General features: G+C 38.8%; 1 protein-coding gene across 1 annotated transcript; it reads left to right on the top strand.

Moving 5' to 3' along the window:
- Positions 1-24,913: 24,913 nt before the first annotated feature.
- Positions 24,914-38,715, top strand: CTLA4 (cytotoxic T-lymphocyte associated protein 4). Its single transcript, XM_020972853.2, has 4 exons — positions 24,914-25,169; positions 34,077-34,427; positions 35,208-35,317; positions 37,454-38,715. The coding sequence occupies exons 1-4, from the start codon at positions 25,064-25,066 to the stop codon at positions 37,556-37,558; spliced, it is 672 nt and encodes a 223-aa protein (XP_020828512.1). The 5' UTR covers positions 24,914-25,063; the 3' UTR covers positions 37,559-38,715.
- Positions 38,716-62,741: the final 24,026 nt, after the last annotated feature.

Genomic DNA, 62,741 nt, shown 5'->3' with positions numbered 1-62,741 from the left:
AAGTTCACTGTCTCATATGGGCGTGGTTTGTGGCAGCCAAAAACTATTACAATAGTGACATCAAAGGTCATTGATCATAGATCAATAACAGATACAATGATAATGAAAAGTTTGAAATATTGTGAGAATTACCAAAATATGACACAGAGAAATGATGTGAGTATCTGCTGTTGGAAAAATGGTGCTAATACCTGCTTGATGCAGGGTTGCAACAAACCTTCAACTTGTAAAAAAAAAAAAAAGCAATATCTGCAAAGCACAAGAAAACAAGGTATGCCTCTATCATCATTTTGGAAATAGAAGGAGGTCAAAGAGGACAGAGAATAATCATTTATTTATTCATTTATTTGTTTATTTTTTTTGCATGGATTACTATTAACAAAGGATTAATCATCTAGGGGCCAATCTGCTGGTGATGTGACTCTCCATTCTGAGCTGGGGTGGCCCTTATATGGTAGGTTCAGTCTGTGTTTGGGTCCATGCTCAAAGCTTTTCTAACACTGAAGAATTGATCAGAGCTTCTGCCCTGCTGGCATGATCTTCACGAACATGGGGTTGTCTCTACCCTGTGACGAGGCTTGAGAGTAGGATTTTATGCATAATTTTTGGCTTAATGTGGTATAATTCTTATCTATTTATTAGACTATAATATTCCTATGTGACAGGCAACATGATGTTGATAGTGGACAGAACATTGGGCTCGGAGTTAGAAAGCTCTGAGTTCAAATGTTGGGTCTCAAACCTATGGATGGTGTGACCTTGGGCAAGTCACTTAACTTCTATTTACTTCAGGAAACCATCCAAGGTTTGATCCAAATAGCAGCTGGATTGGAGCCTGCCTCTTACCTGACAAAATCTTGGACCCTTCTTGTTCGTGCTTCTTAACATCTAGTGCTTCTTTGCCAACTTTTAGTTATATTTTAAAATTCCCTTCCATTGCCATATTTTAGTTTTGAGTATCATCCCACAAAATTTTAGTGGACTTTTACCCTTGAATTAAAAAATCAAAGTCACTTTGTAAATGGTACAGTGGGAAAAAAATGCTGGTCTTTGAGGCAGGAAAAAACTTGAATATGAATCCCACCTAATGCTATGTGACTCTGCAATCTCCTCTGAGCCTCAGTGTTCTCATCTATAAAGTAGGGATAATGACGCCTATTGTTACTTTCCAGGGTTGTCATAAGTTCTAAAGAGCTTTTTAAACCTTAAATGCTAGAGAAATGTCATCTGTTACTACCTATATTCTATACACCATTGTTATAGACACCCAAGGTTATAAATATTGGTCAATGACAAAAACATTCAATACATCTCTGTGTAGTTTGTTAACTATGCCAGTATCACTTCCAACCCTGTCCACCTCTGGGAGCTGACACGTGGATTGTGTACATAGTGTCATAGGCTTTGAATCTGTACGGGATATTAAAAGTCACTTATTCCTGTTCACTCTTTTACAGATGAGGAAACTAAGGAAAGTCTAGACAGAAATGAGTTTGCCCAATGAATACTACATAGCTAGTAAGTGGCAGAGACAGGATTTGTTTCTTCTGACTCCAAGTCCAGAGCCTTTTCTCACTAAAGCATAAATAACTCAATATTGTTCTAGGTGGGTACCTCCCTGCCCTCCCCAAATACAAAGTGCCTGCCTTGTTATTGTGTGGAATAGGAGTAGGACAAAGGTAAGAGGCTGGTCAGATGGAGCAGAAGAGTGAACAGGAATGGTATTTAGGGATAAATTCCCTTCTTTCCTTCCACCAAATAAGATACTTGGGGGACAACTTGTATCTTTCCTTGCCTTGCCTTGCCTTGCCTTGCCTTGCCTTCCTGCCTTCTTTTTTTCAACAATCATGAAGCAGACTTGGTTAATTCTCAAATTTCTATGCTATGCAAGAGGATTAGAATGTAATTTCTTTCATGGGGTAAATCTCAACAAAACATGTCCTGAGAAACCTTATTTGTTCCATGTAACAGTAAAAATTTTTTCACTCATTCATGCAAAACATGTAAACTCCAGCAATCAGAAACACATCTCTTATTTATTTATTTATTTATTTATTGGCTTAACAATGCCATACAAATTGAAACTTAATGGTTTTATATGCTAGAGGATGTTATCAACTTATTTTCAACTTACTAATGTTATGTGTGGTTTCCTCTCAACAGTCTCTATTCTTCATACATTGATAGTGTTAAGTGATGGCATGTAAGTAGAGTATGGCTTCTGGAACAGTGTGAGAAGCTATAGTTGTGTGAGAGGTGTAGGTGGGGAGAGTTTCCTTTCTCCTTCCTTCTTCTGGCCTTTGTATGCTCTTCTCTGCTCTGCTCACATCAAGACAATGATAGGGAAAGAGCTGATGATATGAGTGCTCTTCTATGATGTAGAATATGATAATAACTACTAACATTTATATAGTATTTACTATGTGCCATGATAAAGTTTGGGAGATGTTATATTATCATAGGTGATTTTGCCTAAAAGTGGTTCCACAGCAAAGATCTCTAGGTGTGACATTATGGTGAAATTTGATCTTATCTAGGGTGGTTGTGGTTGTTATTGTAGAGGATGCTGTTGGCTGGGTAATACTTGTCACTGTTCTCTTCTCCCTACCTCCTTTGTCTTTGGACTTTAATATGTTACATGCTATTACAATAATTAGCTCTTTTTTTCAGCTTAGTGGCAATATAACCAATGGTCCCTCAAGTCCGTATGTTCTCTTTTGCTTCTTTATGGAATTTATGTTAAACTGAAATTGAGGAGTACAGCCATAATAGTTCAGAGCCCCCAGTTAGAAGTATTCCTAATAGATTCTCTGCCCTAATTTGAATTTATGTTTATTTCTATCTAACCCCTTTTCTCATTATGGCTGAGGAATAACAAACTTAAAGTCATCAGAAAAGTTGAGGGTAAAGAAATAGGTAGCATATGTTATATTATCTGTTAATGGATAAACACAGGGATAGGAAGTGGAATGGATAGCAGACCTTTTCTTAGAGCTTCCCCACTAGTAGCTTCAGCCAAGACTTCTGCTCTGAGATGTCTATGGAGGCCAATGGCCCTCCTTGATCTCTCCCTTCTCTACCACAGCTCAGCCTTTCTTTTTCTTTTTCCTTTTACTTGTTGCCCCTGTACTACTGATTCTTTCCAGCTCTTGAAGTCCCTCTTCTTCCTAAATCTGTATAGTCTATAAACAGAACCACAGACTTTTTTTTAGACCTCTGAATAATCTATAACTAGAGCCATAGATGTTCAAATCTTAGAGTTGGAAGAGATCTAGGTAATTTAGCTCAAATTCTTGCCTGGTGCAGAATTTCTTTTACATAATTGAATAATTGCTTGAGTCCCTTTATTGACAGCAGGAATTCATTCCCTTGTTGGACAACTAAAATTGTCAAAGTTTTTTTTTTTTAATGTCAGGTAGGTGAGATACAATGGAAAGAATATTGTGTTTGGGGTTAGTGGACCTGGGTTCATATTCCACTCTAAAGTCCCCTCCAGCTCTGGTATTCTATATGTGAAGCTGGAAGTAGGAGGGAGACAGAGGGTAGAGAGTAAGAAAGATCATGAGTATGAGAAAAAAAGAGTATGAGTGATTAGTGATGTGTCCACAGTATGAACTGTGAGTCCCAACTAGAATCTGGATTAAATGTCTTAGAATTTTTCATAGTTAACAAGTGCAATTTACATCTGCACTTCAGTATAATTGTATATAGCATATTCTTTATTAGTAGAAGAACTAGAAGAGTTGGGGTATGAGTGTGTATGTGGGATTGCGTGTGTGTGTGTGTGTGTGTGTGTGTGTGTAAGAACATCAAAGATTTACTCAATAAAACTGTTGGTCAACTAGAGTTTTGAAGTGAAATAAGCTGGTGGCGTTGCAAATCTTGTGCAATGGATTATAACTTTCAACTTAATAGCTGCAGACAGATGAAAGTCTTTAAAGTGAGACACATTGCTGTGCTGTTAAAAGGCCAACTAAATCCACTTCTCACACTTGTCTGTGCTCTATAAACTCTATAAACTTCAAAAAGTATCCTTTGGAAAGTCCTAATTATTTAAAGAGGACATGTGAACCACAATACTGGTCTTTCTACTCTTCTAAAAGAGCAGGGCTGTGTCTACAGTTTGACAAACAGCCAAGAGGAGGGACGAATTGGTCTGACAGGTTGGATAAACCCTACCTTCAAGTCCTTAGATGACCCTGTAATTGAGCCATACAATTAGAATGCTCATTCAGGTGACACTTTGACCTTCCGAGAATCTTCCTAATTTATTGTCTACTTAGAATTGTGGATCAGTCTTTATGGACATCAGCATGAGTTGTGAGTGGTACAAAGAGTAAATAGTTTCAGCTTACAAAGAATTTAGAATCTAAAGAGGAAGAGTATACAATTCAATTCAACAAACATAAGCATCTCCTATGAACAGGGCACTGTGCTAGGCAAAGAGGACATAAAAATGAAAAGTGGCAGTTTCTGCTCTCAAGGAGCTTATAATAGTGGATGCTTAATAAATGTTTATTGATTGGCAACCTAACAGAGCTAAGCAAGTACAGCCATCATCTAAGGTGTAAGCCCTATGGACAAGAGGTAAGATGCCTTTACCAATGGGACAGGCAAGCCAGCCTAGCTAAAATAGCAGGATACCTTGAGGGAGAGACAGTAGATGGCACGTCCCATGCAAGTCAAACCAATGATACTATCTCCAATACCACTTCCTCTCAGACCCTGATAGAGAGTGCCCAAGACCAAGAACCCTAGAAATAGTAGTCCCTGAAACCATGGGCCCTGCTTTGAGCCAGGTTCTGCAGGAGAAGGGGTCCACCCTCTTTACTGCCACCAATACTAATTGCTAACCTACTGCCACCAATGGGCATCCTGAAAATAGCAACACCTACCAGACCGTAAGCTTTGCTCTCATCTCACCCTCAGCAAGTGTCATCCAGGGAAGCAACAATTGTACAACCTACACTAATTCTGAAGACCCGGAAAAGACAACTCTTATCACTAAAGACCTTGACGCTGTCAAATGATTTGACATTATAAACAGAAACGGTTTTATCAGTAGAAATGGCATTAACGAAGATGTACTCCCGTAGGCTTTCCCACATCAACTTAAGGAACATGAATCTTTTTTCCATCTGACTGATAGCTAAAGCCTCCTAGAACTACTGTTTTTCTCAGAATTTAGGCTTCTTGAGAGCAGGGACTATCTCGCCTCTCTGTTTGTATCCCTTGTACTTAGCATAGTGTTTTGAACATAATAAGCACTGAATAAATGCTTTTACATCATTCTTTAAATATAAAGATACACTCTGTGGTACACTTTCACAGGTGTGTGAATGAAAGGTAATGGGTTCAGGGGTGGAAAACCTGCAGCCTTGAGGCCACATGTGGCCCTCTAGGTGCTCAAGTACAGCCCTTTGACGGTTTAGATTCTTGAGCACTTGAGCACCTAGAGGGCCACATGTGGCCTTGGACCGAAGGTTCCCCACCCCTGACGATGACTGAAGTCTATTTCTGTCCATTCTAGATAAGCTTTTCTCAGGTCAAGGGATAGCCCCTTTAATAAAAAAAATCAAATCAAATCAAACTGGGAGGTTTGCTGGCCAAAAGAGAAACAGTTACTATTTACATTTACTATTTACATTCACTCTGAGCCAGGGGGGCCCCAAAAAACAGCCATTAAGTGGTGCTTGGGCAGGGACCTATTGTCCAATCTATTCCAGAGTGAATTGGGTTTAAGGCTTGAATTTATCACACCAGGCCTGAGATTGGATAGCAGGGTTAGAGAGACTGTATCTACCACTTCAAGTTTTTAAAACTTAACTTATAATGTAATTTTTGTTCAAATAATACCCATTAAAAAGCTTTTACAAAGTGAAATTTTCTTTAAAGATAGAGCAAACACAGAAGTCACAAAGATTTACTCCCAACACTTGGTGGGGGTGGGAGGTGGGGCACATTCTCCTCATACTACCTGGGTAGTACAGAGAGAGTGGGCTCAAAACTTGACATAGCTTTTGTCCTCACCAAGTTCACTTCCAAATGTGGCACAGCTACTGTGTGTATCTAAGTCTCAACTGAGTCAAGAAGCTTTTTCTGTACTTTCCTCTTCACCATGATATTTCCAACAAATCTTCAGCTCCCAGACCTCTGGCCGTTCCTTCTCTTGACCTTCCAAAGGTCATAAAGTCATAGCTGTCTTCAATCTCCTTTACATCAAAGAAGGATAGAACAAACCCAAAGAGGTAAAGAATCCAAAAGCCATTTATCATCCTCAGAGGCATGGGTCCTCTCCATTTATGGCATTGTCTCTCTCATAAGAATGCAGTCACTTCCTACTGTTTGATATGTAATCCTAGGACTAACCAGAGGACCTAGACCTTCACAGGAGCGCTCACTCTCTCTCTCTCTCTCTCTCTCTCTCTCTCCTCTCTCTCTCTCTCTCTCTCTGTCTCTGTCTCTCTCTCTCTCTCTGTCTCTCTCTCTCTCTCTGTGTTTGTATGTGTGTGAATGGTTCAGGGGCAGGATTTAAGGTTGATGCCTTCTTTGCTGCTATTGCCTAAGAAGTGGACACAGAATTAAAGAATCACAGAATTTCAAAATGAGAAGTGACTCATCTGTCATGCAGGGCAAACCACACCCAATAAAGAATCCCCATTATGACACACCCTATGAGTGCCCATGTAGATTCTGCTTGAAAACTTTCATGGAGCATAGTACCTAGTAAGTCTGGAATCAGGCTGTTCTGCTTTGGGATTGATCTAATTATTAATAAGTTTTTCTTTATATCATTCCTCAATTTGCCCCTTTTCAACTTCTAACTATGACTATTGGTTTTGTCCTTTGGTTCTAAGCAGGACAAGTCTAAATCCTCCTTCTAAGTGACAGCCCTTCAAATACTGTGTTTGAATTACACTCATATTCCTATCACATTCCCCTGGTCTTCTCTTCTCTAGGCTAAACATACCCATTTCTTTTGACTGGTTCTCAGAAAGAGTTTGAAATTTTTGTCTTGAACTCCTGTACGGATATCTTTAGGGATGTCCTAGACTAATACCTACTGCAGTCCAAGGAGTTGGGCAAGAACCATCTGTCTTTAGGAATGACAAATGCCTGATGTTTTTGTCCTCTATGATCTTCTGCCTAAAGGCAGTTAAGTGAGTGACAGAGGTGAAGCTGCTGTTCCATTCCTGACTATTTCTCAGGTAAGCAAAACCTAACACCTTTCAGTATGAAATTTCTCATGGTTTAATTCTAAATAAGGAGCAGATGTTCTTGGAAAGGTTGAAGGTAATCAGAAAAGTACTTTTTTTAATAGAGTCTTAAAAAAATGCTTGCTTTTCATTTTAGAAACCCGATCACCAGCTCCTGTCCACTTATAACTCCAAGATTTGTTTTAATTTATTTTTCATATTACATCCCTCCCTTTTAATTACATTCATTTGTTTTCATTTCTAGTTTTGACATCTAATCCCCCAACTCAAAAGTGCATCTACCCAGCTCAAGTTTTAACTGGGTCAAGTTGGCTGAAATGCAATTCATTTTTGTCAACATGTTACACAAAATTGACCTAAGTTTCAAGAGCGTAATGAAACCAGAAGGTGGGGGAGTTACGAGTATAAGTCTTATCTCAATTTCTACTGTCTGCTCTTGGAAAACCACGGTCTGGTTTCAGCCCCACTCATCTTGGATAATCACATGAAAAAGCAGTAGGTGGGAAACTCCAGTAACACATGGAAATCAGTAGCATCCTTCTAAGAACAACAGACCTGGCAACCTGAGATCTGCCCCTGAGCAACAACCAGACGAATGTCGTCACTTCCAAAGGATGACCATGGAAGACACACTAAGCATTCTGCCATTGCTAAGAACTTTGGGAATTCTCTTCAATGCTTTTGACACAGTCCTATGAAAGTCCTCAAAAGCAGCAAATTCTTTTCTTTTTAGTAGGGAGCTGATCTTTGTTAACAGTGCTCATTAGGAACAAAACTCATTTGGAATACAGTCTTTGAAAGAAGAGGAGAGAACCAACAGGTTAATACCATTTTGGCATTAAAAAATAAGCCATGATTATCAAGTAATAAGGGGCAGCTAGCTGGCACAATGGACAGAGTACTGGGCTTGGAGTTAGGAAGACTCATCTTCCTGAGTTCAAATCTAATATTAGACACTTACTAACTGTGGGATCCTGGGCAAGTCACTTAACCCTGTTTGCCTCAGTTCCATCTCTGTAAAATGAGCTAGAGAAGGAAAAGGCAAATCACTTTAGTATCTTTGCTAAGAAAATCCCAAATGGCATCATGAAGAGTCAGATACAACTGAAAAGCAAGTAAACAACATAAAGTAATGAAATTATTTTCCTCTTAATGTCTTTGATTCAGAAGACAATTCCAAAAAAAAAGTTCTCAAAATGTTTTGAACACTGGAAACATAGTTAGAATAAGTTTGTCTATTAAGGTGACTGATTTGAAGGGGCCTACATAACATATTTAGATTGTCGTAATTAGTCCAGAAAAAAACTATCTATAAATCATCTGGCCCACTTCTTTTTTTTTTCTTTTTTAGCTAGGCAATGGGGTTAAGTGACTTGCCCAAGGTCACACAGCTAGTACATGTCAAATGTCTGAGTCCAAATTTGAACTCAGGTCCTCCTGACTCCAGGGCCGGTGCTCTAGCCATTGCGTCATGTAGCTGCCCCCTCCCACTTCTGTTTCCCTAAGCTTTCCTGATTCATGGAGTGAAAATGGTCTGAGCCCAAACATGAAACTGGTGACAGCTTGGTTCAAGGACATGGTAAGTCTGAGGAGGAGCCTCTTGGAAGAGCATCACAGACTCCTTCCTTCTGTCTGGCTGCCCTCTGATGAAAGTCTTTCTGCATGTGATTCCTTCTGTGTATTCTTTCTGCATCTTGTTCTTGCCTTGCTCTGAAGTTGCTGGCTGGATCCAGGAGCTTGCTAATAAATGTTTGATAACCAGCTTTCTAGGGAAAAATATATGCATGACACACTTTTATGTTTAATCTGAATTAATAACATTTTCTCAATCACTTTAAGTATAGACAATCAATAAAAACAAACAAACAAACCCTGATTTGTAACATTTTCTGATTTTTCAGGTATAAGTGGTCACACTGGAAATTTAACAATTGACTCTTGGGAGTCAATACAAGCACACCACCGGTTGCATCTTTGGTGTGTGTGGGTTGGTATACTGTCACAACTTTGGGAGATAACAGCTGCTACCTGTCTTGTGAGAATGGATGCTGACCTTATCTGCTAAGCTTGTTGACCCTCTCTTCCCCTTTATATGCCCTTAATATGTTATTTCCCACAACTGGCTTATCTAAGTCTTCAATGTAGAACCTTTACATTCTAGTAATGGACCCCAATATAGATATATAAGTTCTGGCATGTCAAAAAACAAATACAAATGTTTATTGTCATCACCATTTTACCACATGAAAAGATGCAAATGATTTTCTACTGGTAAGACATGAATTTGTATGATTTTACAGGGATAATGAATTATACTGAGCTCTTCATTCTCTTTCCTAGGTTCCCCCTAGTGACATATTAGAGATAACACAACTCCCCCCATGTTTATAGGCTCATAGATTTAGAGGTGGAAGGATCCCTCAGAGGACATCTAGCCCAACCCTTTTATTTTTATAAATAAGGAAACTGAATATCAGAGAGAAGAATTAAGTTGCCTGAGCACACACAGGAAATAAGGTATCAGAGCTGGATACAAATCCAAGTCATAGGGGAGAATAGATTTAGCCATGTAGGAGTCCCAAGAATCTTAGTGCCCTTATTTTACAAACGAATAAAGTATGTTCAAGTGGTTTTCCCAATATAGCCAAGTGTTTAAGTGGCACAAACTGGATTTACCCTCTAGGTCTGCTGACTTTGAATCTAGCTATGAAGCAATCCAGTAGCTTCAGGACCTTCTCCAGTAGTAAGGACTGCAGTTGTGACCCATTGCTCCTGGTTTTGTGGCACCTTCCAAAAAATCCCATTTCTATTTATTGTGTGTGTGTGTATGTGTATGTACCCCACTGTACAAATGTATGTGTTGTTGTTTGTCCTTCGTTTTCAAAGACTGAGTGATTAGAAATCACTCACCAATGACATTGCATGTGATGTCTTGATCTGTGCATGAATTGAATCTAAGTAAGACAGAGTTGCACAAAGTTGTCAGCCTTACTTTCTCTTCCAGAGTTATTGAAGTCCAGTGGCAAGATAAAAGTCAAGACAACTGGGATACATTGGATGGCCTTGGTGTCTTTGATGTTTGACCAAGCTCTAAGTACCCCACAGTGTATGTTTCAGCCACCTTCATGGCCATTGGAACAAATTGTTCTCATCTATCCATTTTGCCAGGGTAAGTCTTCACATGCTTGGTGTAGACACCCACCTAGCTCACCAATGGATTTGAGGTCTATCAGATTTCAGATACATATGTGTGTGCATGTGCACACACATGTATGCATGTACACACATCTATATATCACACATGTATATATTCTATGCATATATATGTATAGATGTATAAGTGCATATACATATACATATGTGTATATACATATACATACACATACGTACACACATACATACATATATAATCTATCTATCTACTTGTTTGTCTCATTAGAATGTAAGCTTCTTGAGAGGAGGCATTATTTCATTTTTTGCACCTGTATGTTCAATGCCTAGCATAGTGCCTGGCATATTAGTGGTACCTAATTTGTGGTACTTTAGTACACTTTTAAGATAATAAATTATGAGCTGAAAAAGGACCTTTGAAGTTAAAAAGTCCAGCTTCCTTGAGGTCTGGAGTGGTTATGGTGACTTGACCAAAGTGTCCCAGGCTATAAGTGGCAATCAGAATTAGAATCCAGGATCTACTGTAATGTGCTGCATCCCTACTGCAGCTCTAAGTACTACTTTGTACTGTGCTTCTCTGTCATGTGTTTGTGGTAGATCATTGATCTGAATCAATTAGCATTTATGAACCAGAAGGTGAATTGTCCATCTGAAGAGTTGCCTCCAAAATGCTGTTTGATGTAAGTAGTTAAATGTATTCATCTTAAAGAGAAATGTTCTAACCCTAGGACACCTTCCCAGTTCTGACATCCTTCCTGAGCCACCCTCCTGGTAACACAAAGCCTTCCATCAGTTGATATCAAACATAAGACAGCACAGTCTCACTGTCATGAAGATTGTAGAGTCTCTGTTTATCTATCTGCCTACCATGTTAGTATTAGGGCAATAGAGACATTGCAAACATTCCTGACACTTAAGAGAGCTCCTGATGCTCAGAATGGTTCAGTGATGGTCACCTGGCTAGCGTAAGAGGTAGAATTTGAACTCAGGTCTTCCTAACTCCAGGGCTAGCCTTCTAGTCACTATGCCTCATTACTGAGAAGATGGGTGCCATAAGGAATAGAGCTCTTGACTTGGACTCAGGAAGGCCTAGCTTTGGATCCCAGATACTGACTAGCTGTGTGACTGTGGGTAAGTCACTTAACCTTTCTAAACCTCATGTTTGGAGATAATAAAGGCACCACCTCACAGGATTATTGTGATGATTAAATGTGACAATATACATCACACTCTTCACAATACTTTAAGCGTGATATAAACATCAGCTGCTAGGTGGAGAAGTAGTTGTAGCACAGTGGAGAGAGAGTAGGTCTTGTAGTCAAGTCCTGGGTTCAAGTTCTGTGCCTGACCACATTACGTGTGTGTCCCTGGCCAAGCCATCTGGCTCTAACAACAATAGCTAGCATTTGCTTTAAGGTTTGGATCCACACAACAATCCTGGGAGGTAGGTGCTATTATTATTCCCATTTTACATATGGAGAAACTGAGGCATATAACAGTTAAGTGAGTTGCCCAAGATCACCCAGATAGAAGTGTCTGAGTCCGGATTTGAACTCAGGTATTTCTGAGTCCAGATTAGGCATTCTAACTACTAGTTGTAAAGAAGGTGCTGACCTGCATTGGTAAAGTAAATTTCCTCATCTGGGAGTTGCCTCTATCAATGAAGTCATAGGCCCAATCCCTATCCTACTCTTTAAAACTGTAATTTACAATTCACTTCACTTAGAAAAATTTTCACTTAGAAAAACACAGGTCTGCATGACAGAGAGTTAAAGGGGAGGTGAAGGGAAGAAGGGAAGGAAGGAGGGAGAGAGAGAATGGGAGACAGAGAGGGAGAGAGAAAAAGAGAGGGAGAGACAGAGAGAGGGAGAGGGAGAGACAGAGAGGGGAAGAGAGGGAGAGAGAGAAGAAGAAAGGAGAGAGGAGGACAGGGGAGGAGGAGGGGAAGGGAGGGGAGAGAGGAGAGAGAAGAGAGGAGAAAGGAGGCTTAAAACAGCAACTCTTACCATGAAGTTGCCATTTGGCTTAAGGATCAACTACCAGATAACATATCAGATACACAGACTCACTTATAAATGTTCTAACACAGCGTGTGGTTTCTCTCCGCCATCTACATTATTCACTAATCTGTTTCGTTGTGTGGATCTGGCTTACATTTTTATGTCAATGTTGCCTGTTTTAGTAGAAGGAACTGAACCCATTCATTTTATCCACTGTTTTGCATTGAATTGTGAGAAGACAAACACTTCCAAGAAATAAATTTTGGGACAATTATGATGATTTAACCTTGGGTACCCTGGAAAGCTATATCTTCCAGTACAACTGCCTCATTTTGGAAATCAGGAAACTTAAGTCCCATAGAATTTTAGCGAGTAGTCCAAATTGCTTCATATAGTGGCATAGCATATCCCCCGACTCACAGTCAACTCCTCCTTTCATTACCTCAGGCTGCCACTAAAAGGCATGCCCTCCTTACCTTCTCTTAGGCTCACTAGGCTACAGGCTTTTACCCAGGCTTCCCTGATCCTTACCCCACCTCTACCAGCTGTTCTTTCTACTTCCAAATTACTTTGTGTTTATTTTGTAAATATTTTATATTTAGTATATAGTATGCAAATTGTATAATTTATTATATAAATGTATACATTTTGCACATATTGTATTTTGGAATGTAGGTATATGTTGTTTACCCTGATAGAAAGAAAGCTTGTTAAACACTGCGACAGATTCATTTTGTCCTCATATCCTCTAGCACAGTGCTTAACACATAGTAGGCACCTCATAAATACTTGTTGATAGATTGATTACATGGTAAAAATTGAGAGGCAGCATTTCCAGGAATAATGAGGTGAAAGTGCTACTATATCTGCCCCAATCAGACCACATCTGCAGCATTGGTTCTGGGCTCCACATTTTAGGTAGGACATTGATACTGTTAGCATGACTTATGAGGACCAGTCAAAGGAACTATAGATATCTAGCTGCTGGTGCAGTGGATAGAGCACTGGACTTGGAATCAAAAAGTATCATCTTCATGAGTTCAAATCTGGCCTCAGATGCTCCCTAGCTATGTGACCCCGGGCAAGTCACTTAATCTTGTTTGCCTCAGTTTCCTCATCTGTAAAATGAGCTGGAGAAGGAGATGACAAACTATGCCAGTATCTTTTCCTATGAAAATATTCAAACAAAAGCTCTTGAGCACTTGTCAGATGTGTTACATTTTGTGGGGTATGAATTAAATGAGATCGTAAGATCATAGGATCACAGATTTAGAGCCAAAACAGACCTGCGAGGCTTCTTAGTTCAACCTTCTCTTTTTAGAATTGAGTAAACTGGGATCCAGAGAGGGAATGTTGAGATCCCTTCCAACTCTGAAATCCTGTGATTCTGTAAATTGAGTATTATTATTATTATTATGGAATAGAGTCAGTGGAAGAGACTTTTGTCTCTTTGCTTTCATGCTTTAGCCCAGAATTTTTAGAAACACTGAAGGAGTAGCTAGCTTCCTTGATGCATTTCTTCTCATTAGTTCCTCTCTTATCAGACATATTTTGTAGAAAACAAAGCGTGCACTTTGAGGTTTGGTTTTGAAACTTAAAAGCTCTTGAAGGCAATACAGCAACTTGGCCTTTTCTGCAGCCATGGTAGTGTTTGAGAGATATACATAGCCAAACAATTGGCAATAATGCAAGGATGCACCATGCACCCTGTCATTGACAAGATAATTTACGTTTCCCTGAATGGCAGCCACACACTTAGTGTTCTGCTCTTTAGGAAGACTTTTAAGTCAGTTGACTTTGTCATTTGTATTGAAACTACTCTTATTTAAACCATAGAGGATCTGTAAAATGTTCTTAATCATTTTATCCATTGCAATCAGACTTGACTGCTAGATAAAATGCTATCTGTCTCTTGGTAAGAAAATGCTTACAAATATGGACTCTTGTTTTTGATAAGCTTATCAAAAGGTTTTTAGAACTCAAGTTCCAAAAACTCAAGTAAATTTCAACCATAAATAAACTCTATTTTCTTTTATCTTTGATTAATTCTGTCAGAGGGCTTAGACTTCTTTTGAATATATGGAAATAATCTTTTATTAAGAGTTTCAGCTTTGACTTGTCTTTCATTCTTTCCCTCCCTATGCTTCTTTTTCATCTTTTTTCTATTTTTCTTTACTTATTCTCTTTAAATAAAAAAATCTTTGACTTTTTTCTTAAAAGGTTCCACTTCCATAGGAACTATTTTAGTGAAAAATGATTTCTTATACAATATAAATGACGTTCAACTCTGTAGGCATTCTGTACATCTAAATAAGTATCTGGATATCAGCCTCATGCCCAGATGTTCATTCAGAGCAAATACACATAAGTTTGGGGGGAATTTATTCTTTACCTTATGAGGGATAGAAGAGAATAAGAATTTATTAAATATATACTATGTGCCAGGCATTGTGTTAAGTACTTTACAAATATTATCTCATTTGATCCTTGAAACAACCCTATGAAGTAGGTGCTATTATTATCCACATTTTATTATAGAGGAAAGTGTGGTAGGCAGGGCTTAAGTGATTTGCCCAGGGTCACACAGGTAGTGGGTGTCTGAGGCAAGATTTGAACTTGGATCTTCCTGACTCCAGGCAAAGGCTCTATCAATTATGTCACCTTGCTGCCTCATGAGGAAACACAACAGAACCAACATAATGTACAGGCTAAAGAGAAAGAAAGAGCTTGGAGTCAGGAGACCCAGGTTCAAGAACCACTCCAACACTTACTTGTTCCTGTAACCTCTGTATGCCTCATCCTAATCTTTAAGATGGATACAAGAATACTTTACGTTAGTTACCTCGCAGGGTGATTTGTGAGGACAGACCTTTGTAAATGGCAATGTGCTGCTTCATAGAATTATAGCATTTCAGAGTTCTATGGGACCTTGGAATCCAAACCTATTTCAAACCTCCCACTAAGAAGAAGCAGTGTCTCTATAAACACAACCAGTGAAATGGTCATTCAAACTTTGGTTGAAGTCTTCTGGTGAGGAGGAACTTAGTACCTCCTGAGTTAATATTTTTAAAGTAATTTTTATTTATAGTAAGTTAATTTAAAATAGCAGAATGTAAGCTTCTTGAAGGCAGGGGCGTTTTCATTTTGTATTTCATTCCCATCACCCAGCACAGTGCCTGGCTATACAGTAGGCACTTAATGAAGGCTTATTGATTGATTTGATCAAGTAGTTCATTTAAATGAGTTCTTATTGATATGAACATAATGGGGACATTCAGGGGACCTCCTCTAGCTACTTCTCCTGGACCTGAGTATGTTACCTTAGCTCTAGGAAAAGTGGCTGATCCAGCATGGTAGGTGGGGAGGGGGGTCGTTGTCATGTGATTAGACCTATAACACTAATACCAATATAAATGCCAAATATATCTTTATTTTAAATAAATGCTGTTTGGTTTTTAATTATCTGAAAGTTTGTGTATATAAGTACTCAGCAACTGGGGCTAGGTGTAGGCTGGAGAATGCTCATTTCTAGATTATTATCAGAAATGATAGAAAATTGATGGTGACATATAGGTAGAAAACTGATAATAGAAAATTTGGAAATATGTCGTGAGTCAACTGGGCTTGAAAAGGTAGTGACTAATGTGGGATAGTACAGTGGAAAGAACACTTAATTGGGAGACAGCAGAATTAGATGTCCACTGACTAATGAGATAGTGTTTGTAAAGCTTTTTTGGGGGGGGTGCAAACTTTAAAGGTCTTCCAGTAACTAGCACTTTCTAACTATGTACCATGGGGGCAGGTGGTTTCATTCAGAAGTCCCTCTCAACTCTATATGATCCTATGATCTCTTTAAACCTCAACTTCCTCATCTGTAAATTGGGGTTAATAATATCATTAGCACCTACTTCACACATTTGTTGTTGCTTCTCCTGCTGTGAGGTTGAAAGGAAGGAAGGAAATAACCATTAATTACGTACCTACTATGTGGCAGGCACTGTGCTAAGCACTTTACGAATATTATCTCATTTTATCTTCACAGACAACCCTGGTGAGGTATGTGCTATTAGTATCCCCATTTTATAGTTGAGGAAACTGAGGCAGATACAGGTTAAGTGACTTGTCTGGGGTTACACCGTTAGTAAATGTCTGAGGTCACATTCAAACTCAAGTCTTCCAGATTCCAAGCACGATGCTCTGTCCACTGCGCCACCTAGTGGCCAAGTAAATGAATACATGTAAAATGCTGTACAAACCTCAAAGTGCTACATGAATGTTATTATTATTCTTGCTCATTTGATTCTTCACATCATCATCACTACTTTCTCACCTCTCTTCTATTATTTGATGAGGTTTATGTAGAAATAGTCTTGAGATTCAGTAGCCATCCTACATTTATTCTTTCATAAGACTTGTACAGGTAGATTTTTTTTTAAAGAAAACTACTTTTTTAAAGCACATCCAAAGTGTTAGAATGAACACTCATCTAAGATTGCTGAAAGTATCCTCAATACAACTGCGGTATAGAGATTATCTGCACCTCATCCCATCCCCATATCATTATTTAAACTTTATTTCATTTTCAAAAGATCTTTTCATTTCCTTTTATTCTCCCCTCCCCACATGAGAAAAAAAAAAAGGAAAGCAAAACCCTTGTTACAAACTTGTATATTCAAGCACAACAAATGGAAACAGTGGTGAGCTTCTTCCTTTCCCCCAAATATGTCTTACTCTGCACCGTGTCCATTAGCGCTCTCTCAGGAGTTGTGTAGCAGCTTTTATCCTCAGTTCTCTGGAGTTGTGTGTCAAAGTTGTTTGTCTTCACAGTACAGTTGTTCTTGGATAAAATGTCCTCTTGGTTCTACTTACTTTACTCTTCGTCAATTCACACAAATATTCTCATATTTCTTGAAAACTACCCCTTTTGTCATTTCTTACAGTGCAATCATATTTAACTATAGTCACAGACCACAACTCGATCAGCCATTCCCCAATTAATGGGCATCCCTTGTTTCCTACACTGTTCTGGACATATTCTGCAACATTTTGAAAGTTTCATTTTTCCATGTAACTTGGAGATTGTGATCATATGGTGGGACAACATCTGTTAAAAACATCGTTCTCAAATTTTTATGGATTGATGGTATGTCCAGGAGATTGTAAGCAACAGTTGGATCTGTGATAATGGGATGTTTTCAGCACAGTTTCTTGGTTCTAATTGTTATTATTGGTATCATCTTGGGCAAGTCACTTCATTTATCTGCTTTTCAATTTCCTTATCTTAAAAAAAACAAAGAGAATACAATCTCTTTCCAAATTCCACACTGAATTATTCTATGTCAGAGAAAAACAATAATAACCCAAATTCTCTTGCTACTGCAAACATGACCACTCAAAGTACAGAGAGAAGTAAATGTTTCTTTGCTCTGCTCTCATCTAAGGTAAGAAAACAATAGCTTCTTGTGACCTAAAGAGGCATGAATGATATTATGACCTGAAATTATTCAAATGCACCAGGACCCAAGGCAGAGGGCTTGACATATGAAGACAGTGATTGTCTGTATTCCTTAAGAAAGTGAAATAAACACGGTGGCAGGGGCTGAAATTACTATCAGCTACAAATGCTATGCAGAGAAATGGATTTCATCAAGCATCCGGTCTCAACAACTTAAATTTTAACAAGTCAACAATGTTTTTTGTTCATTTTTTGGGGTTGGTTTTAGGGGAAACTGTAGGGATTAGAGATGGTTGTAGAATGGCTTTCAGCTTAGGAGTCTTCAGGGTCGTGCTTGGTTTATTGATCTATGACACAGAAAACACATTTCAAATTTATTCTGAATGGGGAAATGAGGAAGTTTGGGATTTTCAATGGATCAGTCAGCCAATAAGCAATTAAGCTTTTACCAGGCACTGTGCTAAGCTCTAGGGATACAAAGAAATGCAAAAGCAGTTAAGGACCCTCAAAGACCTTATATTCTAATGTGGAAATAATTAGTTATTTACAAGATTATACGTATGTATACATATACACACATATTATATATAGTAGATGGAAGGTAATTTGAGAGGGGAAGGGACAAGTAGCTGAACTGTATAGGGGACTGGGAAAGATTTTTTTTTTTTTTGCAGAAGGTGGTATCTGGGTTGAGTTTTGAAGGAAGCTGGGGAAACTTAGAGGCAGAGGTAAAGAGATAGGGCTTTCCAAGAATGTGGACAGTCATTGCATTGGCACAGATGAGAGAGAGAGAACTGGATTTGAAGAATAGCAAGAAGACCAGTGTTGCTGGATTGTGACATAGGTGGAAGGAGATACAGTGTCAGAAGACTTGGAAAGGTAGGAAGGGTTCACAGGTTATATGCAACTTTTTTTTTTTTTTTGCTTTTTGGTGAGGCCATTGGGGTTAAGTGACTTGCCCAGGGTCACACAGCTAGTAAGTGTTAAATGTCTCAGAACATATTTGAGGGGCAGCTAGGTGGCGCAGTGGATAGAGCACCTGGATTCAGGAGGACCTGAGTTCAGATTTGACCTCAGACACATAACACTTACTAGCTGTGTGACCCTGGGCAAGTCACTTAACCCCAATTGCCTAACCAAAAAAAAAAGTCATTCCAGATTTGAACTCAAGTCCTCCTGACTCCAAGGCTACTCTATCCACTGCACCACCTAGCTGCCCCATTATAAACAACTTTAAAGCCCAAACAAATGACTTATCTTTGATCTCAGAGGTAATAGGGAGCCACTGGAACTCATCGAGTAAGGGGATTACATAGTTCAATGCATGCTTTAGAAAAATCACCTTGACAGGTGAATGGAGGAGGATTTGGAGAGACTTGAAGCAGAGAAACAAGAAAGAAAGGCTATTAAAATATTTCATAGGCCCTCAGGAAGTGAGGGCCTATGTCAGGCTGAGTGGAGAGAGGATGACATGGGAGATATTCTAAAGGTAGAAATGACTGGTTTTGGCAACAGATTGTATATGTAGAGTGAGTGAGACTGAGGAATTGAAGATTACACTGAGCTGCCTGCCTAGGTGATTGAGAGGACAGTGGTGCTCTATAATAGCAACAGAAAAATTCCGAAGAATAGAAGGCTTTTTGGGAAAAGATAATGAGTTCTGTTTTGAACATGTTGAGTTTGAGATACCTATGGGATATCCAGTCAGAGGTTGCCACAAGGCAATTGGTATTTGGGGACTGTAGTTCAGTAGACAGAATAGGGCTAGGCATAGAGATCTGAGAGTCATCTGCATAGACACTATAATTAAACCCCTGGGAGGTGATGAGATTATCAAGTGAGATAGTATAGAAGGCCCAGAACAGAGCCTTGGGGGGGACACCTATGGCTAGTGTCTGCTAAGTGTGTGATCTCACATGCACATCTGCGACATAATTTGAATGCATTCAACTATTCCTTGCTCTTTGCAGACCTTTGATGATGAAGGGATTATCTCCTGAAAGCCCTTCTATTGCTGGGTTTTGAGGCCCTACCAGCCAGTCTCCATGGCCACCATCTGCCCTCTAGATTAGTTTGTTTAGCTGCATCCAGAGCTAGAAAGTTAAGGGTGAACATCCACTTATCTCTTGCTTTTCTTTTATTCATAAGGAATGAAGACTGTTGATAGAATGGAGCAAATGGCACTAAATTCAGAAATATCGTGTGAAATCATTGTCTGTAATATTGAAAATGTAAAGGGGAAATCTTATGACTTAAACAAGGGTGAGCCAATCAGAGATGAATTCTCCAAATTGTCTTCATGGGGCCCATTCTTTTATATGTAAATCTCTGATTTCACCAGTAAGACCACCATAATGTTCCAAAACATTAGAATTGAAAGTATCATGGATTCATAGGTAACTCAGAACTGGAAGAGTCATCTAGTCCAATCTCCTTATTTTATAGATGAGGAAAATAAGGCTTAATAAGGTTAAATTATTTTCCCAAAGTCACACAGGTAGAAAGCATCAGAGGTAGGATTTGAACCCAGGTCCTTTGATTCTAAAGCCAATGCTCTTTGTGCTGCCTCTACTCATTTTACAGAGGAAGAAATTGGCACCTAGAGAGTTTAAATGACTTGGATGAGTTTCCTACATAGGTAATAGGACTTCAGACATCATCTTTTTCCAATCTCTTACTCTATAGTTGAGGAAACTGAGGCCCAGAATGATGAATGGCTTGCCCATGATCATAAGAAGGCATTTGTTTCAATGATGACCTTATTCAATTTAACTTGAAGCAAGTGAACAATGCAAACTCAAAATTCAGCAGAAATCTCATTTTTAATTTTTTCCTTATACATCAGAAACTTCCATATCTAAGTGGTTTTATGGCGTGAATTACTGTCTCCTAGGGCTAAAATCAATCCAGCAAATTCATTCTGTTGGGGTCTGTCACAGGAACCTCATATTAGTTTTTAAAAAGTAATGAGTCCATCTTTTTCCCTCCAGTCCTTTTGCATACCTTTAACTTTTCTTTTTACATCTTTTTTGAAGCTTGATGACTGACAAGCTCTTCTTCCAGCAATCACTTAGTTTTTTAGATGATTTCTTTTTTCCTTTTGAAGCAAACATTGAAAGGGGGCAGCTATGTGATGAGCTAATTAGCATGAAAACAGAATATGTAACCTTAATTAGGCATAATTACAGGTGAAACGTAATGGGATATCCTGAAACTAGACACTATGCAAATATTAAACTTTTCATTCTTCCCATTACATCTGAAACCATCAAGCAAAGGATGTTTTGCAGTAGATGCTACAGTCAAGACTCAGGGGCAAATCTTTCAATGCAAGTTGGGTTTTTTGGCATGCCCTTAATGTGAAAGATGAGAAGAGGACGTTTAGAAAATGGAAGAGCATTGTTCAAAAGCTTGAACGTGTAGAACTAGGCACGGGGTGTGGAATGACCTTTACAAAGTAAAACAAGTTTGATAATTAGGCCAGAAACAGCCTTCCTCCCCCATTGTAGCCACAGCACCTCAATTTCTGAGAACAAAAAGAAAAAAGTAACATAGCTAAGAGAAGTGGGTTAGTGGCTTTTGAACTCCAGGACCATTGCAAAGCAGGTAAATCTCGATAAACTTAAAAGTCCAGTAGCAACTGAAAGAAGCCAGCCAATTTGGGCTTATCCATCTCAGCAGGAGGGCATGGGTGAATGAAGTCACCATGAATCCCAAATCCTTATAGCACATTATTTCAGCTTCCTTCTCTGTGCACTCTCCCAACCTTCCCTTTTTGAGAGTTTCAGATAAGTGGCAAAATTGAATTCTCCCATCTTTAACTTCTCTTTGATGAAATCATTAAGGAACCTATATATGTGCAAAGGATATTGTAGGGAAAGGGGGGAGATGCAAAAATGATGGCATGAACCACTTTCATACTTAGATTTTTGGCCCCTGAGTAACTGAGAATTTACTGTGCTTAATTCACTTTTCATTTGAAGAGATCATGAGTTTTCTGTCCAAATCAAGCAGCCAATAGTTTTTATTCTACTTCTAGAAATTGATGGAGGCACAGAATAGTCTAAGAAACAAATGTAAAGCTAGAAGGGACCTTAGAGGTTATTTTGATCTAATGATCTTATTTTACATGTGAAAACTAAGGCATTGGGGCAGTTAAGTGGCACAGTGGATACAGTACCGATTCTGAAGTCAGGAGGACCTGAGTTCAAATCTGGCCTCACACCAAACACTTGACACTTACTGGCTGTGTGACCCTGGGCAAATCACTTAACCCCAATTGCCTAAAAAACAAACAAACAAAAATAAAAAACTAAGGCACAGAGATACTTGCCAAAGATCACCCAGGCAGAAAATATCAGAGCTGGGATTTAAACCCTTCTGGTTGGCAGGGCCACAGCCCTTTCCACTGCATCACACTTGAATAAGAACTTGTCCTCCAGAAATTTTGTATGTGGGTTGGTAGCAGAACTCAACTCCCATTCTAGGATATTACTCACAGCCTAGATTTTGATTAAGGAGGGGCTTTTGTTGTTCAGTTGTTTCAGTCATGTCCTACTCTCTGCAACCCCATTTGGGGTTTTCTTGGCAAAGATACTGGAGCAGTTTGCCATTTCCTTCTCTAACTCATTTTACAGATGAGGAAACTGAGGCAAATGGGATTACGTGACTTGCTCAGGGTCCCACAGTTAATGAATGAGGCCAGATTTGAACTCAGGAAGATGAGTCTTCCTAAGTTTAGGGCAGTTGACCAAAGTCTGAAATCCAGAGTTAAGTCCTGATTATTTAGGGACAAATGTCCTATTCTGCCTCCTTGTCTTTGAATCACTTTAACATTTACTAGCCAAAGATGGGAATAAAATTCAGGGAAAATGAAAGGAGAAAAAGTTCAAAATGAACTCTTTTTCTGCTAGTTAGGCAGGTCTGAAAAAATGTTTGGTGAGAAAATGAATTGAATGATTTTTACTAAAGTGAGAGTTTAATATTAACTCTGGATGTCATTAATCAGAGTTATCTTAGTCTCTCTTCAATCATGGGGGCACAGCATTTAGAACCTGGAAGATGTAGAGCTGGAAAGAACCTTACTTAGTTCAACTTTCTTATTTTACAGATGAGAAAACTAAGGCTGAGAGAGAGGTTAAGTACTTCGCTCAAAGCTTTACAATTAGTTGCAGAGTTCCAGGTCCTGTAATTCAGGACTGTTTCCACTACATCAATCAAGAAAAGGCTCTATTTAAAGAAAAAAAAATACATTACTACTCTCTGTTTAATGCTTCTATCACTTTTATTTTAAAGCTTTCTTTTTAAGTTCAATTTTTCAATGTTGCATACTGACCCTGTACTATCCTATGCTTGGGTACTATCCCTTCTTTTCATCTTGCTAGGATGAAATAATATAAAATATTGTTATATATTATAATTATAAGGTATAAATATTATAAAATAAAACATATTGCATACATAGTTTTTGGGATAAAGAGATTTGCTCCGTAATTATACTCTTGGTTGACAGGGCTTCATCATTTGTGATGAACAAATAGTTTTGTTGGTAGATCATGTTAGTTTAAGAGCATACAAAGAAACCTTTCACCAAGAGATGTATCTATCAACCAAATGTGAAAAACTCATATAAAGGCAGCTTGGTACTGCAGAAAGATTGTTGAATTTTGAATCAGATGGGTTCAAATCCCAGTTCTGTTGCTTATTACCTCTGTGATGGTGGGAAAATGACTTACTGTCTATGAACCTTAGTATCTCATCTATAAAAAAGAAGGGATTGGACTAGATGACCCTTCTAGCTCTAAATCTCTCATACTACGGTAGCTGACTTGACAATTACACACACACACACACACACACACACACACACACACACACACACACAACACACACCCTTCCCTTCCTTCCTTCCTTCCTTCTTTCCTTCCTTCTTTCCTTCCTTCTTTCCTTCCTTCCTTCCTTCCTTCCTTCCTTCCTTCCTTCCTTCCTTCCTTCCTTCCTTCCTTCCTTCCTTCTTTCCATTCTTCTTGTTTATTACTCTGTTATGGGTCTATCACTCTTTAATTCCCAAACCCTTTCTGAACCTATTTGTGTTTTCAGCCTGTTCCATTTCTTCTTTAATAAATCCACAAAATTAATTAGGAATATTAATGCTTTTTTGCCCCAAATGATATCTTTGCAAGTTGAAGCAGTGTCCCTTAGTTCTTATATTCTGGGATTTCGTAAGCAACCTGATATTCATCCTACTCATATAGTAATATCTTTCATAGTGGTGTGAATTTCAGTTATAACCACTACCTTTTTTGGCCCCTAGAATCTGTTTTCAGTCTGAAGAATACAACACTTTTTAGCCCAAAGGAGGGTTTAGTTTTATTTTTTTTAATGTGGTGGACCTACTATCCCCTGGGTCATTTCAGTTGCCTTTTCCTGCATTTTCCCCAGTTTTATTCTGTCTTTCTTAAGATATATATTTTAGGAACATCTGGATTAGCTTCTGATTCTAAGAACATCTGGATTCACTACTGTATCTTAGCACTAGCAGAGATAAGTCAACTACGTCTCTAGTTAGCCTCAGTATCCACAATCCGTAGTACAGAAACATCACATTAGGAAGTCTGCTTACTGGAGTGACCGATGCTTCTTTGTAAGGGATCAGGAAGCCCTTAGAAAGAAGATGTTATTGGAATGCAAACAACATGCAGAGTTTATATCAATAATTTCCCCTTCCTTCCCATTAATTACACAACCAAATTGAAGGGATGTTTAGCCTGAAGTTTGGCTGCTTAGGAGATTTCATAGGTAAGAAGAAAGTTTTTTGGATGCCTGGATTGAATCTGGGATTTAGGTGCACTCCAGGAAATTCTCCAAGCCTCCCCCCCCCCCATTCTTCAGATCCTCAAAGTGAACAAAAAGCGTCAGTTTCAAAGTGAGTGCATTTTCCATCCATGGATTGGCTTGTTTTGTTCACTTCTATTTTGAGGACTTTGAGGTTACAGTCTACGTAGCAACCGAGCCCACTACTTCCTTTCTCGTAAAACCAAAACAAAAAGTTATCCTTTCAGGTGCCTCCCGGGTGTGCACATGTATAGTACATGCATGGGATCAAAGCTACCTATATAAACTCCCAGGCTCTGTGTGGGTTCAAACACATTTCAAAGCTTCGGTATCCCAACAAGTTTCATTCTCCTTCCTGACTTTCCGAGTCAGGTAACAATTAAGTTATGGTTCTCCTGGGATCCAGGAGACAAATGGGAAAGCTTCACTATCCCAAGAACTGGCCCTGCACAGCGATGCTCTCTCTGCTCTTTATCCCAAGTATCTCCGAAGGTGAGTGCCTTAAAAGACTTATTAGAATACAGATCTCCACCGTTTCCATTCTAGGGCATGGTTTCAACAGTAGGGCCAGAAGCTAAAAACAAAACTTGTGCCTTTTTGGCTGCTCTGAGATATTTTCTATTCCAGGCCAGGCAGCTGAAAGAAGTCAGCAGAGAATAGATGGAGCTCTGTGTATCAAATGCCTAGCTCAATCCTGAATACATCATATGTGAGCTATAATAGCTTTCTGGTTTATTCATCTGCGAGAGAGAATTCCTGACCAGGATGAGTAGTAGCTTGAGATCAATGGTTAGTTTCACATGTTTCTATGTTCATGTTGGAAGAATGTATTTTTTTTTAACTCTAGTACTTTTATTCTTTTTTTTTTTGAAAGATAAGGATTTTCTAGTGGGGAATGGATATCCTTTATTCATTGAATCATAGCTCTAGATCTAGAAAAAGACCTCAGTGGTCATGTAGCCAACCCCTGCATTTAACAGATGAAGAACTAAGGCCCGAGGAGGTTAAATGACTTATCCAATATTACTCAGGAAGTTGTATTTGAACCTTGGTCCTCTAAGGTGCAAGCCAATAATCTTTTCACCATCCAATCTTATTGCCATTATCTGTAAATAGCCAAGTATAGTGCTCTAAATACCTATGAGCTTGGTCATTATTTGACAATGCCGGAATTCAATAGGGGTGGATTAAACATTTTCTGGCCAAAATATCCACTTAAATTGTGGGATACTTCCATCCCAGGCCAATGTTACCGTGTCTTTTAATCAAATTAAAATACTTATTAGGAAATTTATGAAGTAACAATCATGAAAGCAATTTCAAGTCTTGAGCTAAACTTAGCAAACAAAAATGGTTAAATTAACTGATGGTATAAGGGATTTCATTGCTATTTGATTTTCACATTGAGTTCAGATATTTATTATTCACTTTAGCAAATTCCTCTATTTCATGTAGGCAAAACCAGGGACTATTGTGACATGTAACAGGTCATTTTCCATTTTTAAAAGTTGAGTGTTTCCAGGAAATATCATACTCAATGTTTATTATATCTGATAGTTCAGCTAAGATCAACCAATCAACAAGCACTAATTAAGTACCTACTATGTGCCCAGGTGCAGTGTACATAACAGAATGATAAAGATTATTCATAGAAACTTGACATGTAATTTGTCAGAATGGGCAATCCAAAATATTTGTTAATTTGACAGGAGAAATTACTACACATTTCTTGAGTCTGTGGGGTATGAGCTGAGATTTTGAGTTATATTAAATATGGCTAAGTTTCCTTAAAGAGCCACAGATTCTGATTTCCATCATAGGGTACAAAAAAGCATAGGCTTTTACAAAGGCTCAGAGGCTGGATATAATTAAATTAAATGTTATTCAGGGGGGAAACTCTCCCTGTGGTGGAGGAGAAGGGAAGTTTTGTCCACTCTAAGAAGTAGAGTGGACAAGAGACTCAAGAATATCCAGGCATAGCCCAGGCTAAGAGGCGCAAGTTGCAACCTTTTATTTTTTAGATAATAGGGAATGTGTGATCCTTTTTTAATGTAAGTCTTGTGTATCTGTTATGTACAACCCAGGGAAAAGGAGAATTGAGGCATGGAGGGACTCATAAGGGAAATATTTGTGTTGTACAGAATATTAATGGTGGTGGCGGTAACAGTGGTGATGGGTTAGCCCATAGATCAGGCAATGGGGGAAGCCCCCAAAAGCCTGGCAGCAAGGTTGCTTCACTCTACAGAGGAAACGACCTGGCACTCTTTACTCTGTGGCTTTCTTCATATAAAAGCTTCCCTTGCAATGATAAGGAAACCCTCCCAGGCAAATGCAGTGGGTAGAGAGGAGAGTCACTCTTTAGCTATTGTTGCAGGGCTGAGTGGAAATGGTCATGTTGTTCCTATGACCCAAAACTTCAGTGTCCCTGTAGCTTACACATTAAAGTCCAACCCTAGACTTCCCTAATCCTAAATGTGCTTTCCCTTTGACTCTTCTGGCTCATCCAATGACCACATCCTCTAACTTCATCATTCACTCCTAAATTTCTTGGGAAAAGTTGTCTATACCCATTGATTCCACTTATTCATCGTCCTACTGTCCCTGTAACCTTCTGCAGCCTGTTTCAATCCCTACCACTTTAGAGAAACCACCCTCCCAAGAACAAACAGGACTACCTAACAACAAAATTCAGTGGTCTCCTGCTTGATCTCATCCTAATCAACCTTTCTGCTGCTTTAGATGAGGTTGACCATTTCTTTCTATTGGACTGGTTTTCTCTCTTGCCTCTGGAGATAGTATATTCTCTTGGTTATCCTGCCCCTATAGCTTCTGTCCTTTGTTTATTTTGCTGTCTCCCTTTCTTCTTTCATGCCTCTTAATGTGTTTTTTCTTTATTTTATTTTATTTTTTATTTATTTTTAGTTTTCAACAATCACTTCCATATGCTTTTGAGTTTAAAATTTTTCTCCCCTCCCTCTCCCCCTTCCCTCCCCAAGATGGTGTGCAATCTGATATAGGGTCTACATATACATTCCTATTAAACATATTTGCACATTAGTCATGTTGTAAGGAAGAATTGGAACCAATAGGAGGAACCACAAGAAAGAGGAAACAAAACAAAACAGAAGAGATAAAAAGAGCAAATAGTATGCCTTGATCTGCATTCAAACTCATAGTTCTTTCTCTGGATGTGGATAGCATTTTCCATCTTGAGACTTTTGGAGATGTCTTAGATCTTTGAATTGCTGAGAAGGGTTAAAGTCTATCAAAGTTAGTCATCTCACAACATGGCTGTTACTGTGTACAATGTTGTCTTGGTTCTGCTCACTTCACTCAATATCAGTCCATACAAGTCTTTCCAGGTTTTTCTGAAGTCTGCCTGCTCATCATTTCTTATAGCACAATAGTATTCCATCAATTCATATACCAAAACTTGTTCAGCCATTCCCCAATTGATGGGCATCCCCTCAATTTCCAATTCTTTGCCATCACAAAAAGATCTGCTATAAATATTTTTGTACATGTGGGTCCTTTTCCTGTTTTGATGATCTCTTTGGGATACAGCCCTAGAAGTTCCATTGCTGGGTCAAAGGGTATGCGTAATGTGGGATTTTTCTAAGGGTCTGTCTATTACCCTCTTCTCTTTCTATTGGTGATCTCATTCATTCCCATGGCATTCATAACTACTTTTATGAAGATGAATCTTACTAGGAAACTTAAGAAGCTGTCCTAACATAAGGTATTGAGATCACAAAATGACTGAGCTACAAACAAGGAATACACGTTTTCAAAAGAGGGGTAGGGAAGATTACTTAGCTGGTAAGGATGAACTCATCAAACATAAAGCAAAGCTACCTGAGGCACATAATAGCAGTTACTGTTAGCAGATAGGCTCCTGGTGTCTCTCTCTGTTCTTCCAAATTGAGGCTCAGCTCAGGTTCTGGTCACAGCATTCAGTTCAAGGTGAGGGTCTCTCCAGGTCAGAGGAACAATGATCCTTCTCCTCATGAGTGCTTTTATCCTCAAATGGTAGATGCTACATCAGCCCTTCATTTTTTTACAACCTCTTTACTATTGTCCCCCACACCCCAGCACCTAGTTTTAACCAGAATTTAATTCTAGAATTTAAGAATTTTTTCTTACTATGTGGGGACCTCTGGGTTCTTACTGACATATGGTCATCATGTCTTGGAGGGTAGGTGGAGGTTTGCAGCAGGGCCTGGCCAAAGCACACCATGAGTCTCAAACCTGTATCTGCAGCCCTAACCTCTCTTCTGAAATACTGTTCAAGATTCCAACCAACTGCTAGCTATTTCCACCCCAAACTCGATTTCTGCCTCAAACTCAAATAACAAAGCTTTCTTCATCACTCAAAATTGTTTTTTTTTCTGATCTATCATCTATCATCTGATCTATCATAGATCTATCTACCAATCATCTATCTATCTGTCTATCCATCTATCAATCATCTATCTATCTATCTATCTATCTATCTATCTATCTATCTATCTATCTAAAGCTTTAGATCAGGGAGGGACCTAGGGGGTTATTGAATCTCGTCCCTGAATTTTATGCATGAGGAAACTGAGGTCCAGTGAGAGTGATTTGCTCAGTGTCATGTAATTAGTAAGGGTCAAAAGCAGGATTTGATCTGGGTCCAACTCTCTATTGACTTCACAAAGGTTTCTCTACATTTACTAATTATCAGAGAGGCAATATATTGTAGTGAGAGAAAATGTAAAATAGTGGAAAGAGCTGAACTTTAGGTGAGGAGGAGGTGTAATGATTTGAATATCAGATTGGACATACTAGCAGTGTGATCATAGATTAGTGCTTTAGATTTTCTGAGCTTCAACTTCCTCTTCAATAAAGCGAGGATTGTAATATGATTAATTTCTCCCATGAGCAACAAGGTGGTATAGTGGATAGAGTTCTGGTCCTGGAGTCAGGAAGATTTGTCCTGAGCTAAAATCCAGCCTCAGACGCTGACTAGCTTGGGCAAGTCATGTAACCCTGTTTGCCTCAGTTTCTTCATCTGTAAAATGACCTGGACAAGGAAATGCAAACCACTCCATTATCTTTGCCAAGAAAACCCCAAAATGGGGTCATAAAGAGTTGGACACAACTGAAACAACTGAACAACAAATGTCTCTTACACAGGAGAGCTCTTTAAAAGACTTAAAGGGTTATATCGATGTAAGTCAAATTTTTGTAGTGTCTAAATCCCTCAATCCAATAAATCACAGATCCTTTCAGTTCCATCTCTGCAATGTTTCTTGCATCCAACCCTTTCTTCCTGTCATTAAAGATAAGTCACTTAACCTCTCTGAGCCTCAGTTTCATCTTTAAAATGAAAAAATTAGAATAGGTTATTCCAAAGTCTCCTCCAGCAATACATTTATAATTCTATTCTCATTGCACCAATCCTAAGTAATAGCAGCTCTTTTTTATTTGCTACCGTTTTAGATTATTGTAATATTCTCTTAACAGGCTTTCCAATCAGAAAAAAAAATCTTTTGATCTAAAATTGGATCATATTATTTTTCTGCTGAAAAATAAAAGTTATTCCCTATTGTCTGCTGAGTAAATTTCAGATTCCTTTGCTTGGTATTCAAGACCTTTAACAAACTGGCACCACCTTACCTTTTCAACCTCCAAGTACTCTATGCTGCAGCAAAACTGGTGTATGATCTATTTCTCTAACATATCTTGTATCCTTCTTCCTTGATTCCCTTGTTCATGCTGTATTTTATGCCTCAAATACCTTCCTTTTCCCACTTTGTCTGTTGTATGATTACTCCTCATTTAAAGTTATGCTTAAATGCCATTTCCTTGATAAGACCATTCCAGATTCTGAGGAATTCCCTTTCTCCTCTCAAGTCAAAAATGGCCTTTCTTGTCAAATCACACTTACGTCTTTGTTTTGCAATTCTCTGATGTAATATATACTAGAATGATCTGTGTTTTATCACTCACTAATAGTTTGAAAGATCTCTGATATCAGAGTATATCTTACCTAAATTTTCTATCTCCAAGAGGCCTGACACAGTGTACTTAATAAATGCCAAACAAATAAATGAATAAATAAATGAAAACTCTTTTTTCTAACTTTCAAGCTTCTCAGTGATCTGGTCTTTTCCAGTGTTAACTCTTATAATTCACCATTATAAACCTGGACTATTTACCATTCTCCAGACAGGCCATGTCATGTATTTCTGGAGTTTTGATCTACTTGTTGAAAGTATACTCAACTTTCTAGCTGAAAGTGTAGCCCACTCCTGTGAGGTCTTCTGCTATCCCTTGTCAAAAAAATTAGCCCCCAGCAACTTCTAGTTTAAGCAAGGTATAGCTTTATGACTTATGGCCATAAGGGAAAGAGCTATTCAGCAGAGAGAGGAATATTATGGAGAAGTTTCTCAATCAACTGCATGAGGCAACACTTTTTTTTAATAAAAAATATTTTTTAGATTTCCATAATAGCCATGTTACAAAAGAAAGAGCAAACAAAATAAAACAATAAAAATAAAGAAAGCAAAAAGAAGTATGCTTCAATCTGCATTCAGAGTTCATTAGTTCTCTTGCTGGAGGTGGCCAGCATTTTTCCTCATGAGTCTTTCGAATTTTCTTGGATCGTTGCCTTGATCAGGGTAGCCGAGTCTGTCACAGTTGATCACCCTTACAATATTGCTGTTACTATGTATAATGTTCTCCTGGTTCTGCTCTGTTCACTTTGCATCAGTTCATATATGTCTTGTCAGGTTTTTCCTGAAATCATCCTGCTCCTCATACCTTATGTAATAGTATTCCATCACAACCATATACTATAACTTCCACAACTTGCTCAGCCATTTCCTAATTGATGGGTGCACCCTCAATTTCCAATTCATTAACTGAACAATTTTGTACTCTTTGAAGGGAAAAATAAAACAAGGGTCTTAGGCAAGTTTAATGGAAGTATATAAAACAGACAAGATAATGGAGGTATACAAAGTGGTATCATTAACAGCTGTGAGAGGCCTGATTGTTTGGAATGGTCTGAGAAAGAGGTAAAATATTAATGAATTATTGGTTACAGTAAGTAGTACAGGTACTTCCATTGTTTTGAAGAAAGCAAGGTTTCCTGAAAAGACCTATATGGTCTGATGCTGAGTATAGTGAGCAGAACCAAGAGGACTTTGTACACAATAACAGCCATGTTATGAGATGACTAATATTGTTAAACTGAACCCTTCTCAGCATTATGAGGATCTAAGACATCTCCAGAGGCCTCGGGATGGAAAATGCTGTCCACATCCAAAGAAAGAACTATGGAAGTCGAATTGCTATCACTTATTTTTTACCTCCTGTTGAGTTTTGTTTCATCTTTCTGATGGTTCCTCCTATTGGTTTTAATTTTTTACTTACAATTTCACTAATGTGAAAATATGTTTAATAGGAATGTAAATGTAAAACCTATATCAGATTGTGCGCTGTCTTGGGGAGGGTGGGGGTGAGGAAGGGGGAGAAAAATTTTCAACTCAAAAGAATTTGGGAAGTGATTGTTGATAAATCAATAAATTAATAAAATTGGAAAAAAAAAGCAAGCAAGGTTTCCCATTGGCAAATCTGTTCCCATGGTCCTTCAGAAGAGAAATCACTAACTACCCATTGTCTTTTGCAAGAATGCCAGGCTTCTAGAAGCACAACATCAGAGTAGATTTAGGATCTATTAGACCTAGAATCCTGATTCCATACCCCCTTAGCCATACATAAACACTCTGTTTTCTATGCTTCCGTAGCACTTTACATATATCTCTCTTTGTACTTGCATCCTGTTTAACACTCAGATACATGTTCTATATCCTTTATTAGCATGTAAGATCTTTGAGGGCAGGTATCTTTTCCATTTGTCTTTGTAGCCCCTGAAGGCCAAGCTCAGTAATTTCCACATGTAGGTCTGCAATAAATGTTTAATGAATTGAATTCAATCATGAGGTCAGACATGTCAGTGCATGCATGGTGGATCTGAGTAATTCAAGTCACTTACCCCCAAAACATCTTCTTAGTTGTACATTAAAGTGTTTGAAATTCCATTAATGGAGATTTATTCTTTGATTCCTTGGAGGAATTATAGGCCCTAAGAGTTCTAGTAAAATGGAACTGGGGACCGAAATCATTTGCTTCTCCTTGGCACTTTAAAGTTTATAACGCTTTTTGTTCACAACTCTGTGAAGTGGGAGTTATAATAACTGTTCTTTCCATTTTGCAATTAAAGAAACTGAGGCCATATGAAATGATCTGTGCACAGTCATAATTGTTTGTATTAGAGCTAGAGAGGGTAGTGACTAGTATAGGTAAATGTTGTTATGTCTCAGGGAGCTGACATGGGAGAATAGTGAACTTTTTCCCTACAAGGACATATTTCATTTCCATAATGACTATTATTCCCATCCTTACCTTGTACTCCTCTGCTTGCCTATTTTACCAATTAGTCAGTCAGTCAGTTAATAAGCATTTATTAAGCACCTGCTTTGTGTCAGGCACTTTGCTAGGCCCTGGGGGATACAAAGACAGAAAAATCATAGTCCCTGTCCATAAGGAGCTAATATTCTATCAGGAGATTCAACATATAAATATATAAGTACATATATGTATATATGCATATATATGATACAGATAGTATATATATACATACACATGCTCACATATACTCATATACATTATATGTATATAAACATATATAAAAGTTTGAAGGAAGAGGCACTGGTAAATAGGAAGATCGGGAAAGATGGCCATGCCAAAGATGGCTTTTGAGTTGAGCTTTGAAGAAAACCCTGGATTCTAAGAGGTGGAAATAAGAAGAGAGGGTTTTCCAAGCATGTAGGACAACAAAGCATAAAAATAATTGAATCCAATGGAGATGGAGTATTGTGTGTATGTGTATGAAGCATCTTACAAAGCAAAAGTTTCCCAGGGCCATTACCTCCAAGGGGTCCATTTCCATGGCAACTCCTTCACCAAGTCACCAAACATCTCCTTCTCCTTAGATGATGGTCTTCTCTGAAATGATCCTTCCTCTCCTGTTCAACTCTTTGTGTTCCAGGTGAAAAAAATTCCGTAGTCATGGCTCTGGAACTTGGACTCACATCTAAGTCTTCTGAATCCCATGATTTGTCTCCAGTAGTTCAGCTACTGTGCAAGTACCTATTACCAGCTAACAATTTAGCACCTTAGTAAGAAGCAGTGGACAGTAAGGTCCTAGAGGCACCTCTATAGGCTATAGGCTAGGCTAGGTTAGTGAGGTGGAATATCTAGATTGGGACAGAAGGTCTGAAACACTACACAATTTTGCATAGATTCTTCCCTGATTAGTTGCTAACTCATGAAATATATATATTTTTTAAATTTCCTTAATGCTAGCGGTACGTGTGACTCAACCAGCAGTGGTCCTGGCCAACAGCAGAGGGATTGCCAGCTTTGTGTGTAAATATGAGTTGACAGAAAAAACCAAAGAGATCCGAGTGGGACTTCTTCGACAGATGGACAACCAGATGGTTGAAGTCTGTGCCTCAACATATCTGGTACAGAATCAACCAGTGTTCATGGATGACATGCTTGAGTGCACAGGAAATGCCAGCGGGAATAAATTGATGCTCACTCTCACAGGACTGAAGGCCTCAGACAGTGGACTGTACATCTGCAAAGTGGAGCTCATGTATCCTCCCCCCTACTACATGGGTTTGGGCAATGGAACACAGATATATGTCATTGGTGAGCAAAGCTATTTCACCTGTGGAATAAGGATAAAAAGAGCAATAAAATGATATGCATTCTATAGAACTACTCTATTTTGCATAATATCTAGAAACAACAAAATCACTTTCTTACTGTGTGTTAGGCTATTCATTGTTGAGTTTGGAAGGTTATTTGGATCTCTTGTTTGTCGTCTTGTAAAGGCAGTTATGTTACCAGTGGGTCCAAAAGTTAAGGTAATGCCTCCAAGTGTAATTGGGGCTGAAGAGCTCTAAGGTACCTGGGATAGTGGTAAGCCTTATATTTTGGGTATGACGTACTTGGGAAGTTATCTCAAGCTTCCAGAGTCTCCATATATTATCCAATAAAGGAGGCACTATTTAAGAAGTCCTACTTTCTTTCTTTTTGTTCAAGCTTGTCAGTCCTTCTAGGAACCTGCCAATATTTTCTTTTTAAAAAATATTTATTTATTTACTTTTTCTGCCAAAACTTTCTTATCCTAGACTACTATCCTTAGAGCTGAAAAAAGCTGGTTTGGTATGGATAGGTAGGCTTCAGTCCATATAAAAAGAACTTTCTTAAGTCATAATGCTTTTCACCTTGGGGCTGGAAGGGAACTCAGAGATCATCTTGTCTGATCCTCTCATACTGCAGGTGAAAAGTGAAGCAATTTGGCTTTGAGTCCCATAGCTAATGAATGGTGGAACAGGGTCTAGAGTCCAGGTCTCATGACTTCTAGTCCAGTGACCTTTCCACCATGCCAACCACATGGAGACTATTTCCTCTCCTCTGTTTCAGATCCTGAACCTTGCCCAGACTTTGAAGTCATGCTCTGGATCCTGGCAATAGTGAGCTCTGCGTTATTTTTTTACAGCTTCCTCATCACAGCTGTTTCCTTGAATAAAATGGTGAGTATTACCGTGGTCCCTTCCCATCCTGGGCTTCTCCCATTGTCAGATCTCCATCAGCCTAAAGGCCTGATCTGCTGCTCAGCATTGCATCGAAGGTCTTTGAGGCTGAGGAGTCAAAGAGGAAGGTGGAAAGACAGTGATAGCACACCAAAAAGAACAGCGAGAAGCAGCTACTGGGGGGTTCAGGGATGACTCATTTTAGATCAGAGTGTTCAACAAGACAGTGTTTGTGTGCTTCTGAAGGGTTTCACTTTGACTAACAGCTGGAAGAAGGCCACCTGGCTGCTTCACTTCTCACCTTCATTTAAAATGAACTTTAGTGACTAGTCCCTGAATATTGGGCTGGTTTTAGGCAAAGTTGAGGGCAGGGGAAGGGAAGGAAGAAAGAAGGGAAAAAGCATTTATTAAGTCCCTTCTCTTTGCCAGGCATTGTGCTAAATAATTTACAATTATGTTCTCTTTTGATCGTCACAACAATCTTTTTAAAATTTATTTTTAATTTTTAATTTTTTTTTTCATCACAACAATCTTGAAAGGTAAATGATATTGTTATCTGTTTTGCAGTTAAGGAAACAGGTTAAGTGACTTGTCCACAGTCATGCAGTTAATATGGTCTGAGGCTAGATTTGAGCTCAGGTATTCCTGCCTGGGCCAAGTACTCTGTCCACTATACCACATAGCTGCTAAAGCTTTGTGGCAGGTGAACATGTCTCCACTTTTTTGGCTGTCTGCCCCCCCCATCCCATCTTCCTTGTCCTTCATCATGCTGCAAAGGCCCAACTGTTCATTCCCCCTATGAACCACATGCCCCTTACTTTCTGTGATCCACCACTCTCTTCCCATTCAAAAACTTACTAGAGTTGGTGACAGAGGGTGGATTTATGTAGGGAACAGTCATCCTTTCCCCCTTAAAAATAGGTCTTTGTGACATCCCTGTGGGTTTGTGAGATCTGACACCTGTTTGTAATACTATCTTTATTAGGAATGAAGTACAATCTCTTCCAAAGATTCTTTATTTGGGGTCTATAAAGTTCTGTAGAAAGATTTTTTTGGAGGGGTCTATAAACTTGAATTAGAAAAAAATGCATTTTTATTTTTATTACCATTTGTTTGAAATTTTGCATTTTATTTGGTATTTTAAAAAAAAACCATTCTCTGAAAGGGCCTATAGGCTTCATCAGACCACTAAAGGGATCCACAACACACAAAAAAGTTAAGAATAGCCACTGTATTCCAAATTCCCCCCACATTAATTTTTGACAATCGTGTATTGACTTTCTTTAAGACTGAGCTCAAGCAACATGTCCTTCAGAAGGCCTTTCCTCTCCATCCCCACCTTCTCAACTACTAGTACTATCCCCTCTAAGGCTAATTTTCAATTATTCCATATTTATCTGATAACTACTAATTCGTGTATACATTGTCACCACTCCCTTAAAATGGAAACTCCTTAAGGGCACAGCCTGTTTTTCCTTCTTCTGTACCCCCTCGCTTAACACAATGCTGACCACACAGTAAATGCCTAATAAATGCTTGTTGTTAGATATATTAGTGGGTTTTGCCTACCTTTCTTGCCGCATGCTGCTATCACACAGGAAAACAGAATGAACTTTTTTTTAAAAATGAGGGGACAGAAATTAAAGATCAATATAGGAAAAGAGAAAAATCACCTACAGAAGGGATTAATTCTGAGAACTGGCTAACAATATTTGATTGCTTTTCTAATTCAGTAGACCCAGACCCATTATGTGCTGTTGTGGACACAAATCAGCCAATAGTCATTGAGCTGGAAATGAGAAGGACTGAAGGATTTAGTGCCTCTTTTTTTTTTCTGACTTCTTTAAAGTTTCTTACCACACACCCTGCCCTTATATCTTACATCTTCCCTTAGATAGGGAAGATGGTTCCCATTTTACAGAGATGCTAGGGGGTTCCTTATCCAACCGTCCCAGAAATATAATCAAGAAGAAAAGAGATTCTTGTTCTAAAAGCTGTCCACCATGTTTCCTAACCATGCCAAAGAAAGTTCTTTGTTGTACAATGCTAATCAATTTTCTCCTCTCTCTTTCTCTCTCTCTTTCTCTCTCTCTCTCTCTCTCTCTCTCTCTCTCTCTCTCTCTCTCTCTCTCTCAGCTAAAGAAAAGGAGTCTTCTCACTACAGGAGTCTATGTGAAAATGCCCCCAACAGAACCGGAACATGAGAAGCAATTTCAGCCCTACTTTATTCCCATCAACTGAGAAGATGGAGTGGTGCATAGAGAGATGGTTTTCCAATTGCAAGTGACACTGAGATCTTCACTTTCATTGTAACCTGCTTTAAAAACTTTTTTTGAAGGAGGGAGGGTAGAGGGTAGACTTGAATGTGGGAGGATGAAAAAAACAAACAAACCTCTAATTAAAATATGGTTGAGTATAGAGCCCTAGCTATGTATTTGGAGAGTTAAAACTCAAAGAGCAGGATGTATCAGGGAAAATAATGTTTCTGATATTTCGAGGAAATATGAACAAAAAGGATCCATCCAGGAGCAAAACATGAATATCTTATGATATAGAATGGTGGACCTAGGTTTGGGCAATGAATTAAGGAGGGAGGTAGAGGACTCCTGTTCAATCTTGTGTTTTAAATGAGCTAAGCATGTCTGAACAAAATTATCTTTTCAAGTTTAATAATTATGTTATTGTTTTTTCTCTTTACAAATGTTTTGTTACATGATTTTTTAAAAATGGAATGAAGTGGCTCTGTTTAAGCAAGTGATTCCTCAGTTGTTTAGTTGTATTGTACCAATATGTATCCTTTATAAAGTCTGATAGCATTATGTGCCAGGCGAGGCAAGGGCTAGAGTATCTGCTGATCAGTTACATTCAAACACTATGTGACAGTGTCTTGCCTCCCACTAACTAATTGGGAAGGCTGGTGGACCCTGGCTCAGGACACTAATGAGCCAGGAGGGAATGGAGGTAATGACCTCCTTTAGTTCCAATTAACTCTGAATCCAAATGAAACAGTAGTAGCTCTCTGGATTCCAACAGAAAGGTAAAGTTCCATTGGCATGATAGGACCCAGGGCATTGAATATTGGATCCTGGCATTTTATCTGGCTTCCCACTTAAGTGAAAGCTTATGGTAGCTGAGCAAATCCTGACTCATCATAGTACAAGGAAAAGGATCGTTCTGGAAGTCCTTTCAGGCCCATTTTCAGGGTGTCCCCAACCCTGAGGGACAGATGGTTAATGTCCACTTAGCAACAAGGCAGGAGGTAGTTGGTGTCTGGGAAGGGCACATAATGTTTTTGAAAGTGAACACTGTTTGGGTGTTTTTAAACTCACTATTTTCCATGAAAATGTAAACAATATGTATAGTATTTTAATTAAATAAAATGCTGTGTTTGTTTTCCAGAGCTTGGGTTTTTTTTAAATTTCAATATATTTTGATAGCAGAAATAAAGCCAAGAATAAATTAGGAAGAAATAGAAATTAAAAAGAATAAAGAACACAGTTGGGGCAGTTAGGTTGCACAGTACATAGAGTGCCAAGCTTGAAGTCAGACAGACTCATCTTCTTGAGTTCAAATCTGGCCTCAGACACTTACTAGCCCTGTGGCCCTGGGCAAGTCACTTAACCCTGTTTGCCTCAATTTCCTCATCTATAAAATGAGCTGGAGAAGGAAATAGGAAACCACTCCAGTATTTTTGCCAAGCAAACCTCTAACGGGGTCGTGAAGAGTTGGACTCAAGAATGACTACAAAGAACACAGTTGCTTCATGTTCCTAATATGTTTCCTCTTGGCCTATCAGACTGCAAACTCCATGAGGCTAGGAGCCAGGTCTTATATAATCTTTATATCCTTAGTACCTTATTGAGGTGTTATGTACATAGTAAGTGTTTAAACATTGTGGATGTATAGCCATTGATTATTTGCATAGATTTTGCCAAATCTTCTTTTATCCCTTCCATTGCAGTTCAGTAGAATAGGTGCTGTTCAAAAGAGAAGCTTTGGAAGCTGCTAAGCAGCTTTTAAATGGTTGCAGGCTTGAGGATCTTCTTCAGTATCATCTCCCTTAGTTTAACTCCATGCTTCTTGAACTGTGTGTCATGCTCTCACATGGGGCTGCAAAAAATTTGGCAACAATAAAAGGTTTCTGAATGTGCAATGACCAAAAATTAGTTAAAAACCAAATGAGTAGTGAATCTGAGATGTTTCTGGCAGCGCTTGCCAGCCTTAACTTCATTGTAGCCTTGTTTCTGAACACAAAGTATGTGCACTTTGCACTGATCATGCCCTCAGGTCATGCAAAGCCAACCTAATCTGAAAAGGGGCAAAAGTGGAAAAAGTTTAAGAATTCCTGGTTTAACTGCTCCTACTCAGTGGCACACAAAGCACCCTCTCATCTCCACTCTATCCCTCTATGTTTAGAGCTAGGCTGGCCATGTCACTGACCCCAGCTCCATCTCTTATGATCATTCTAATCTGCTTCCTTGGAAACTACAATCTTCTCTTTCTATTTCCAAGGGACCATAGGGCGGTGTTTAGCAAAAATCCATTTCCAAGAGAAAAGTGTACCTGCTGTTCCCTATTAGTCAGCAAGCATACCCCAAGCCTGGTGTTCCAAGTACTCTTTGACTCTTGGTTAACCCTTTGGGGCCTTCTGCCTCCTTAGTTCCCCTTTGGTATTTCTCATTCTTTCCCTCTATATCTCACTGTGCTTTTTTGCCCACTCAATTCCAGGTAATGTTCTTCTTTCTGCAGGTGTTCACTGATATCCAAATGGGAGATGTCAAAATAAGCTCAGCCACCATTAACTAGCTCCATTCCAGTCCTTTAAGGTCAAAAAGCTTTTTATTGAGTTCTGTGAGAAATGATTCGTTTAGATCCCTACTCTATTCCAATCAGTATTGATCAGTTTGATATCATTCCATAGGGGCTAGTGATTATAAATTCTGTATATTAGGTCCCTGAGCTGAGAACTGCAGATTGTAAGTTCATTCGCTTAATCATAGGAACCTAACTAGAGGCTCTCCACCCTTGTTCTTCTTGGTTATAGTGACCAAGTGCAGTGTGGCAGAGATGACTCAATTACATGGAAAATCCCCCAACTTATTTTTGTGCTCCTAGAGCACTCTCTCTTGTCCAACATGAGCAGGTGACCATCTTGTGACTGCTTAGTCAGTGGCGATGCCACATCTTCACCCAACCCAAGACCCCCCCTGCTGATATACCATTTTTTTGGGCTGATATATCATTTTTGGCCCTCAAAGCAAGGTCTATCCACCAACAGAATTTATATCTTATGTAGTAGCTCCTTTAGAGCCTTCAGGTATCAAACCTTATAAAAATAAGGCCCAGGAAGAAGCGGGTATCTCAGATTGTGAGTAAGATCTCAGATCCCTTTCATTAGAGGGGACCCATTGGCTCAGGGCTCTGCCTCAGTGGTTTTTCTTGCAGATTGGACAGTTATAATCCCCACATCATCTACTATGTGAAATTTTCTCTTCTCTCAGAAAGTTTCTGTTTTAACACGGGAAATAGATCAGACACAGAAAAGTAAATTACATGTTATATATGCATCTCCATCGCTACTTATCATGGTCAATGGAGTCTGAATGTTCCAAGTTTCAGCACAACCTTCATTTTCATGCTTGAGGTAATGATGAGTCCACAGACCCAACTAGTCTAAGGGAAATCCATGTTAACAAGAAGGTAAGTTGCATGGCACATATCCTGATTTGGGGGACCAAAAACGGGTTTGCTGGAGCCAGCTCACACTGCTTCATGAAAGCTCATTATTAACTTTTCAATGTAAGCATTTTCACCTTGGAAATAAGCAAACATGATAAATCAGGGCTTGATTTCTTGTTTTGTTGGTTTTCTAGGCTTAAGAAAGTGATGAAGAAAATATTAATAAGACAGATTAAATTTAAAAGTATGAACTATGTACATTTAGTATTTACCAGCCCACCCTTGGAGTAACTCTTCTGCTATGGACTTAAGACAGAAAAGAGAATGAGAGGGAGGGCAAAGGAAAAGGGAGGAGACAGAGCAGTTGTGGCACTTGATTTTGACTATTGGCCAGGACACACACATTTCTGCTGTTTACAGCACCCCCTGATCGCAATCTCTCTTTGGCTCTGCACATTTATCTTTTGGTCCCAATTTTCCCTCCTCCTCTGCCTGTCAAAATCCTACCCAATCTGCTCCGGGGTGGAGAACCTGTGGCTTTGAGGCCACACGTGGCCCTCTAGGTCCTTGGGTGCGGCCCTTTGACTGAATCCAAACTTCACAGAACAAATCCTGCTAGGCCCACCTCAAGTCCCACTTCTTCCAGGAAGCCCCCCTAGAAAACTGAAGGCCAGACTGATATTTATCATTTATTTTCTGCAAAACACATTTAGCAGTTTATTATTGTTCTACTGTATGGCTTTCCATTTGTTTCATCCATGTATTTTTTTCTCTGCCCAGTTCAATCCCTTGGCCGACAGATAACAATGTAGTAGAAAGATCCTGGATTTGGATTTAAATTCTGTGCCTTCCTGATAATGAATGTTTGACCATAGGCAAGTCGTTTAACTTCCTTTAGCTTCAGGTTCCTTATCTGTAAAGCAGGGATAGTAATGCATAGAGTACCTATCTTACAAAGTTGTTATGAGGGCCAGATTAGATGATGTATATAAAGCAAATCATAAAGTGCTACATAAATGCCAGTTATTATTATTATCAGTATTATTACATATATTTCTTCAGTATCCCTCACAGACCGCAGCACCCATTGATACACATAGAAGAATTTTAATACACAATTGTTGACTTGATTTAAATTATTATGGCATTTGTGACAATTAGTCTCTTGTAAACATAAACTCCTTTATATGCAGAGCCTTGAAAACATTTGTTCACAGGGAACTGTTAACCACTGTGCATAATAATAATAAAGCCCTTCTGAATAATAATGAGACCATGGGAGCAAATGAGGTCACCAAGGGAGAGAATATAGAGAGAAGAGAAAAGTGTCCAGAACAAAGTCTTAGGGTACATGCATCTCTAGGGAATGGATAATGATCCCATGAAGGAGACTAAGCAGAAGCCATCATACATGAAGATAACAGGAGGAGAACCAGGCAAAACAAAAATAAAGGAAAGCAAGGATGGAAAGAGGCTCTAGTTTAAGAGAATGAAGGGTAGGGTTGAAAGCTGCAGCAAGGTCAGGAAGGATGAGAGTTGAGAAAAAGCCATTGATTTAGTTGTTGGTTTATAGGATTATAGATTTATTACTAGAAGGGGCTTTAGACGTCATCTAGTCCAACTACCTCGTTTTATGGGGAGGAAACAGGCTCAGGGAAATCAAATGGTTTGCCCAAAGTCACACAGGAGTTGAGAGGTACATCTGGGGCTCAAATTCATGTTCTATGATGCCAAATCTAGTGTGTTTTCCACTTCAATCATTGGTAATCTTGGAGAGGGCAATTTCAGTTGAGTAGTGGGGTCAGAAGCCAGATGTCAAGTGTCTGAGAAGTGAGCAGTTGATTAGACAGTGGAGGCAGAAAGTGTAGAAATTCCTTTTTTCTTATAAAAATACTGGTTAAATAAATTGTACATTTTTACGAAGTCTTAGAGATACTGTTAACAAATCAGAGAGTTTGGAACTCAGTTACACCAAGAACTACTTTTTTTTTTCACATAAGGAAAGAGCTCCATGTGTAGAGAGAGAGGGTGGTGTGTGGTGAGGGGGCTATCGTAGAGATTGTATGGCTCAAAGTCAGGCAGAACGGACATCTATGGCTTCTTCTCCCACTGACCTTCTCAAGGGAGTCTTTCATTCCTGCCAGGAGAGGAAGAAGGAGTCTGTAGCTGGAGGCTACCACTCTGCTATCCTCTGCAAGAGGCAATATAGGGCCAGAAGTATATCTGTCTGCTCCCTTAAATATTGTTCATTTGGGAGATGTGATCAGTTTCGAGCTAACTTTTATTTTTTTGAGCTAACTTTTGATCATTTTGTTATTTTGAGGGTCAAGGGGGCCCTAAGCTCTATATTCCAAGCTTAATACATCTGATAACAGTTCTGCAATGAACACATATAGCAAAGAGCAAAGAAACCCCCCTATCCAAAGTATGGCAAAACAAAAATCAGAGAAGCTGTACGTAGAAGATAGGTACCACACAATACAAAATGAAGGAGCTCTTCAACTGAGAGTGAAATAACTCAAATCAACAGGGAGAGTGAGGGAGTGAGAGTCTTGGTTCTCTCCCAGGGGAAAAACCCAAATTCTCCAGAATAACAAGCTGGGAATAGAGACATGATGGAGACCATCCGTTCCTCTAGCATCTTCTCAGATTCTTTTCCTTCAGCAACCTTAGGTGGGGTTGGCCTTTTCCATTTTCTCTCTCAAAGGTGGAAGCTCAAATAATGTTGAGTCTACAAAGGGGGAGGGAATGATAGAGAACTGAAGCTCTCTCACATCTTGCCAGCTCTGCCCTACCCTTTCTCAGGGTAGGTCATTCATCTCCACCAATATGAAGAAAGTCCCATGTCAATGCGCCTTGGGCCAGGGGTTACATTAAAAATGTATAAAGTCCATGTTAGAAATTGTAGCATATATCTTCTAAAACAGTGTCAACTCTTTCTAGGAGTTTTGCAGTGAAAGACTATACAATATGTCACAATTAGTGCAAATGATGAATGCTATGAAATGGTCACATGTATTTGAATTTGGACTCCTCGAAGTTATTTACTAATACGGTACTAATATGGTAATTGGTCCCAGCACAATAGAAACATGCAGTGCAGATTTGAAAAATGCCAACCATTGCCCAGCATTCATAATTCTCATTGTACAAATACGGGATGATAAGGGGGTGGAAGGGTCAAGTGACTTTTTTTTTAAGGACTGGGAAGACAAGCATATTTGCAAGAAGCAAGGAAGAAGCCTACATTGAAGATGAGAGAGACAATGATTAATCGGACAAATTCTGGAATGAGACAGGAAGGGATGGTATCAAAGGATACAAGTAGAATTTAGGATTAGGACAGGTGTTCTGAACTTATATTGTATCACGGATTCCTTTGGCAGTCTGGTGAAGCCTATGGACCCCTTCTAAGAACACTGTTTTTAAATACATAAAATAAAATACATAGGATCACAAAGGAAACAAATTATATTGAAATACAATCACCAATTTTTTAAAAAAGTTAACATGCCCCAGGCTAAAACCCCTGTAGGATGTCTCTTCTTCAGAGACTGGAGAAAAGGAGGATGAAGTAAATACGTAGAGAGTTCTGATGTATGGATCAGAAGAAGGCTTTCACAACAAAAATCCTCAATTGTCTCACTAAAGTAAGAGATGAGGTAATTTGTTGAGAGATGAGGGAATACTGATCTAGTTGGAGCTTTGAAGAGATTTGGAAGAGTTGATATGGTGAATGTTTTAAGAGTTAATCAGAGGGCAGGAAAAGGTTGCTTTGCAGCAGTGAGGGTGAATGGAATAGTTTTTTTTTTTAAACTTTTATTTATTTTGTTTTTAATTTATGTAATAAAACTAGCATTTCCATAACATCATATGATAAAAAAAGATGATTACACATGAAACTGCAAATAGAACAGAATCTTAGAGTTGAACTTGATCTCAGAATTCTATCTAGTCTAATATTTCCATATTAGCCATGTTGCAAAAGAAAACACAAATAAAATAAAACAATAAAAACAAAAAAAGTACGTGTCAGTCAGAGTTCTTCAGTTCTCTCTCTGGAGGTGAATAGCATTTTTCACTGTGGATCCTTTAGAGTTGTTCTTGGTTCATTGTCTTGATCAGGGTAGCTAAGTCTTTCATATTGATCATCCTTTCAATATTGCTGTTACTATGTACAGTGTTCTGGTTTTGCTCATTTCACTTTGTATCAGTTCATGTAAGTCTTTCTATGATTCTCTAAAACCATCCTGCTCTTCATTTCTTGTAGCACAATAGTATTCTGCCATTATATACTACAACTTGTTCAGTCATTCACCCCAAAATGGGCATCTCCTCAATTTCCAATTCTTTGCCACCAAAGAAAGAGCTGCTATAAATATATGTTTTGTACAAATAGGTTTCCCCCCTTCTCTTTGACATTTTTTGGGATACAGACATAGCAGTATTATTGCTTAGTGAAGGGGATTTTATAGCACTTTGGGCATAGGTACAAATTGTTCTCCAGAATGGTTGGACTCGTTCACAACTCCACTAACTGCTCATTAGTGTCCCATTTTTTTCCACATCCCTTCCAACATTTGCCGTTTTCCTTTTCTGTCATCCTAGCCAATCTGAGAGGTATGAGGTAGTACCTCAGAATCATTTTAATTTGCATTTTTCTAATCAATAGTGATTTAAATAATTTTTTTATGTGACTGTTGGTAACTTTGATTTCTTCTTCTGAAAACTACCTGTTCATGGCCTTTGACCATTTTTAAACTGGGTACTGGCTTTTATTATTTTTTTTTACAAATTTGGGTAATTTCCCCATATATTTGAGAAATGAGGCCTTTATCAGAGAAATGTGTTATACTTCTTTTCTTCCAGTTTCCTGTTTTCTTTCTAATTTTGACTGCATTAGTTTTGTTATACAAAAGCTTTTTCATTTCATGTAATCAAAATTATCCATTGTACCTTCAGTAATCCTCTTCATCTCTTGTTTAGTTATGAACTCTTTCCTTATCCATAGATCTGACAGGGACATTTTTCCTGCTCCCCTAATTTGCTTATGATATCACTCTTTATTTCTAAATCATTTATCCATTTTGACCTTATCTTGGTATATGGTGTGAAATGTTGGTCTATTCCTAGTTTCTCCCAAACTGCTTTCTAGTTTTCCCAGCAATTTTTGTCAAATGTTGAGTCTTTACCCTAAAACCTTGGATGTTTGGGTTTGTCAAACACTATATTACTATGGCCATTTATTACTGTGTGTTGTGCATCTATCTATTCCACTGATCCACCCCTCTCTTTCTTAGCCAGCACCAGATTGTTTTGATTATTACTGCTTCGTAATATACTTTGAAATCTGGAACTGCAAGGCAGCCTTCCTTAACATTTCCCCCCCTTGATTCCTTTGATGTTTTTGACCTTTTGTTCTTCCAGATGAATTTTGTTATTATTTTTTTCTAGCTCTACAAAATAATTCTTTGGTAGTTAGTATCAGTTTGTCTTAAAGAAGACCTTAAGAGAAGAGGAACCTACTTCCTAAGGCATCCTATTTACTTCTCAATATCTCCAGTGACTAGGAAAACTGTCCTTACCTTGACTTTAAATCTATTTTTCTTCAACTTCCTCCCACTCCTCTGAGTTCTACCCTCTGGGATCAAACAATGGAAGTTTAAGTCATTTTTACATGCTTGCCATTCAAAGACTTGTCTATAGCTAACACACGCTCCTTGCCCTCTACCCAAGTCTTTTCTTTTCCAGGCTAAAATAAATTTAATTTAGTCAGTTCTTCCATGGTAGAGTTTCTACTCTTCTTACCATCCTGGCTGCCTTCTTCTGGATGCTTCTTGTCAATGTCATCAGCATCCCAAATTGAAGACAATACTCCAGATGTAGTCTGAACAGCTGATCAGGACAGAGTGAAGTGGGAATGTTATTTTACTTTTTCTAGACATAAGGCTTGTCAATGAGATGTGAGTTGTGTTAGTTTATTTATTTTTTTGACTTGCAGTTATCATAGTGCCTGCCACACATTAATCACATAATCTCTTGGATATGCCCTCTTCTTTCCACTTGCATAGCCACAACCCTACAAATCCTCATTAACTTTCACCTGAACTATTGCAATAGAGTTCTGATAGACCCCTCTTCCTCAAATATCACCCTACTTCAATCCTCCCATACTCAGCCAACACAGAGATTTTCCTAAAGCCAGGCCTAACCATGGCATTTCCCTACTCAACAAACTCTGCTGGTTACCTGTTACCTTCAAAATAAAATATAAGGTCCTGGGTCATTCAGAACCCTTCCCTACTCATCCTTTTTCTACTTTTACCATCTTAAACTGTACTCCCCTCTGTACATTTTATAATTGAATTACAGGGATTTATGGGGTGTTCAGGGAGCACTAGCACCACTGGTGTTAGAGCTTGCTGAGCCCTTAAGAGGGCCGCTTATCTACCATTGGCATCCACCTCTCGCCCAACTCTTACTTGTGGCTCCAAGAAGCTGTACCATATGCAGTGGCTACACCCCAGTAAAACCATCTCGGCAGAAGACAGGTTGAGGATAACTGACAGTCCTCAAGCCCATCACTGTGTTACAGGGACACGTACTCAGATATGTGAAGATTTTCGCTGGTGGAATGGGTGGATAAGAACAGTTTGTTCCAATGGCCATGAAGGCAGATAAAGCAGGCTCTGCAGAGCACTTAGAGTTTGATCAGATATTGAAGACGCCAGGGGTCGTCCACTGCATCCTGGGTCTTCGCCAATCATCTTGACTTTGTCTTGCCACTGGACTTTGATAACTCTAGAAGAGAAGAGTGAGGCTGCTCACTTCAATTCCTGCGCAAGTCAAGACATCCCCCATGATACCATAGGTCTTCTTGGAAACAAAGAATGAGCAACGATTGAATTACATGCATCTATTTGGTAATCCTTGAATACAACGCCCCATCCTCCATATCTGTGGCTTTGTGCTGGGTGTTCCTCATGCTTGGAATGCCTTCCTCCTCAATTCTACCTCTCAGCTTCCCTCACTTCCTTTAGGAGTCAGTGCAAACAGCCTTTATGTAGGATGACTTTCCCCCTTATTCAAGTAACTAATGCTTTCCTTATGACATTACTTTCTATTTACTCTGTATTGTAAATATTTTGTACCTACTTGTTATTTTACATGTTGTCTACCCCCATCAGAATAGGAGCTCCTTAAGTACATGGACTGTTTTTGCCTTTTTTTTTTTGGCTAGGCAATGGGGTTAAGTGACTTGCCCAGGGTCACACAGCTAGTAAGTGTTATGTGCCTGAGGTTGGGTTTTAACTAAGGTCCTCCTGACTCCAGGGCTGGTGCTCTATCCACTGCGCCACCTAGTTGCCCCCTGTTTTTGCCTTTCTTTGCATTTCCCTTGTTAGCGGATATTACTATTGTTCAGTTCTTTCAGTCATGTAACCCCCCATATGGGATTTTCTTGGCAAAGATACTAGAGTGGTTTGCCATTTCCTTCTCCATCTCATTGCACAGATGAGGACCTGAAGCAAACAGGTTAAGTGACTTGCCCAGGGTCACACAGCTAGTAAGTGTCTTAGGTCAGATTTGAATTTATGAAGATGAGTCTTCCTGACTCTAGGCCTGGTGCTTTCTGCACTATGGCACCACCTAGTTGCCCCATCCCTCTCTTTAGTGGTCTTCAGTTATAGACTGGATGATTATTTGTCAGGTGTGATAGAGTTAGTGGGGAATTCCTTTCAGATCACTCTTGAGATTCCCTTGAACTTTTAAATTCTGTGATTTTGTATCCCTTGCTTTCAATGTGCAGAAGTGATGAAAAACACTCCCTGTACCTATGATCTTCCATTTCTTTTTGAAGGCCTAATACTTCTCCCCCACCCCATTCTCTCTACATTCCTTCTCGGAGTATCACATATACCTACGTGAAACACAGGTGTAGTTAACTGTTCTGACAAGTCTTGGAATATTCTTTAGTATACATGTCCCAGGAAGAAAATAGACCTCATTATTGCTGTTATCAGATTGAAAAATAGCTGCCTCAGTTCCCCTTAGCAAGGGCTCACCAACCCGTAAGACCTGAGCACTTCATGGTGTAGTGGAAAGAGTGCTGAGCCTGGTGTCAGGAAACCCGACATTGAAATCTGGCCTCAGACACCTTTTTTTGTCCAGTGCTTTCTTCTGCATATGTTTCATCAAATGGGTTTAAATTCTGATTGTTTCTGTCAAGATAGAAAGGCTTTGAGTCCAGTTCTGTTGACAAATTGGATTTGCTTCCTGACAACCATCATAGCTGAGTACAGGGTGGTGCTTTGGTGGTAGATTAGGCACTAAGTGATGAATTCTTTAGCTATACTTACCTACAAAACAAAGAAAAAGGTACAATGTCTTTCAAACCTGTGTAGCCCCTTTCGATTTCTATAGGGATAGTCACTGGGTTTTTTAGACTGTTTATAAAACTTAATGTAACTGTCAGTACCCTAAATAAGAGCCTCTAATCCAATGATATCAATCTTTATATCATCATTATAAATGAAACTAGGGGATGAAAGGAAGCTGCATTTTAGTGGAAATGTGGGTCACAGCCTCCTTGAAGTAGTAAGTAGGGGAGTTAATTTTCTTATATGTTCAAAAGCAACAATGATAATAATTTCATTAAATACTTGAACATCTTTCATTGCAGTCAGTGCTCATAATAAGCATTTCCAAAAAGGACTGCCATGAAGAGAACTGCAGATTAAGTGCCTACATCTATTGCAAAAAGGGAGGAAGTAGGAAGGAAACGAGCATTTAATAAGCACCTACTATGTCCCATGAGGCAGCTTGGTGGCACAGCGAATAGAGAGACTCATTTTCATGAGTTCAGATCTGGCCTTAGACAGTTACTAGCTGTGTGACCCTGGGCAAGTCAGTTCACCCTGTTTGCCTCAGTTTCCTCATCTGTAAAATGAACTGGAGAAGGAAATGACAAACCACTCCAGTATCTGTGCCAAGAAAGCCTCAAATGGGGTCACAGAGAGTCAGACGCGATGGAAACGACTGAACAACAGCAATGCCCTAGGCACTATGATGTGTACTTTACAAATGTTCTCTTATTTGTTCCTCACAACAGGTGCTATTATTATGCCCACTTTTACAGTTGAAGAAACTGAAGCAAATGGAGTTTAAGTGAATTGCCTAAGGTCAAATAGCTAGTAGGTATCTGAGACAACATTTAAACTCAGATCTTCCTGACTCCAGGCCCAGCACTCTGTCCACTGTGTCAAGTAAAGAAATTATATAGATAAGTTGAGAAGACCCCTCACTGGAATCAATATGTGTTTTGATATTAGATGACATCATGGAAAAGGTAGGAGTAAGAATTGATGACAAAAAAGTTGGAAAATATGGCTTGGGATTAAGAAACAAAATAGGTCTGAGATGGGAAGATGAATGCTATTTTTTAAAATTTTTTTTTGGGCTAGGCAATAGGGTTAAGTGACTTGCCCAGGGTCACACAGCTAGTAAGTGTTATGTGTCTGAGGCCAGATTTGAACTCAGGTCCTTCTGAATTCAGGGCCAGTGCTCTATCTACTTTGCCACCTAGCTGCCCCTGAGATGGGAAGATTACATAAGAGTCTCATCCCTGTATACCATGAATACAGAGAGGGGGGGGGAGAGAGAGAGAGAGAGAGAGAGAGAGAGAGAGAGAGAGAGAGAGAGAGAGAGAGAGAGAGAGAGAGAGAGAGAGAAAGAGAGAGAGAGAGAGAGAAAGAGAAAGAGAAAGAGAAAGAGAGAAAGGAAGTGTTGTTTTACATAGTGGCTACCAAATAAAGAAAAGTGAAACTGACTATTATTTTGATGGATAGAAAATGATTGATTACTTATGAAGGAATAATTTCTGAACCAGCTTTCTGTGTACAGTCAGAACATTTACTTGTTAAGGATTAAAATCCAATACCAAATTAGAAGAATGAAAATGATAAGAAGATATATTATGTGATTAAAACATCTCCAACTTAATCTTATATTAGCTATTAAAATAGAAACATGGGAAATAGATCAAAGAATTGACATCAACTCAGACTATCATCATTTACTTGGGAAATTGAATTGATGTCATCAGTTATCTTGATGAAAAGACCTAAAAAGCCTAGGAATCATCTTAGCCAGCTACATTTGATCCTCTTGCCAAACAGAGATATGGTAGCTAAAGGGCAATACTGATACAGTCTAAAATCTCACAAAATCGTATGGAAGAGGATAGTGAAAGATTATGAACAATATAACCTCAATAAATAGTAAGAAGAAAGTGGAAAATATTTATAGCAGTCTTGATGAGATACTCAATTCAATCTAATGAAAGTCTTTTATATGCCATATATGTACAAGGCATTATGCTAAGTGCTAGAGATGCAAAGACAAACCTAAATAATTCCTGCTTCTAAGGAGCCTATATTGCCCTGAAGGATACAATATGCTTGATCATTTTGGGACCACTGAAAGATGAAATTGGAAGGACAATAAGTAGATAATGACAGAAAGTGTAAAATATGTATCAAAATTTCTTTAACAATTTAAAAAATAGATTAATAGTAGTGGAATTAGAACCTTTGAATTTAATGCTATAGTCTTTGATGTGCTCTAAAAATGCCACTAAAAAAAAAGAAGAGCAGTTGGAATGATAAAATGCACATGGATGGGTTCTATATTGGGGCCACACAATTTTGAGGCAGTTGAGGGATTAAATCTCAATATTTCTGAGAGAGGAGGGTAGTAAGCTCTTAGTAAAGAAATCATGAGAACTAGTCTATATATTTATCAAAGACATCTTTGATTAACGTAAGAGAAAGGGACACTCAGGCTTTTGCAAATGACCCTCTTTAACAGATTACATCTTTATAGTCCTCATAATAACCCTGGGAAGTAAGTGCTGTTGTTACTCCCATTTTATAGATGTGGAAACTTACGAGGACAGAGGTTAAGTAACTTGTCCATCATTACATACCTAGTAAGACTGGATTTGTACTCAGGTCTTCCTGATTCCAGGTCCAGTGTTTCATCTACTGTGCCATCTAGCTGCCACATATAGAGAGGCAGTGTGATGTCACAGTGCATAGAGCTCTGGATTTGAACCCCTTACTCAGATACTTAGTAGCTGGGTGACGCTGGGTAAATCATTTAATTTTTTTGAGTCTTGGTGTTTTCATATATAAAATGAGATTAATAATAGTGCTTGTATCCCAGGGTAAGGATCAACTAAGAAAATGTAGGTAAAATACTATGTAAAGTATAAAGGCCTCTATAAACTCTTACTTTTACTCTAGTTCAAGTATAGGTTGAACCAGAGGGCCTGTGGCTCTGAGATCCTGCTTGATCTCTGGGTTATCCCATGTCCCCTGAGTTCTAACCCTTCTTTGATCCTCCTCATGCATCTAACATAGATAGCCAACTCTCCTCCCCCCCATTTTATTGTTCTTAGCGTTCAATGCTGGTCTTATTTCATTCTGGTCTTTGGCACTCCTTAAATTATTTTTAGAGATACTCATCTTAATTCATCCTTACTTTTCTGCACTTGCTTCCAATTTCTTTCTTTCTTTCTTTCTTTCTTTCTTTCTTTCTTTCTTTCTTTCTTTCTTTCTTTCTTCTTCTTTCTTCTTTCTTCTCCTTCTTCTTCTTCTTTTCTTTCTTCTTCTTCTTCTTCTTCTTCTTCTTCTTCTTCTTCTTCTTCTTCCTCTTGTTTGATGAGTTCTATGTGCAACCTCATGGTTCTGTTTAGTTAGGTCCCCCTTGTCCTCTTCATTACAGTCATTTCTATCTTCAGGACTTCATCCTTGAGTGCTTTTCTACTGGGCCAACTTCTGTAATTATCAAGAAGTTGGATCTCAGTTTCTACTTCCTCTGAGTTGTTTGAAATCTGCTTTCTTGAAATCTAGGGTGCGGGTCAGATTGTGGCCATATTTCTTCTCCTTTACCACAAACTTTAGGAAAGAATGGTCATTTGCCTTTGAAAGCCTATTATTTCTACATTAGCAACCAGCTCCCCCCTGCTAGTCAGAATTAGGCTGTTTCCCTTGTCCCTTTCTACAGTCCCAGTCTAGGGTTCTTTTCATTCCACAAATTGATTCAGTTGAATCCAGGTCAAAACTAAACAGTAAAATCTAGGACATCTCATCCCTTGGCACCTTTTTCTTTTTGCAGCTGAATATGGGTACTGGCTGCTCAGAAGAGAAAGAGAAGGAATGATGATGATAATGATAATAATAATAATAATAACAAACATTCATATTCCAGAATAATAAAATGTTCGTATTTTACAATAACAACACAAAATATTCATGTTCTAGAATAACAATGCATATTTATATTTCTGAATAATAATAATAATAATAATAATAATTTATATTTTAGAATAACAGTAACAAATATTTATATTTCACCTGAGGGTGTTGGGCTCTCACTCATCTTCTCTTTCTCTTTTTCTTCATTTGAGTTTGCACCCTCTAGACTGCTGAGATTTGTTTTATTTTCAAATCCTCTTCTGAGCTTCCCTCTGGCTCTGTGGTTGATACTCATGAAATTGACTTGGGATGGAACTTGGCAATGAGCTGATGTAGGGATTGCTATTAAAAGCACGAAAGTCAGCCCAAAAGATTAAGCAGAATTTACAACTTCAACTTGTTGCTTTGGGAAATCTCTTTACGATGTCATGAAGAAAATTACTTTTCTTCCTGTGACTACTCCTGTTGCATCTCTGATATGTCGCACCTAATTGGGGTTATATGCATTCATTCTCTGAGGCTGTGCAATTGTATTTGTCATTTTTCTCATCTTGATTTGATTTTCTCCTTTGAGAACAGAAGGACAACATACTTTGTCATTGAATGAGGGTGGAGGGTGGGTGGGCAGGGAGGATCTGAAACTCCCATTCTTTCTCTTCTCTCTCCTGCAATCTCCAGCTGACAATAGAAGAGTGTGTTACTGCAAACTGGACAGAATCAACAGCTGTCAAGAGAGATTGTGTTAGCAGCTGAATTAAGGAATCAACAGGGTCATGTGTTCACTCTGCAAATTTATTCCTACACCTGAGGTCAGTGTCCAGTAGGAAGATAACCTCTTGGAATGATATGCCAGTGTAAAGGGAGGAAGTTATCTTATCTCTTTGTGTTATAATGACCCAAGGACATCTCACTTTGACTTGAATGATGGGGAAAGTTACTGTAAATGAGAATCTTCCCAAGAGAACTTGTATTTCATTTCATAAATAATAATAATTTATATTTCCATAGTGTTTTAAGGTTTACAAAGTGCTTCCCTCATAACAACCTTTAAAACGAGGAAAGGCAATTATTAAAATCTCCATTTTTCGTATGAGGAAACTAAGGCTCAGAAAGGTTAATTGACTTTCTCAAGATCGTACAGCTAGTAAGTTTCAGAATCAGGAATTGAACTTACATCTTCTGACTAAAAATCAGTGCCTTGCCCATGCTTACCCAAATTTCACCCACCTCTTTTATTGAGTTATAGAGTCATAGACTATAAAGAATATTAATTAACTAATAGAATAGTAGAGTTCAGAGGGATCTTTGAGATCTTTTATTCCAACATCCCCATTTTAGTGAGACTTAGGTTAAGAAGCTTGCCCGTGGCCACACAGCTAGTTAGTACGAAGAACCCCAGTCTTTTGACACTCGGTCTAGCAGCTCCTAGGTGACATGATAGCTAGTCGTGGTTAGTATACTGAGCCATGCCTCTTAGTGGTTAATAGTAGTAATGATAGTAATAAATAGTTATTAAGCACCTACTATGCACCAGGCCCTGTGCTAAGCACTTCTGTCACCTTTTCCCTGTGACTGCCCATCCATCCTGAGAGCCCTTTTACCTCCAGGTGCAATATGTTGCTGCTGTCACAACCTACATATGAAGAAAAGAACACTTTGAAAACTAAATTTTAGCTGATGCTATCAGCACAACTTTTGTCCTGGAAGACATAGTCTGCTGCCTTCTTCTCTCTTTTCCTTGGCCTGCTATGGCAATATTGTTGTTGTTGAATTATTTCCATTGTGTCAGATTCTTTGTGACCCCATGGAGTGGCTTGCCATTTCCTTCTCCAGCTCATTTTACAGATGAGGAACTGAGGTAAGCATGGTTAAGTGACTTGCCCAGGGTCACACAGCTGGTAAGTGTCTGAGGTTGGATTTGAATTCATGAAGATGAGTCTTCCTGATTTGATGCCCAATGCTGTATCCACTGCACCATGTAGCTGCCTGCTATGGCAATAGAAATATGTTTTTAGTGTAAACTTCACTCAGTCCTCACTGGGTCACAGAATATTACAGAATAAATTCAAGAAATGTTCATCTCACCTATAGACTACCAGGACACCTTCTCAATGATGTGGAGAGTAACTTACACTAGAATGATGAAGAAGGAAGAGCACTGGATTTTAAGTCAGGGGATCTGAATCCAGTTGCCATGCTATTATTTACTATTTGTGTGACCTTCGTTGGTCATCTAATAACCTCTGGACCTCAGTATTCTCATTTAGATCCTACAAAATTTTTTCCAGCTCTAAATCTTGTCATCTTCTCTCCTTGAGATGCAACAAATATGCACTCTATTATTGAATACAATCAAGTTACCATAGCAACCAATCATACTGGCTGGATGTAGAGAAGAGGAGAGGGAGAGGAGTCCTTTCACGAGCAATGAGATAAGAAGTTCTACTAAGTAGCAAATTTCCATAGATAATTCCAAACTTTAGGAAGCAGTGAAAACTATTTCTCATGAAAGCAACATATTTTAAAAGGGTAGGATTTATCTCTCTCTTTTAAAGATAATAATAGCTAAGTTGATACAGCACCTTAAATTTTACAAAGTGATTAACCCATAAAATTTCATTTGATCCTCACAGCAATCCTGTTAGGTAGGTGCAATTATTGTCTCCATTTAACAGTCAGTTACTAAGTATTTAGTAACTGGAGATATAAAGAAAGGGGGAAAAGACTCTTGCCCTCAAGTAGCTCACATTCTTTTTGTTTTCATTTTTTTTTTTTGGTGAGGCAATTGGGGTTAAGTGACTTGCCCAGAGCCACATAGCTAGTGAGTGTCATGCTTCTGAAGTTGGATTTGAACTCAGGTCCTCCTTACTCCAGGGCCAGTGCTCTATCCACTGTGCCACTTAGCTCACATTCTAATGGGGGAAACAACATGCAAAAAAAAATATTCAAGAAATATTTTTGCAACATGCAAAAAAAAATATTCAAGAGATATACAGATATAGAACGTAAATGGAAAGTAGTCTCACAGGAAAGACTCCAGTAGAGGTAGGGAAGGAGGAGCCAAAGGTGAGACCAGGAAAAGCCTGATGCAGAAATTGGGAAGAGGTGAAACATGGGTTCAGTCTTGGAGGAAGCCAGGGAAACTAGGAAGCAGAGATCAGGAGGGGAAAGCACAATCAGCATGAGAGATAGCCGGCCAAAAGCCATTTAGTCAGGAGATGGAGTGCTGTCTAGGAGGAAGGACAAAGAAGCCAGTATCACTGGATCATAGAACACGTGGGAGGAGGAGTGTTAGAAAAGTGTGAAGGTAGGGAGAGGTCAGGCTATGAAGGACAGTAATAATAGACCAAGAATCTAATCCAGGTCTTCTGACCATAAATAAGTCAGACCTTTTTCTGTATTGGCACATTGACTCTCTATGCATGGAAAATGTAGAAGAAAAAGTTGTGTGTCCTTTCTGAGAGCCATTGAAAGAAACTATTATTTAATGACTTGGCTTCTACTGTTCTTTAAGTCTAAAGTACAAGATGAAGCCATTTGAATGTCTCCCATTGATCTTTGGAGTGACCCCAGCATTATTTTCTCATGATTTTCTATCCTCAGAAAAATGAGACACAGTAGCTGAAAGTCAAGTCTAGGTTTGCACTGAAGAATGGAAAGCGCTGTTTTTTAAACCACTTAAGTGGGCGTTGGTTGGCAGAGTTGGCTCTGCATTTAATGAAGTGCAGCTATATTTCAGTATCGCTGACATGCCATGCATGCTGAGCATTTGCCAGCACATAGGAAAGTAATAGCTCAGCTAATTGCAAATATGTCAAGGCAAACAAGTAAAATAAATTCTCGGTTATTTGGCACATCTGGGGAACAGGGTGTTCTGCTTAATCAAATACAATGGTTACCTGTGATAGGTGGTTTACCAATTTCCCAAGAATAAGAGACAATAAATAGCACAGCATTAAAATGACATCTTTCTCTGGTAACATAGAAAGCTATCTAGCATCTTGCAATCTCGAGAGCCATCAGTGCTAATGATTCTTCTTCTCTCCCCTTCTTTCCCCTCCCTTGTCTCATCCTTCCTTCTTTCTTCCCTTCCCCTACTCCTCCCTCCCTCCCTCCCTTCCTTCCTTCCTTCCTTCCTTCCTTCCTTCCTTCCTTCCTTCCTTCCTTCCTTCCCTCCTTCCTTCCTTCCTTCCCTCCTTGCTTCCTTCCCTCCTTCCCTCCTTCCTTCCTTCCCTCCTTGCTTCCTTCCCTCCTTCCCTCCTTCCCTCCTTCCCTCCTTCCTTCCTTCCTTCTTCCTCCTCCTTCCTCCTTCCTTCCTTCCTTCCTTCTTCCTTCCTTCCTTCCTTCCTTCCTTCCTTCCTTCCTTCCTTCCTTCCTTCCTTCCTTCTTCCCTCCCTCCTCTCTCTTTTTTTCTTTCATCTTTTCTAATTCTATGATATTGGTGTTACGATATTGGTAGATTAGAAAAACACTATAGACATTATGTAACTAGGCCAATAAGACACAAAAGTTTCTCATGATATGCTGTAGAAGAAATGGACATTTATGCATTAGATGATAATATAGTTAGGTTGATATAGAAATAGGCAATCAGACCTAAAAAATGATAGTTTATGGAATGATGACATCCTTGAAAAAATTATGGATTAGAATAACCCAAGGAACTGTCTGTCTTTGTTTCTGGTCTGTTCCATATTTTTATCATTAACTCAAGGCTTCCTAATTGAATTTTTAGATTACATGATTTGGGTCAACTTCAGGCCTAGTCTACAATAATTGGTCTAATTGGTTTCCAAGCCTCAAATCTCTCACATCTCCAAATCCATCCTTTGTATAGGTACCAAGTGATTTTCTTAAAGTGAAGGTTTGACCATGTCATTGCCCTACATGATAAACTCCAGCAGATCCTTATTTACTGTAAGAGCAACCATCATTTAATCATTATTTTGACCTTTAAAAATGTTATGTTTGTGTATAAGTTTTATATTGCACATAATTACTAGTACCATAAGTATAAAAACTATAAATAACAGGACAGTAGAATCAAGGAGGGGATGGCATAAACATTTATATAGTGCCTACTGTATGACAGGCACTGTGCTAAGTACTTGACAAATATTGTCTCATTTGGTTCTCACAACAACCCTCTCAATCCTCATAATACCTACCTCTCATAGGCAGGTGTTATTTTTGTGTCCATTGCACAGTTGTGGAAATGAAGGCAAAGAGAAGAATCCAGGGTTTTCTTCAAAGCTCAACTCAAAAGCCATCTTTGGCATGGCCATCTTTCCCGATCTTCCTATTTACCAGTGCCTCTTCCTTCAAACTTTTATATATGCTTATATACATATAATGTTTATGAGTATATGTGTGCATGTGTATGTATATATATATACTATCTGTATCATATATATGCGTATATACATATATGTACTTATATATTTATATGTTGAATCTCCTGATAGAATATTAGCTCCTTATGGACAGGGACTATGATTTTTCTGTATTGGAGGTTTTCAAGTGTAGAGTAGGCATTCATTTCAGATGTGAAGGCATTCCTATGTAGCTACAGGTTGCCCTGAATGGTCTTTGATATCTCTTTCAACTGTGAGATTCTAGGAAATTTGTATCGCATGTTTTTCCTTTCAAATGAAATTCTCCCACTATAATGACATAGGGAAGAAATTGAGTCATTAGAAGCAAAATCAATTAGTGACAAGGGACAATATTATTTACTTCACCTCATAGGATGTGGTCAGGATAAGGTTCTCTCACTATATCAAATAGAAACTGACCTAAGTAAGCTGCCGTACTTGAGGTTCGTGACTTCCGTGTGCATATAAATTGAATTGTTATTTCAGTACTTTTGAGGTGTGCATGTAAAAATAAAATTGAGAAGCATAGTCAGAACAATAGTACTCAATGCTTCTATATCTAATGTAACCAAATCTAGTCTCCTGTCATTCATAATGGATCTGGGGGCCACTGACCAATAACACAGCTAAGATGTTGAGAACAGAAGCAGTTACTTGTCATGTATTTTGATTGTATATGGTTTGGATCTGAAACTCTTTCTTCCTGAAGTGAAGCTTTGCTTTAGAAACCTAAAATTTAACTCATGTGCCATAAAGGCGTCAAATGAGGGCAAGTCAGATGAGATGACATATACAAAAGCAATTTATAACCACACAACTCTATATAAACATAAACTCTCAGAAAGTATCAGAAACAGTTAATATGGAAAAGCTGGACGCCATAGTGCGTTATTCACAAAAGTGCGAACCATAGCTTCTGGGCACTGTGGACTTATCCCTGGCCATAGATTGACTCCAAGAGGTATGTGATTGACCAATGTGAAGGTTGGGGAGTGGATAACCTCCCGCCCTTGCTGCCAAAGTAAATTATGGGGCTTGTCTCCAATAAATTCTTATCTACCAACAATCCCCAACTCCTTCCTGTTCATTTGTTATCCTTCCATCCTATTCCCCTTCTGGGTCAGGGGTTAGGATCTCTCAAGAATCCTAGAACCCATGGCAGTAGCTACAGCTGGGGCTATTGGCAAAATTCTACTCTCCTCCTTGTTCTACAGATCACCTCATGGCTGCATTGCATATTCTAAGATGGTGGGCTCTACCCTTAGGGTTATAAGAAGCCTCCTTCTGCCTTTTCATTTTGAGTGGGAGAGAATGAATGTGAAAGAAGAGCAGGAATGGTCATGGATTGCCATCTGAATTACAGATATCATTGCTATCTTCCTCTTCCCCATCCCATTCTTCCTTCCAAACTTCTCTATCATAGCCAAGGGCACCATCATCCTTCTAATCACCCAGGTTCTCACAATCTTGCTGCCATATTCAACTCATTTTCCCTTACCCAACATATTTGGTAGTTGCCAAATCTTGTTCCTTTCTCCAAATCTCTCATATTTGCCTTCTTTTCTTTACTTCAGGCCACAACCTAACTTTAAACTCTCTTTACCTTTCCCTGGGCTATTATAGTAATCTACTAATTGGTCTCCAAGTCTTAAGTCTCTCCCATCTCCCATTCATCCTCCACATAGCTACCAAGTCTGAATCTTTCCCCTACTTCATAAATCCTCAGGACCCTATTGATTATAGAACCAAATATTGCTTAATCTTTATTTCAACCTTTAAAAATTAAAATTTTTAAAGTCTTATAATGTCTATAATTATTGATACAGTAGTACAACTATATAATTTATAAATAAGTAAACACATATTGAGGCATATGTACAAACTTTTTTTTTCTGATATGGATGCAGGATCAAAAGAGTTTGGAGACCACTGGCATAGTGGATTTTCAGCTCATCTTAAAATCAGAGAGGCCTGAGGTTAAGTCTCACTTCAGATTTATGTTAGTCGTATGGTCCTTGAGCAAGTTATTCAGCCTGTCAGTGTCCCAGGCAACCCTTTAAGACCATAAGATACAAAATTGATGGAGGGAGTTTCCATTCTGGGAGTTCTATAAAATAATGAAATTACAGGTTCAGACTTCAAGCCCCTCCCCCAAATGTTAAGGTGGTGTGGCTTCTGGTACTCTTTGGTCTCTCTATTACTGTTACAACAGAAGTAGAAAAGGACTACATAGTGCTGATGGCATTACAAATTTATATCTGTTTTATGATTTGCCATGGTTTAAAAAAATCTGTCCCCTGGTTTTCATCCTTCTGGGGATAAATTTCTCTGAATTTTGTTAGCCTGGCCCTTGGGTAACAGATATACTGCCTGCTTTTAGCTATAAATAAAGCCTTTCCACCTTGGTAAACCGTTGATTGAGTGTGTGTCCAACTGGCAAAGATACTTTTTTTGGATGAATTTGTTTACAGTTGAAGCTCCTCCTTTTGCGACCAGTTCCTGCAGTTGAGACTTGCAGGCAGGGCAGGGCAGACAGAAAGCTACTAACTATGGGCCAAATGTTTAGATTCCAAATGGAAACACTGGGTATTTTGCAATCTGTTGGTTGCAAGGGTAGCATGGCATTATGGTAAATGAACCTTACTAGCTACCTACTTTGATGGAGTGGATATTAGCAATGAAACAGTTGCTCCTACTTTGTGGAAGGTACTTGAGTTGTCATTTAATTGTGACAACATGCCATAGGCTATATAGTCTAACATTTACCTAAACAGTAATTCTCTCTACAGTATTTCCAAACAAGCGATGATTCTATCTCTCCTTGAAAAATTCCATTGAGAGGAAACCCATTCCCTCCTGAAAGAATAGACAAGGATAGAGGCGTCCATAGAAAAATGTAAGTGTGGAGCCTTAAATACCATGTAAACTGCTTAATAGAAGCTGATACATATTGACTGCATTCCATTTTTCAACTCCATGATTTTGGTTGGGCTAACTGCCAAGCCTGTCTCATAGACCTAGACTCCATCATGGATCTAGAGCTGGCAAAGACACCAGAAGCAATTTAGTACAAATCTCTCCTTACACAGGTAAGGAAACAGGCTAACAGAAGTTAAGTGACTTGCCCAAGGGTCATCCAGGTAATAAGCATCAGAGATGGGGTTTGAACACAAATCCTCTGACTGTAGAGTAGGTTTTCTTTCCACTGTACCAAGTTCCTTCCTCATCACAGCCTTTTAGGACTCTGGCTTATTTAAATTCTGAGCTCATGCAGAAACCCATCTTTAATCTCCCAATTCTTAGCATTATTATTGTTGTTGTTGTTTTCAGTTGTGTGCAGCCCTTTGTGACCCCATTTGGGATTTTCTTGACAGAGATACAGAAGTGATTTACCATTCCCTTCTTCAGATCATTGCACAGATGAGGAAACTGAGGCAAACAAGGCTAAGTAACTTGCCCAGGGTCACATAGCTAGTAAGCATTTAGGGCCAGATTTGAACTCAGAAAGATGAGTCTTCTGACTCATGTTTTACTGAGTGCACTACTATCTCCTGGAATTATCTAGTGTTTGCATATTTGTTCAGAACCATCCTCCTTCTTCCAGTAAAATGGAAGCCCCTTGAGGAAAGGGATTGCCTTTGCTTTTGCCCTTACACAAAGTAAAAGCTTAATAAAGGCTTACTGGATTGGATTTTAATTGGTAGATGTAGGCAGTGAATCCCTTACTAGGAATGTTATAAAAGGAGACAATGATCAGGTTGGGAGAAATGTAAGACCTTCTGTTGGACCAAATGGGAAAATGACAATGAAAAACAGTATTCTAAAGGGATATGTGATGCTTATTTTTAAAAAATTGTATTGAAGAGAAAGAGGGAAAAAAAGATATGGACTAGACAATATAACCTTTGAAAAAAGCTAAGATAAGAAGGGAGGGAATAAGAGGTTCCTTTATCAAAAGTATAGTGGTACAGAATATCCATGAGCAGGGCTTGTGGTATAGACTGAAGAGAGAAATAAAAAGAAAGCAGAATTCCTAGGGTCAAACCAGGGAGATGGTAGCTTGGTAAGAGAAATGGTTCTATTGATGATGCTTTCTTCCTTTCTTTAAATTTA

The sequence above is a fragment of the Phascolarctos cinereus genome, unplaced genomic scaffold, assembly GCF_003287225.1.
Source record: "Phascolarctos cinereus isolate Bilbo 61053 unplaced genomic scaffold, phaCin_HiC Scaffold_7;HRSCAF=346, whole genome shotgun sequence".
Lineage (NCBI taxonomy): Eukaryota > Metazoa > Chordata > Mammalia > Diprotodontia > Phascolarctidae > Phascolarctos > Phascolarctos cinereus.
The sequence above is the reverse complement of the archived record's forward strand: the minus strand, read 5'-3'. Positions and strand labels throughout refer to the sequence as shown.

What these genes read in the sequence shown, in the direction of transcription:
- CTLA4 (XM_020972853.2), top strand. Translation starts at nt 25,064, where the DNA reads ATGGTTCTCCTGGGATCCAGGAGACAAATGGGAAAGCTTCACTATCCC. An exon ending in AACACAGATATATGTCATTG is followed by an intron (nt 34,428 to 35,207) that starts GTGAGCAAAGCT and finishes CCTCTGTTTCAG; the next exon opens with ATCCTGAACCTTGCCCAGAC. An exon ending in CTGTTTCCTTGAATAAAATG is followed by an intron (nt 35,318 to 37,453) that starts GTGAGTATTACC and finishes TCTCTCTCTCAG; the next exon opens with CTAAAGAAAAGGAGTCTTCT.